General features: G+C 35.5%; 9 protein-coding genes across 15 annotated transcripts; 5 read left to right on the forward strand and 4 right to left on the reverse strand.

Moving 5' to 3' along the window:
- Window positions 1–12,139: 12,139 nt before the first annotated feature.
- LOC120771082 (guanine nucleotide-binding protein subunit gamma-1-like) lies at window positions 12,140–13,340 on the reverse strand. Its single transcript, XM_040098906.1, has 3 exons — window positions 13,092–13,340; window positions 12,923–13,028; window positions 12,140–12,767 (listed from the first exon to the last, which is right to left on the reverse strand). The coding sequence occupies exon 3, from the start codon at window positions 12,722–12,724 to the stop codon at window positions 12,521–12,523; it is 204 nt and encodes a 67-aa protein (XP_039954840.1). The 5' UTR covers window positions 12,725–12,767; window positions 12,923–13,028; window positions 13,092–13,340; the 3' UTR covers window positions 12,140–12,520.
- Window positions 13,341–13,472: 132 nt separating this feature from the next.
- LOC120769983 (T-complex protein 1 subunit theta) lies at window positions 13,473–15,784 on the forward strand. Its single transcript, XM_040097058.1, has 3 exons — window positions 13,473–13,624; window positions 13,838–14,868; window positions 14,934–15,784. The coding sequence occupies exons 1-3, from the start codon at window positions 13,565–13,567 to the stop codon at window positions 15,481–15,483; spliced, it is 1,641 nt and encodes a 546-aa protein (XP_039952992.1). The 5' UTR covers window positions 13,473–13,564; the 3' UTR covers window positions 15,484–15,784.
- A 2,709-nt stretch (window positions 15,785–18,493) lies between these two features.
- On the reverse strand, window positions 18,494–21,621 carry LOC120769984 (guanine nucleotide-binding protein subunit gamma-1). Of its 5 annotated transcripts, none has more exons than XM_040097064.1 (2): window positions 21,549–21,621; window positions 18,494–19,975 (listed from the first exon to the last, which is right to left on the reverse strand). In XM_040097064.1, the coding sequence occupies exon 2, from the start codon at window positions 19,953–19,955 to the stop codon at window positions 19,743–19,745; it is 213 nt and encodes a 70-aa protein (XP_039952998.1). In that variant the 5' UTR covers window positions 19,956–19,975; window positions 21,549–21,621; the 3' UTR covers window positions 18,494–19,742. The 5 variants fall into 5 exon arrangements, with proteins under 5 accessions (XP_039952998.1, XP_039952997.1, XP_039952994.1 ...); XM_040097063.1 differs by having other exon boundaries at window positions 18,494–20,191; window positions 21,549–21,564; XM_040097060.1 differs by having other exon boundaries at window positions 21,470–21,558.
- Window positions 21,622–22,009: 388 nt separating this feature from the next.
- On the forward strand, window positions 22,010–24,502 carry LOC120771446 (GPI mannosyltransferase 4). Its single transcript, XM_040099451.1, has 2 exons — window positions 22,010–22,259; window positions 22,314–24,502. Exons 1-2 carry the CDS (start codon window positions 22,091–22,093, stop codon window positions 24,179–24,181), a joined length of 2,037 nt encoding a protein of 678 aa, XP_039955385.1. The 5' UTR covers window positions 22,010–22,090; the 3' UTR covers window positions 24,182–24,502.
- A 339-nt stretch (window positions 24,503–24,841) lies between these two features.
- LOC120771447 (serendipity locus protein alpha) lies at window positions 24,842–27,443 on the reverse strand. Of its 3 annotated transcripts, none has more exons than XM_040099454.1 (8): window positions 27,277–27,443; window positions 27,022–27,213; window positions 26,750–26,965; window positions 26,548–26,667; window positions 26,163–26,493; window positions 25,260–26,096; window positions 25,091–25,189; window positions 24,842–25,034 (listed from the first exon to the last, which is right to left on the reverse strand). In XM_040099454.1, the coding sequence occupies exons 1-8, from the start codon at window positions 27,379–27,381 to the stop codon at window positions 24,949–24,951; spliced, it is 1,986 nt and encodes a 661-aa protein (XP_039955388.1). In that variant the 5' UTR covers window positions 27,382–27,443; the 3' UTR covers window positions 24,842–24,948. The 3 variants fall into 3 exon arrangements, 2 of the variants coding, with proteins under 2 accessions (XP_039955388.1, XP_039955387.1); XM_040099453.1 differs by having other exon boundaries at window positions 25,091–25,192; XR_005704968.1 differs by having other exon boundaries at window positions 24,944–25,034; window positions 25,091–25,192; window positions 25,256–26,096.
- Window positions 27,444–27,840: 397 nt separating this feature from the next.
- LOC120771207 (stromal membrane-associated protein 1) lies at window positions 27,841–31,658 on the forward strand. The gene is made up of 2 exons (XM_040099110.1): window positions 27,841–28,193; window positions 29,216–31,658. The coding sequence occupies exons 1-2, from the start codon at window positions 28,067–28,069 to the stop codon at window positions 30,694–30,696; spliced, it is 1,608 nt and encodes a 535-aa protein (XP_039955044.1). The 5' UTR covers window positions 27,841–28,066; the 3' UTR covers window positions 30,697–31,658.
- Window positions 31,659–32,449: 791 nt separating this feature from the next.
- LOC120770392 (protein FAM8A1) lies at window positions 32,450–33,790 on the forward strand. The gene is made up of 2 exons (XM_040097822.1): window positions 32,450–32,752; window positions 32,827–33,790. Exons 1-2 carry the CDS (start codon window positions 32,555–32,557, stop codon window positions 33,751–33,753), a joined length of 1,125 nt encoding a protein of 374 aa, XP_039953756.1. The 5' UTR covers window positions 32,450–32,554; the 3' UTR covers window positions 33,754–33,790.
- Window positions 33,791–33,858: 68 nt separating this feature from the next.
- On the reverse strand, window positions 33,859–34,993 carry LOC120770393 (aminoacyl tRNA synthase complex-interacting multifunctional protein 1). Its single transcript, XM_040097824.1, has 2 exons — window positions 34,838–34,993; window positions 33,859–34,775 (listed from the first exon to the last, which is right to left on the reverse strand). The coding sequence occupies exons 1-2, from the start codon at window positions 34,988–34,990 to the stop codon at window positions 33,960–33,962; spliced, it is 969 nt and encodes a 322-aa protein (XP_039953758.1). The 5' UTR covers window positions 34,991–34,993; the 3' UTR covers window positions 33,859–33,959.
- A 386-nt stretch (window positions 34,994–35,379) lies between these two features.
- Window positions 35,380–55,125, forward strand: LOC120770391. The gene is made up of 14 exons (XM_040097821.1): window positions 35,380–35,599; window positions 43,325–43,491; window positions 43,558–43,839; window positions 44,716–45,410; window positions 45,526–45,649; window positions 45,729–45,931; window positions 46,004–46,224; window positions 46,354–46,540; window positions 46,620–46,923; window positions 48,546–49,460; window positions 49,534–49,899; window positions 49,972–50,091; window positions 53,383–53,556; window positions 53,631–55,125. The coding sequence occupies exons 2-14, from the start codon at window positions 43,333–43,335 to the stop codon at window positions 54,261–54,263; spliced, it is 4,383 nt and encodes a 1,460-aa protein (XP_039953755.1). The 5' UTR covers window positions 35,380–35,599; window positions 43,325–43,332; the 3' UTR covers window positions 54,264–55,125.
- Window positions 55,126–58,064: the final 2,939 nt, after the last annotated feature.

Raw genomic sequence — 58,064 nt, forward strand, 5'->3', positions numbered from 1 at the left:
ACTCTGACATCAAAAATACCTAAGAGAAATCAACATAAACGTCCCTGCAGACCACCTATCGGTTAAATCGCCGGTTGATTACCCAACAGCAATAGCAGGGATCACCGTCAACACCTCACTGGACTTTATTAGTGTGATTACAGGCCCGAAAAGTCAATAACTGACCAGATATTCACCATGCGCCAAATTTTGGGAAAGACCCGTAAATGGAAGATCACCACACTCCAACTCTTTTGGCAGCGCGAAAAGGAGCTGCCTTTATGTCGCTATGTCTGAATTTGGTATCCCCGTAGAACTAGTACAACTGTGTAAATTGTCATTGAGCAATGCTAAAAGCTCCGTCAGGATCGGGAAAAACTTCTCCGAGCCGTTCGATACCACACGAGGTAATTTCGTCTATCTTGGAACCAGCATTAACACCAACAACAACGTCAGCCTCGAAATCCAACGCAGAATAACTTTTGTCAACAGGTACTAATTCGGGCTGAGTACACAATTCAGAAGTCACTCATTATCCCCGTCCTGCTATATGGTGCAGAGGCATGAACGATGACAACATCTAACGAGTCATCGTTACGAGTTTTCCAGAGAAAAGTTTTGCGGATTTATGGTTCTTTGCAGATTGGCAATGGCGAATACCGACTGCGGTAGAACAATGAGCTATACGAGATATACGATGACATTGACATAGTTCAGATAATTAAGAGAGAGCGGATAAGCTGGCTAGGTCATGTCGTCCGCAAAGATGAAAGAAAACACTCCAGCTCTGAGACCTCGCCGAGGAAAGCATAGTACCAAGTAAAAGGAGGACCACCACTTCCTTGGAAATATCAGATGAAGAAGGACCTTGGATCTCCAACTATCGCCAAAAACCGAAGAAGAAGAGTGGCGCGCTGTTGTAAACTCGGCTATAACCGCTTAAGTTCTCTGAGTTTCTTAAGGCCTTATGAGCTGCACTGTGCACATGTAGACGGGTTTGCTAATAAGCGATCTCGTTACTATGTTTATAAATATAATTCAAAACATCTGGCAACTTCAAAAACCTCGAGAATGGGCTCACGCCTCCTTCTCAATGTGGAGACTTGCTGTCAGCGTATGTATATGTATGTGTATATTGCTAAAATGTTAACTTCATTGAACCCGATGTCTATCTGACTGTCTGCCCGCTATGAAAATAGCAACACGAGCCATAAAAAGCAGCAGCCACTAGAAAAGCGACCCCATAACAAGGCGGCGGCAGCGGCAAAGGCGAAAAAACTCAAATACTGGCAACAAAAATAACAACATACAAAATAAAAATACCAATAAGTACCAAACGCGGGTACCAGACCTACTGACAGCCGCGCCGTTTCAACTATAGTATACTTATAGGCGCACACAGCCAGCTGCCGTAGCAATCACGTGGACCAAATGGATTAACAACAATAGAAAAGCCTACAAACGACAGTTAACTAGAAGAGTAATGACAATAAAAATAACAACAACACACCAACGCATAGAGCTCGGTAAGGCAGACACAAAAACAAAACCAACAGCCACAATGAGATGTATGTAAATTATGTGTGAGCGAATGTGCATAGCGCGACGGGGCATTTTCACGACGTTGGCAATAAAAATCAATGCGTTAAACCACAACGGCTATGAGCGACCAGCGCAGGCTGCGCCAACAAGCCTACAGACAGCGTTATCTATAGGAGTAGGTAAGCGTGAGTACAGGAGTGGTGAGGACAGCGACTGGCGCATAGAAATGAGCATGGCTTGCGTGGATACTGCAGGCGTTTAATAGGTGTAAACGTAGGTCACAGCGAGCCCACAGGCATATGCTTTAATGAATAACTGTTTGCCATGAGTACTGCTATGTGGTGGTTAACCGGCGAAATGAAAAAAGTAAAAAAGTAAAGTATTGTCCTTGATAATTGTGACTTTGTAAAAGTATTGGGGATATAGTACAATGAAATGATAGAAGATAAGAGTTGTCTATGGTTGAATTTGATTGTGTTGTTCCAATTTAGGAACTTCATATGTCTATTTATGAGGTATTTAAAATATGTGGCAAGCCGAACACCGAATGTTTTTTATAAAATGTTTAAACCTTTAAACCGAATCTCAACCCTGACAATGGACGACTTCCTCTAAGCAACAATACTGGTACCATTGAACTCATGAAAACACTCGCTACAACTGAAAACTTTTACTTCCTAATTTAGTCGATTCAAGGGTTATATTCACTTGTGTCTTTATACCCGGACACCTCCCATTCGTAGGTGAATCGTCGAAACCATTCCTCAACAGTTCGAAGTGATAGAGTACCATTCCCCAAAAACACCATTAATCTCACGGAACGTCTAGCGGATTTGCCTTTAACGAAGGAAAACTTTAATAGCGCGAATTTCGGAGTTAGTGAACTCCATGTTTACACGTCTATAACTGTTGAATGCCATATCCAAACTAATCATGCATAGCGGCGTTTTGTAGGCTATGTCAAGACCTTTCAAAGATGTATAATATTGCCAGATACGAGCTCTGTAGCGCTTTATAAATAGACGCGAAATTCAAAAGACAAAAAGTAGGAAGAGAGATATTTGACAACCTAAATAGAATATGCTCCGAAGATTTGAAGTTAATCCGGCAAAAAGTTTCGGAGGTTGGAGCATACCATTTATAAGGATTTTTGAAACTTACAGGGAACTCACAACATGTAATAAGGCATCGTAAAATCATGAAGTATTAACTTTTTTGATCCATTTTGAAACCACTCTGAAGTGTGAATTATTACTTACTCGACCAATATCAACCAAAATCGATGCATAACATTCTGCTGAATCTGAAAAAATGGGTCAAAGCGGCCTACAACCACACCTACTTCCCATATAACACAATTTCAGATTCCATCTAGTTCTTTCACTTTCCAGTATACAAATAAAGCACCAATTAAAATTCGTTAAGAGTCGTTTACTGCTAATGCTTCTCTTTGTCCCCATATACCTAATATAAGGATTTTTGAATTTCCGGGTGACTTTATACCGACTATATCGGCTAATAACTCACATCACCATGAAAATGAGAGAACTATCAACTACCGTGGGATAACCCTCCTCAACGTCGCATATAAGACTCTATTAGGCATACTATATGAAAGGTTAAAGCCGTCCGTCAACAAACTGATTGAACGTTATCAGTGTGGCTTCAGGCCTGAAAAAGCAATAACGGATCAGATATCAACAACACAACATATCATGCGCCATATCTTGGAAAAGACCTGTGAAGAAGACCTGTGAAAAGATGATCGACACACACCACATCTTCGTCGATTTTAAGGCTGCTTTAAACAGCACGAAAAGGAGCTATCTCTATGCCTCCAAGTCTGATTTTGATAACTCCGCAAAACTAATACGGTGTAAACTGACGCTGAGCACTACCAAAAGCTCCGTCAGAATCAGGAGAGACCTCTCCGAGCCGTGCGACTTCTTCAATCTATTACTGGAGAAACTAATTCGAGCTGCAGAGCTGGATAGTGTAATTTCTGTATTCAGCTTAACAAATGGTTGTGATAGTGGACAGGATAAGATGAAATAACTTCTGTCATCAGACAAACAGTCGTCGCGTCGCATTGTCTCACATCGCTGTTGACAGCCATAACTTTGAAGTTGTATATAATTTCATCTATCTTGGAACCAGCATTAACACCAGCGAAACGTCAGCCTGGAAATCCAACGCCAAATAACTCTTATTAACAGGTGAACCCTTGGATTAATATACTTCACAAATGTTTCAAGTCTTTTTTATACAAAGATCTACATATGTGACTTGGTCTACGAAAAGGGGGCTAATGTGCGAAAACTAGTTTTCTGGGAAAAGCTGTTAAAAATAATCGTCAGTTTCTCGTTATCTCATTAATTGTCAGGTCACATATATGTATATATAATAATTCTCCCTAACATAATTGCATACAGTTATTATGCTGTTTAGTCGCATTATTTTCCTCATCCCCCATCGTATCATTCAAATACTCCACTTCACTACCGCACGCCGATATCTGTATGCATTAGCCTTACCTCAACCCAAACCCGGTAGCGTTGCAAGAGGTGGGTCATTTGGCTGAATTGCATGCTGCCATCAACTTATTCGCCTTTGGGGTTTTATATTACAAGCAATGCTTACTTTACAGCGCCTAAATGGGTTAGCGCGCCATGAATTGCGTTGCTGGTTGAGGCTGGGCCGATCAGATAAAAAGCAGGAAATACAGATACTGAAGAATTCATGTCACGCTCGCAGCGCATTTCGGACAGTAATGCGACGCGACGGTATGCATGACGAATGCATCAAAGGAATGTCAGCACAGTTTTTTGACCTGCTTTTTATTTATATTCACCCCCTCTTGTCCAAGGCATATAATTTCAAGTGGGAGTGCAAATTCACTCAGGCATTTAATGTACTTTGGGAAACTGCTTCGGATAATTTGCCTTCCATTTGCTTAATTATTGTATGAAATGAGGCGTGCTTTTGATAGAAAATTCTATTTGTGTCATGGAGTTTTTCAGCTTCAGTGACTTAATGCTTTAACAACTTGTTAATTCTCACAAGCGAATTGAATAAGAAATGTGCTGAAAATTGTTGCTGTTTGGTGTAGAGACTCAGGTGTAATTTCGTACATTGCATGATGTTTAGAGACTCTAAAAGGGCCATAGAAAATTTGATACTAGATTTACCCCTCAATCGTGATACTCATGCGAAGGCGGCTTCCGCCAATATACTACTTCGTCTAAAACAAGGCGAAGTCGATGTCGTCCTGATCCAGAAACCGCGACTAACTAGTAACGACATCTCTGGATTGAAGACGAATAGTCATAAGCTGCTGGTGACCACCGATGCACGTAGAATCAGAGCCTGTATGATGATCCGAAATGAATTTAATCTTTAACCTATCAGCAAAGCTGATATGGTGACGGCAAAGCTGGAGTGCGACACTGGAGATTTCTGCCGCACGACGATGAGGTGCAGCCACCTCCTTTATATTTGTGTGAGACCTAGACTGAAACAACACGAAGAGGAACCGGCGTCATCATTGATTTCGACCCCAACTCGCTATATTCAATCTTGAGCAGCTCGGACACTAATAACAGAGGAGAGTCGCTCTTTGATTTCAATGTTAGCGAAAAGGTGTTCATTTGTAATAGGCTCTCTTACATTCATGACTACAAGCAGAGAAAAGGTTTTAACCTCATCCTGACCTGGAATGGCATTGCCCCACTGATCTCAAACTGGAGGGTCCTTGACGATCACACCTTCTCTGATCATAGGTATATCGGAGAATATCCGTCTAGAAAGTCATTTAGAATTCCTAGGAATACAAACTGGGAAATGTATCGCAAGAAGATCCAAAAAACTCTGCCATGCGCGCCAGGGATAGACTCATTGGTCACCACCGACGCAGCGAACGGGTGGGTTGAAGTCTTCAGTTCGGGTGTAAACTGGACTTGAGAGCCCCTGTTTACCGAAATCACCGAAAGGCAGAGAAAAATCGATCTGGTGGACTATAGAACTCCCGGAAATCAGAGCGTCATTAAGACGTTTATTCAAAAAGGGCCGTAGGAGTGGATCAACTGACGACTGAGTGTTGTTCAAAACGGGCCTTGCGATATGCCAATCCGAGTTAAGAAGGGAAAGGAGGACATCATGGAAAAGCTTCTGCGAAAAAGTAGAGGGCTTTCATGAGTCCTCTAGGATCAGGTGTATTCTCGCAAAGAACCAAGTCTCCCGGGTTATCTTAAGGATGCAAATGGGAAGTGGGCCTTAAGCAGTGAAGATACTATTCGGATGCTCCTTGATGCTCACTACCTGAGCAATACGTCCTCTGGGGGGATATCTCTCGGAGTGCCGCAATTTTACTGCGCGGCCTTTGCCGACCTTCTGGATGAACAGCACTTGACCTGGGCGTTCAATTCGCTAAAACCTTTCAAGTCCCCAAAGCCGGATGACATCATACCAACACAGCTGCAGCAGGCTGTTAAGGTGTCATAGAACTGGTTCGCACCTATCTATGCGTACTGCATTATATTGGGTTACATACCGGGAGTCTGGAGAAGAGTCAGAGTTATGTTCATACCGTAAACTTTGAGGGGCTCTCACGTTACGTTCAAAGACTTTAGGCCCATCAACCTCTCCTCCTTCTTACTAAAAGCTCTGGAGAGACTGATAGGCTGGTACATAAGAAAGCGCATTCCGAGGGACCATTTATCAGGAGCGCAAAATGATTATTGTAAACACAAATCAGTGGATACTGTTCTGCATACTATAGCATCATGGCTTGAGGAAGCCATAAAGGTTAAGGAATTCGCTGCTGTGACCTCCCTTGATATTAAGGAAGCTTTCAATAACGACCTGCTGGAAGCAGTCGTAACTGCTCTGGACGGTCTTGGCGTTGGATCAAACCTCAAGCATCTCATTTTCAGTCTACTGTGCGACAGGGAGATTGGGGAAACTCACGTGCTCGACGAAATGTGAGTAGGGGAAACCCACAAGGTGGAGTTCTCGCTCCTCTTCTATGTATCTGCGTCGTTAACGACCTGCTTAAAACACTTGAAGATCTTGGATCTTGAGTGATTACTTATTAAGACGATGTAGCACTTATGATCAAGGGGAAGATCCTGAGTACTGTGTACGAGTTGACGTAAGGGTGTCTCAGCGTCGTAATAAATTGGGTAGTCAGAAGTGTTCTCGACATCAACCCAAATAAAATCGAGATGATTTTATTTACTAGAAGATACCGGAGACATCCGTCTGCCACCCGCGGATACAGTGAAATATGGGCTCATCCTGGATAATTTTTTAAAATTATCTTATTTTTTTAATGACAATCCGTTCAAAATTTGATCTATGACCCTCGTCCAAAAAAACTGAACCGCTTTTAATCATCAGAAGGTATAAAATATCTGATTTTAAATGAACTCCTTTCTTCTTTGGAGCAGTTGATTGACTTAAGTCGACTTAAGCAAGTTTAGCTTAAGTCCGTAAATTTATCAACATTTAAATTTACATAAATTACAAAGGATTAGTGACCACTAAAGCTCTCAACCCTAACCGACTTACTAAACTTAGAACACATAAATACGAAAATAATTTGAGGGAGCAGCCATTGAATAGCCACAGTGGTCGGCCTGCACGCCTAAAAGCATGCCACACCGAATGAATGCAAGCCTATGCGAGGCACACAGCACCTTGGCCGCCTTTTCGTGCCGAAAACGCACATGATGAATAAAACGTGCTATGCAAAAATCATATACAAACGAATAAAGGTAAAACGAATTAACAAAACATGACACGATGCCGAGCAAAGTCACTACACCATGACGTTGGCATTGCTGCGCTGTTGCATGCTGTTCAACAAACTGGCATTAATTGTGCGGTAACGGCACTCGTACAATAACAACAACCAACGCCAATGTATGGCTGAAGGTGCATAGCAGCCTGTGAAAGGTTAAATAAATGAAACAAGCGCTCAGGCGATGTGTTCGACTAGTAAACATAGAGCGCCAACGCGCCTATGCACACACCAATATGTATATACCAACATAAACAGACACATATTTATATATACAAACATGCACAGACATATATTTATGTACACATATTGTATATACATACATATATTGTTATATGTTTGTCAGCTTGCGTATGGCAGGTTCCTGTCAGCACGCATAAATCTAGGTCAAATTATGCTGGGCCATAGCCTCATAGAAGGGCACAACGTGCGAACGTGCATTGACGTGTTGTGTTGCATACTTTCAGGCTATTTGCATGACAGTGCGGCCTGCATGAGAACTATGCATGCACGTTGCACGCGTACATAAGTATGTATACATATGTATATGTATATGAAGGTGTATGTATGTGTGCTGCGTGTTAAGGGTTTATTGCTGTATATAAATATATAATTAGTTATTTGGTGCGAAATATTTAATTGCATTTAGACACGTATTATTTTCTGTAATCCAACCTCATTTAATTGCTGTGCCGCTCCACGCCACGCACAAACTAGGACATGTGACAATAATGCAATTTTCGTGCAACAATACTGTGAAATCCCATAGAACAAGCAGTACAGTACTTGGGCATATACATAAATCAGCACACATATGTAACACATGCATAGATAACAACATACACACAAACTTACATACACACATATATCTAAGCAAGTAATATTTGTATGGCTGCGTGATGACGTCACGCCTGGCCACAATTGCTGCAATTGACGTTTCCAGAAGTCAAAAGGAATATAGTTCACTCACTTCTGCACCAGCTCCAGGTGCATTTGTACTCTTATGCATTTTCTCCTCTCCGCCGTTGGTTTAACAGTTCGCTCTTGCACAACTTTAGCGGCTGTTAAGGATAACACTGCTGTGGCTGCCGCTGCCCATTGCAGACGAAGAGCTCGAATTGTCGCCAAAAAGTGAGTGACTCTTGCGCAGCTTCGTTCTGGATATTGTAGCAGATTAAACTCCTACTAATTCACAATAGACCCCGACATAGCCACCTTATGTTCTGCGTGCAATGAGTCTCCGCATGACACTGACCACTTCTTTTCATGCCCCTCCCACCCCACTCATCTGAAATTCGATAACTGCTAGAACAACAACAACATCAACATCATCTACTATGAACTTTTCTCCTTCGTTCAAACTCTTAATACGGACCTCTACTGTCAACCAATAGACCGGCTGAAGGAACCAATTGCCCAGAACCAGTCAGCTTTGGTTGTTAGAAGCGGCTTATATGCTACGAGGACAGCAAAGGCCACCCACACACATCAGTAGGCACTCGCCACAAACACCGGAAGCTAAGAGCTAGCAGTTCAATGGACCTTTTACATTCCCCAATTCGCCAGAATGACAACGGTACATGTGCTGGTTGCTAACTAACGCTTGCTGAGCTCGCAAAAAACCCATGGATCCAGCGCCCGATTACACTTCTTGCAAGCTCATCGACTTTACACTTTCCGAAGATTCCGCTGTGGCCGGACACCCAGACAAGTTGAATATAAAATTAGTTTGATGCTACTACGAGTACCTCACTAACACTCCTTGACTAGCTTCCAAGCGGGTCCCAAACCCAGCACACAGCCCTATGTAGGGGATGTTTCGCCTTCTCACTTTAGCTTAAGAAGAAAAAGTTTATGTTGTTGTTGTTGTAGCGGCAGAATTCTGCGGAGTTGTCAGTCCGTGGCTAGATAAAAGTCCGGGTCCATTCCGGTTCCGTACACCCGACTGTCTTGAGAACGGATTCCTGTCTATGCCGAATGATTTGGCTATTTAAAAATTCTCCACAAGAGAAGCTTGTGGAAATTGACAATCCCAGTTATTTGTTAATATAAGTGAGGGCTTATACGAGAGTGACATTATGAAATTATCTTCAAAATGTTAGCAAGTAAGCCAAAAACCATACATGTTTGTCCAAACTCGGGTGCTTATAACTGCCTAATGCTCGTTGCAGTTTTTGATACTTTTCGCGACATTTTTCTTGAAATATTGTCGAAACAGTGTGCTAGCTTTCTCTTACCTTGCTCGTTTAGAAAACTGTTGTATACTCTGTGTCTCTGTGTAACTTTTTAGATTTATAAGTGGCTTTCTGAAAATTATGCACTCAACACTCCTTGCTCACCAACCACCAGCAACAGCTTAAGGCAACGTGTTCTCTTCAACTGTTAACTAACATAGTGCAACTTCAATTACGACACAGCTTGAGGCCAGCGATCCCTAACATAATTTTACCGCACCTTAAACCCCTCACCACACCTTCTAACAGCCTCCCGCAAAGTGTCGGTATTCGCAATCGTGCTTTGTAAACGCCCGCTGATAGAAATCAAACACCCCTCGACAGCTCGCCAGTTGGGTCAATGAACCAGGTAGCTGCCAATGCACTGAATGAATGTTTGCACTTTTTAATGCAGGCGTTACCGTTAGCTATTCACATGCCGTTGTTTTGGTTTTCATTATTTTACTTTTATTTTTTGTTGTTTTACAGCTTTAATGCTGGCATTTTCAATGCTTTCAACAACCTCTCATACACGTTTGTACATGAACTCGCATGAATGCTTGCATGCTTATACATACTACGAGTATGTGTAAAAGTGTGTGTATGTATTTATGTGAATTTGCAGAATGGTGTCACACCGACTTTTTGTTGTCACCTCTGACAGAGTCACGTTTTTTGTGTGTTGGGGTGGAAGGCGTGCGGTTGAAATGTGTGCAAGGGTTAAATAGTTCATTGCTTTGTGTTGGTTTTGTATTGGCTTTGTGTTTGCTTGATTCGATGAGATTTTTATTAAATGCATTTAATTATAAGATGCATAATCGAATTTTTGTGAAAAAAGAACATCAATGGAATTTTATTTTCAATCAAAGAGAAGCAGAAACGGTTAAAAGAGCTTTTTAGTTGTTAGTCCAATTTCTTAATGAAGCTAGTGCATGGATGGTCGACAGTGCATATGAACAGACTGAATTAAGCTCATTGTTCTATAGGATTACCGTTACTTGAGAATCGCTTAAGATACTAAATTGATCGGCTAAAACGACGAACCATACTCGGAGCAAATTTTTCGTTCTAATAGGCCCTCAGAAGCGGTGGTTTTCTCAAACTTTGCTTTTCAATTTCTCTCCAATTGAGGTCAGAGGTCTTAAGCGGTCTTCTGAGAAGTAAATTATCTAACATACATACATAGGAACCGTTTGGAAAGGAGCTCATTATACTCCTAAGCTGGGCGTATGCGGGCCTCACTGTACAGATGTTCGACGGGAGATATCAAGAGGCATCTCATTGTAATCCGGAGTGTAGTGCTCTGGCATGTCTGTAGTTTCCTTGTCTGCCGTTCACTGCATCCAGGTGACCATATTGATGCGGCGTTGTTAAGTACCTGCCGGCCGATTGTCTTGTATGTTACCAAAAATGTTTCTTCGTCCTTTCCCCATGTGCTTTTGACGAACACTTAAAGATTTTGTTGCGGCCCTGTACTTTGACAATAATCGCGGTCGTATGAGGAGTGAAGGCGCACAATCTGTGGAATGTCACACCTAAAATCTTAGGGTTATTGACAGTCGGAATCCTAACGTCATCGATTGCAATATTAAGTTACGTCTGTACTTCTTCGTCCAGTTAGTGAATATGGTCGCTGTGGGGGAGAGTGTTAGGTTTCCTGCAGCGGAGATGGGAGAAAGGTCGGAGAGATTGCCGTTTACTTTTGAGCACATACCATCGATTCCATTCCCCGATGTCGTTATCGTGCAATCATGAACGTACGAGATGATAGAAATTCCCTCTGGTGGTTGACGGAGTTTCGAGATGTAGAAGTTAAACATCAACGGGGAGATGACAGCACCCTGCGTAACCTCCGATTTAATTCTTCTCAATTAAGTTTCGTAAAAACAGTGCGGAGTCCTCTTGTAGGCTCTACTGGGGGAAGGAGAGCGATAGGACACCCCATTGTTGGCGGATCTCCCAGGCTTCAGTAGTGCGAGCGCTTTTCCGATTTTCCGAACAGATTGGGAGCCATACTGCCTGTTTGAGCTCCTATGGATGGTACTACTCATTTATAGGAATCGCCGATACTATAACATATTGCTGCCATACAAACTGAACAATCGGGATCAAACTAACCGATCGGAACCAAGTTCTTCAAGGAGTCTGTAGGGTATTATAGCTTCGGTCCAACCGAATTAACGTTGTTTCCGGTTTTTTTACTATACAATTTTTGCGTAGTTTTTAGAGCCACCCAGTTTGTCACTAGTCTTTAATGAAATCTTATATATGATGGAAAAATCTAAATATATTTCCCCAAAGTTGAATTAAGTACAAAAATCAAGTCTAATAATGATTATTTATCTTTATTCATAGCAAGTTTATATATATATATTCTTTTAATTAACTATTACATTTTAATTTTGTCATACTAATTTTTTTGTTGTTTTTTTTAATGATTTAAATTTTTTTTATTATTTTTATTTTTATTATAAATTTATATATTTTTCTACATAATATTTATTTTATATTCTACAATTTTAGTGCTCATATACTGTAAAATGCCGTTATTTTGTTTTGTTTTGGCTTTTTGGCAATTAGAGAGTATTCCCCACTGTTTTTTCACTTTAATTTGCTTTTTTTGTTTTGTTTATTTATTCCATCATTTTATTTGTTCTCTTAGTGCGTGTATACAATATAAACATTTATTTATGTCTGCGATTTATCGCTTCTACACATTCTACTTAGACAGCTCCTAGGTAATTGAGGTTGCTTATGAGACTTTTGTTTTCATTTAGAGTTGAGAGTGTGGCAATGGTTGCAATTAAACCAATTTAATTATAAATAAAATCATGTTTTAGGTATGTTTAGGTGTGTATAAATAAAATAATAAATAGTTAGCACTGTTGGAACAAGTTATATTGTTTTAAATTGTTTTAAACATAAGTATAAGAGAAGCGAAAAAAAATTGCAACCATGTTTTGCCTACTCAAGGCAAGAAAAGTACTTACAAAATATTACACGAGTTCTTTTCGCGAAATGGATTCACTTTTTGGCTAGAGAATCCATTCAGCAGGCAATCCTCACTTTCATGCTCCAGCATGTATTTCATCATCCGCTGACATGCCTGTGACACCTGTATGCGCGGTACATTCGCCTCCCGTCGCAGCTGTTCGTTAATGATGCGCTGCTGTTGTAGGTTAGCAGCCATAATGTCCAGTACGGCAGTCTCGGCGAGCCCTATGGTGCTGACGCTGTTGAAGGACGAAGCTTGAAGGTATTTGATTGTAACTCGGTGATTTTATGCTTATGATTGGATTTTGTAACAGATACACGTGCGTCAAAAATCCGGATAAAAACGGGTGCGTATGTGTGTAGGTATGTGCAATTTGCAGTTGAATTTTCTCACCAGGTATCAACAAAAATATAGGATGAGGGTTGGGAGGTTATCAGCCGTGGGGTATGCTACTCTCTTCAACTTGATATGTTTATCTGGCACTAGTTTCGCATTTCATCTAGAAAATTATGTGTATGTTCAATACAATTATGCGCTCTGAATGATTATTTAGTTAACTTACAAGCAAAAAGGTTTGTAGGATTGTGAAGTATACGACGGCTGGTTTTGTTATGCTCACATATTGCGAGTACTGATAAGAAGATTCTAAAAATCAATATTTTCCACAACTCGCTAATATTTGGTAGAGGGTGCTATTATTGCTGTTAATTTTTAAATGGGCACAATATAACACTATATAAAGGTGATTTAATGGAATAGACGAAAATTATTACATTTATTCGCACATTTATAATTTTATTTATTTGATTTAATTTTATTGAACTCTTGTTGTTAAATCATTATTAAATTATGGGGATAACTGAAAGTCCATCGAGAATATTCTTGCTTTTATTCACAATAGTATGTACGTCTATTTTGAACGTTCATTCTTGGCAGTCATCCGTCATTTGAGGCGTGTGTGAGGTTAAAATCGGCAATTTCTTTCATTCCGTTTATATCTAAGCATTGTGTTTCCTAAAAAATCTGTGAACAAAAATGGCTTTATCTGTACCAAAAGCACCAGGAGTAGCGCAAATGCTAAAGGATGGCGCACGGGTGAGTGAAATATGCCAACCAAGTAAATATTTTATACAAAATTGTGCCATACAAACTAAATAAACGCAAAAAAAGAAACAGCGTGCGGCGTTTTCAACACAGCTGGCTGCGCCTATACATTAGTCACCAAAGCGTGTGATTCCTATATTAAATATAAAATATGAACAAATTTTTGTAACTCATGCTAATTATGGTATGTATTTGCTTTTATAGATGTATAGTGGTCTGGAGGAGGCCGTTTACCGTAATATCAGCGCCTGCAAAGAATTCGCGCAGACAATGCGTTCCGCTTATGGTCCCAATGGCATGAATAAAATGGTCATAAATCACATTGAAAAACAATTTGTAACAAGTGATGCTGGTACCATTATGCAGGAATTGGATGTGGAACATCCAGCTGCAAAACTTATGGTTATGGGCAGTCAAATGCAGGATGCTGAGGTTGGTGATGGTACCAATTTCGTTGTTATCTTTGCGGGCGCATTGCTCGAGGCTGCCGAGGAATTGTTACGCTTAGGTATCACTACTTCTGAAATTGCTGATGGTTATGAGAAAGCTTTAGAGAAGGCATTGGAAATTCTGCCTAAACTTGTTTGTCACGAGATCGAGGACTATCGTGATGTCAACAAAGTTACTGAGTGCCTTAAAGCCGCTATCATGTCAAAACAATACGGCCAAGAAGAATTTCTTACCGAATTGGTAGCAAAAGCATGTGTTGCCATATTGCCCAACGAAGGCACATTTAACGTAGATAATATACGTGTTTGTAAAATTCTGGGCAGCGGTTTGGGCAAATCCGAAGTTGTGCATGGCATGGTCTTTAAGCGTTTTGTTGAAGGTGATGTAACATCAGCAGAAAATGCTAAGGTAGCTGTATTCTCGTGTCCCATTGATATCATACAGACTGAAACAAAAGGAACTGTTTTGATCAAGTCTGCCGATGAGTTGATGAACTTTTCAGCTGGTGAAGAAAATCTTTTGGAGGCACAAATTAAAGCTTTGGCCGATGCTGGCATTAAAGTTGTTGTGTGCGGTGGCAAAGTGGGTGATATGGCATTACATTTCCTTAATAAATATAAACTTATGGCTGTGCGTTTGAACTCCAAATTTGATCTGCGCCGTCTTAGTCGTACAGTTAATGCAACGGTGTTGCCACGCATCACCACACCAACTAACGAGGAATTGGGTTACTGCGACAAAGTGTGCGTTGAGGAGCTGGGTGGTACAACTGTGGTAGTTTTCAGGTAAATTAAACAGAAATTAAATTAAAAGAGAAAACATTAATATTTTTCATATCTTATAATTCCAGAAACACAGGTAAAGATGCACGCATTTCTACTGTTGTAATTCGCGGCGCCACCGATAATTTCATGGATGATATCGAGCGCGCAGTTGATGATGGTGTAAATAATTTCAAGTGTCTGACACGTGATGGACGTTATCTGCCTGGTGCCGGTGCTACTGAAATTGAATTAGCTTCACAATTGGCAGTCTACGCTGACACATTACCCGGTCTTGAGCAATATGCTGTCCGTAAATTCGCTACTGCTTTAGAGGTATTCCCCAAAGCTTTGGCTGAAAACAGCGGTGTGAACGGTACTGATGTTGTAAATGCATTGTACTTGGCACATAAAAAGTCAACCGGTCAAAATATTGGTTTCAACATTGAAACTGAGAAAGCAGACACAGTCGACGTGACCACAAAGCAAATCTTCGATCTATTTCAAGCGAAATACTGGGGTCTTAAATACGCCGTGGGTGCAGCTGCGACAATTCTGAAGGTTGACCAAATTATAATGGCAAAACGTGCGGGAGGACCAAAGCCACGACAGAATGCCGGCAGTGATGACGAAAGCTAGACTGTTATCGTTTAAAGTGGCGTTGGTTTATATTTGCATTAACTTCCTATGTATTACCACATTTCTCATTAAAAAGTAATTTACTAAGTTATCTGCTACTTACAAATATTTGACATAACGTATGTAATTTTATGAACAAAATAATACGATTTTTCGCAAATTGGTCAACCAAAATAAAATCTTAATTTAACACTATTCTTTTTTGAATGTATTATAAATAACAAAAACGTTTTGTGCAAGGAGCTTTGGATCAGCAATAAAAGTTTTGGCGAAGTCAGACAAACTCTTGCAGAAAATCTAATCTTGGTTACTTTTGTTTTATTAAAGTATTCAAAAAGTATGTATGTAGAACTGCAAAGAAGCAAGGAATACACATTTTCCTGCCCGAATATTGAAGAGATTTTTTCAGCTATAAGGCTCAGACACTGAATTGTCATTTGAACGAGACTCCAAAACTGCTTAGTCATCGCAAATTGCACGAGTATTGGTTACAATTCCAGGTTTTACGTAAATAGAAATTATGAAAATACTCCCACTCTTCCATAAATCAGAAATAAATACACTTATTTATGGGTTCCACTAGGTAACACATCTAAATTTTATTTGAATCCAAGCAAACGAATATTCATTGATATTTTGTTGTGAATGTGGTGTTTCTGTTGCTATTGGAAATTCATTCAGTTATGTTACGAATTCCATCATTTTCAACGATTCAATATTAAGTAAATACAAGAAAGTGTTTTCTTATTTAATTTGTTGTTCGAATAAATATTGCGTTAATAATTTGAATATTTGATTTTTTTTTGTCTTTCCTGAAAAAAACAACTTGAAGAAATAATTTATGCAAGCTCTTAAAGAAGCTGAAATTTAAAATTCTTTGAAGAATAAAAATTCAATTCGAATAATACATGCATAAGCTTCTTTATATATATGTATATATGTGCAGACCTAAGTCAATTGCAATAATTATTTTATTATGTAGTGCTACGATATGGGCACTAAATTGTTTAAATTTAAATAAATTGTTATTAGTATTCTTTGGTGGTACTTTCTCTATTATAAATTTTGCGCATCAGGTTTTTATTTATTTGTATTTTTTTGTTATAATTAAATTGATAGTATATTTGTAATTTTTATAAGTTTTTCAACAAGTTGTATTAGATATATGTATCACCTTGTTTTAATATATAAGGATTGAATTGAAGGTCATACATTTATATGTTGCCCTATATAGTATTATTAATTAAATCATTTGTCTCCTTACGAATTAATATTTATTAATTGAAATATTACTGTATAAGTTACTTATCATTTTACGCATCAGGATGTTGTAACTATAATACTTTGATATATTTTTATATATTTGTATTTTTAACTTAAACGAACGACGTTAATGACATTTAAAGGGATTTCCTGGCATTCACTTTCCTTAGCAATAAATGTCACTGCAGTTTGACAAATGTTGCCGTACCAACGCTAACGACAGTTGCATTCTTTTATACACTCGATTTGCATATTCTCAAGTTTGAGTTATTTTAATTGCACATCATTTCAGAGCATTAACAATTTTTTAGTTAATAAACAAATTTTAGAATTTAAATGTTGTAAAAATAAGAAACTTCATTGAAAAAATTAAATATATTGTGTATATAAACATTTCAAAATTTTTCGCGCTACTTTCTTATTAGCATTTGCACTTTTGACGCCTCCTAAACGGTTTTTCCTAACTAGATTCAGGTTAACCATAACCTATTCGTTGCTTTCGAAGAAATATCATCTAATTAGTTACAAACAACTATTCCTTGCTATCAATCGACAAATATACGTCGTAGAGTTTCTACTACCAAAGACACACACAAATGCTTTAAATAATGGAAGTTTGGGGATATAGATCGTTCAGTAAATGGAAATTTTAATTTCGAATTTTTTGTCACTTTTTGATTATACGCTATATTTGCGGAAGAAGTATTTGCGACTTTGGCAACAATTAACGGAAACACTTAACACATACACAAACTAACATTTTGACAACACATAATTTTATAAAAATATATAATATGTGTACCATTATTATTTTGTTAACTTAAGGTTGCATTGATTTAAAAATTATATCACAAGTTTTCGCTTTATCCCCTACTTATTTAATTATTTAATTTCATAAAATATATTTATTTAATGTATATTTTTTGAACCTAAACAAGTAAAAACCGCTAGCTAAAGTAACGAACCCGAAAACTAAGTAAACAATGGCTTGACATTAAATGGTTGCATCCAGAACGATTTTTAATGGTATTTCTCCTGCAATACCCACCTTATAACATGCCCTTTGCCGACATGTTTTAAACATGCTTCAGTGATATTCAAACTGTGATCGTCTTTGATATCGTGTGAAAAGCAGTTGTTTTCGTTATAATTTCTTTTAATTTAATTTTTTTATTTGTACGCGTAAATTCCGCCCTTTTTGCATTGTTTTGCTCTTAAGAGTACAGTTTTTCGTGCACCCAACTCTTTGCAACTCTAGTTAATAGTAAAAGACTATACCGTTTATGAATTTGCGTAGGAAATCCGCTTTAAATGCGCCATATTTGTTGTCGTTCGTATTACTTATATTTTGTTTTTCGTGTGATGTTTACTTTATATTTGATTAATTTATTTAATAAAATTTTTGATATAAAATTTTTTTTTTTTTGATAATTTACTGAACTTTAGTTAAGTTTGAATAAAATATTAACTAACTTTTAAGCTTGATAAATATTTTGATAATAATACAATCAAATGTCCGCTAATATTACTAATTTCGTGTAATCATCATAAATGTTATATATGTATATGTCGCATAATTATGCTTTTGGTTTTATAAATCGCGTGCATAGTACGAATATATAGGCTGTAATTAATTAATTTGCCTTTCGTAAACTGTTTAACTGCTTAGATATCCGCGTTTTTTGGTTGAGTATACAACGTTTTTGTTTTTAATAACCGTTTATGTATCGTTAGTAAATTGCTTTGCTTTTAAGTGCGCAACCACAAAGAGCGCTTTAACAATAACTTAAGTGTTAATATATATTTTTTCCACTTCGTTTATATGTATATACTACTTGTTGCTAAGTGCCTCCGTGGTATAACTTCTATTTTATGTTGTTTAAATTTGTAATAAAATATTTGCTTTTGCTTTCCAACTTCATATTGAGTAAGGTTCATCTCACTCGTACTATTTCCCCCTTTTCTCCCTAAAACCGCTCACATTTAGTACATAGATATGTGTGAGTCCAACCTAATAGTATTTGAATCGGTTTTAAGCGCTTACTAAAGTATTTGCTCATCGACAATGATACATTTGACGAATTTTCGTGTGTTTGAAAACAAAAAAATGTTTGTTGTTGGATATTTTGCCAATACATAGGTTAACTTTATTTGTTATATTTTCCTTTAGCATAGAGTATATGGTATATGTTTTTATAAATTAGTTTACACAGAAATATAAAGAATTATAATTTTTTTAATATTTTTGTAATGTGTGCGATTGCACTTACTTTTGTATAAGTCTGTATCGTGTAAATGCGAGAGTGTGTTAGTGTGTTTTTTACAAGATAACATGGCTTTCGAGAATCTATGTGAACTATTACATACTGTTTTAAGAACTTTTATGGTGGTTCTAATTCCTGGTGGTCTTTAAATTGCTAGTCAAAGATTTCTGTTTGCCACACGTTAGCTCTCGCGGCCTATAATCATATTAAATTTTTGGTTTACAAATTGTAGATAAATATATATTTGTGTATATAATATGTGTGAATGTGGTCAGAAAGATTAATGGTTTTTAGTATATAATTCACCATCAAATGCGTTTGTATGAGTAGACATCTGAATATGTATTTACTTGATTTAGTTATTTGAATTTCATCCTATTTTGGTTTAATATGTGTACTTAATTGTCCCATAGTACTTGAGATATTGTTCGTATTCAAATTGTACACGTTCATTGCCTCCCTCGCTGTCAAATTTGCATTTTCCGCTCGCTCTTCTTGGCCGCTACCCCATTCAACATGTTATTACATCTACAATACACACGCACACACGTCCACCCACGTTACAATACTTAATTTACTGCAAAACTGCAATTTCAAATTCGTAGAAAGTTGTTGTACATTCCGCCTAAACTTCGCACCAAACTTATCCACCGCTCCATTTATACTCCCCCACGTCATTATCGGCAATGTCAACGCGTTTTCTAGCTTTACATGATGATAGTTGTAAATAGTTTATAGCACGGTGCATGATGACTTCTCACGGAAGGGATTAACTTTCTGACTGGAGAATCCAGTCAAAAGATAATCCTCCTGTTCGTGCTCCGTAATATATTTGATCATCTGAGCGCAGGACTCAGTGACCGGCTGACGTGCGATGGACGCCTCGCGTCGCAATTGATCGACGACTATACGTTGCTGCTGCAGTGAGGATGACATTACGTCCATAACGGCTGTCTCGGATAGGCCTATGGTTGAAAATTCGCACAATATATGTCGTAAAGAATTTGCAAAGTTCTTTGTGTGATTTTAGTTATAAGTGTTGTTGATTTATACGTATGGCGAATGTAAAAAGTGCTTTTTGAATGTATGTGTTTTATAAAGGTGCTGGTAATAAAGTGAAATCTAACTATTTTTTGGTAATTTTTTGATGTGGAGATTGGTAGGGTTTTCTTGAAAAGCTGCTGCAAATATGTCAAAAAGAAAGAAAAAATGCAAAATACATTTGCACAATGAATTAAATTGATTTTTTTTTTTCAAATGTTTTAACGAGGTTTTAGTAGACACATTTAATTAATATTACTCAGGCAGCAGGAAAAACAATTAATAGGCTTAGAGGAAATTGGTTTTATCACAGGATAGAAACGAAAAATATGTTAAAGAAACGGAAGTTATAGATGTGTAGAAATGATAGATTTATTGAAGTCTTAGAAATTTATCGATATCTGTATGGTTAAAATTACAGGCATCATGCATCTTGCAAGATTTTGTGTTAGTTACATTTAAATTATGTTATGGTACATAGTCCTAGAAGATATGCATACATTATATGTATGTTGTCGAAACTAAAGTTATTTGTAATTTTTGACACCCTCAGCTGTGTATTATTAACTATGGTTCAAAAATTAATATTAAAATCGGCAAATAAATATAATGCTTAAATCAATCGCGTAATGTATTATTCGGAAAAATTAGACTGTCAAGGCACACAATATAGATTTTTAACATACAATATTAATAACCATTTTTCCCAAAAAACGCATATGTACATATAGTATATTAACATCAAAGATTATACACATTTTTGTACAAATGTATATACTATTGAAATACCATAAACACTAATAAATATAAAATGTGTGCATGAGTCAACTCAAGATATTTCCGGGAATGGATGTTTTTGCAGGATCTTTCGCGTACTTCTACTAAATTTCGTTTAATACAATATTATACTGCAAAAACAAAATATTTTTTATTTATTTAGGCAAATATGACTTTTGGATAAACTGAAAATATAAACTCATTTAATATCCAAAAATAAAATCATCAAATTTGAATCCAAATTCCAAAAATTCCTTAATTTAAATAACTTTTTTCATTAAATCGATTAATCATTCACTTTTTTACAATATCCCTCAGAAAAGGGTGCAGCCAACCAAGCCCTATGTTGGGGGTGGCATTTGAAAAATGGTTGCAAATCAATTGCCCAACTATTAGTAACATTTATTTAAAAATAGTTTATTTTCTGTATTATGCGAACTTCGAAATTTTAGTTGTTTAATGATTTTTTCAAGATTAACCACATCTATACACTCATCTTTCTGTAGACTCCATTATGTATATATGTACATCCATTTTTTCATTACTCAAATACTGATTATATGCACACATTTTACTTATTTCACAACACAATTTTTTATTAGTAATAGTAAGTAAAGTAACTAAATTAATTAGTAATTTACCAGCTCCTTAGCAAAATTTATTTGACTGTATTTTTGCTGTACAAATGTAAAAGTAATAAAAAATTAAGACGATACACACCCTAGAAACGTTTGCCTTTGACAGCAATTCTTGCTAACTTCATTCTTTTTATGTATTTGGCATTTTGTTTTGCTCGCAGAAAGGGAAAGCAATATACGATTTTCTACTAAACAAAAGTGATGGCTTTAAGTAATGTGTCAAACTGAGACAGATAAATTTTGCTTTGCAAATGTCAAATGCTGTCCATGGTGGCCATTCACTTTCGGTGCAATTATGAGGGTCGAAATCGAAAACAATTTAGTTCGTAAAAATTGTAAGGATGTAGTATTTAAACAAATTCTATAGTAAAGGAAAATTAATATGGAACCTTAGATTTGTGTACATATAAAAAATGTGCGATATTTGATTTCTCATTTCTTTAAACCACTTATATTTTGTTTACACTATTGTGAATTGATGATAAACATTTGCATTTAGGGGTTGTTTACAATCAGCTGTTTAATAACCCTTTTGTGCTCTTTTGTTGCTATCGTGTTCCAAAACAAATGCTAATTTTACCATGCAAATTGATGTAGCAAAATTTAATTAACTCTTTAAAAGACATGAAATTAAAACGTTACATTAATCATTTGTGGTTGCGGCACCGCAATACAGATGAAAATTGGTATACGTATTTGTTTTTTGCGGTGCTTCGAGTTGTTCTCGTATTTATACCCCAAAAGGGCTATGTACATCCCGATGAGTTTTTTCAATCCGTGGAAGTGATGACTGGTAAGCACGAATACAATATTTTCAAGAAAAATTCAAACATAATTTCTTTATTAGGTGATCATTTCCAATTAGAGCACGTACGCACTTGGGAATTTAACAATACTATGCCGGTACGTAGTATAACGTTGCAGTTTGTACTTTTGCGAGTTCCCTGGAGTTTTCTTGAATTCGTCGCTTTATACATGCGCCACTATTGGAATATAGAATTATTACAAAGTTACACTTACTTAGTTTTCCCACGTTTCATAATGTGTGCGCTGTCTTTTATCAACGATTGGAGCATGTACCGCATATGTCGTTTATTCAGCTTAAACTACGAAATACGTCTGCTGGCGCTTGGCAGTTCTTGGGTTATGTTAGTTTTCAGTACACGCACGTTTTCCAATACCATAGAATTGGCTTTATGCTCCCTATTGCTCGCATTTGTGGCCGAATGCATGATAAAAACAAATACTATTATTTACAAGAAAGAAATGCTGGAAGAACGTTACGACAATGCGAAATCTATAAGCGAACGTGTAAGAATGTGGCGACTGTGTAAATCGTTACCAGCACACAACTACTCTCACACATTGCTTGTGGCCAGCATTTGTGTTGCAGGTGTCTTCAATAGGCCTACATTTATAGTTTTTGGTGCACCGATGGTATTTTATTGGATGCTTCGTGGCATGGGTACGAAAACGATAACTTTTCGCGATTTCAATTTACGTATGCTGTTGTTCTGCCTAAGCGCTCTACCGGCACTTGTAATCTTTATAATTTGCGATTCATTTTATTACAAATACTTAACTGTTGGTGAGCTGCAAATGTTGCAATTGAGCATTAACAATTTCGTCAGTACACCTTGGAACTTTATTAAATACAATTTGGATGCGAAAAACACCGCCGAGCATGGCATACACCCGAAATATGTACACTTTTTGGTTAATATACCACTGCTGTACAACGTACTCGGGATTGTGACTATTGTATCGTTTGCGTATCTTTTAATTCGTTTTCTGCGCGCTGAGTACCAGGGTTTGCCGCGTGCGCAGAGCATTATTAGTTTGATGACTAGCGCAATATTTGTTCCACTGTTTTCTTTATCACTTATCAATCATCAGGAGCCACGTTTTCTTTTGCCACTACTTTTTCCTATCGTCCTGTTACACGCGCCCAAACTTAACCATGGTCTATGTCCAAACTACCCTTTCAAGGAGGAACATCCGTTACTGCGCAAAATTTACAATATGCTGCTTTGTCCTCAAGCATCGGTACGGCCATTAATGAAAACCTGGTACATGTGCAATATCGGGCTTGCCATCTTCTTTGGTTTCCTCCATCAAGCCGGTATATTTCCACTCACACAACATTTTGAGACAGTCATGCAAACCAAATCACCCGCGCAGCATATACATCTCGTTACTTCGCACATCTATAATATACCAATGACTTTTATCAATATTCCTAGCGCACAAGTGCTGCATTTAAACCGTGAAACTGGGCGGCGTTACCGGCGGCACAAGGATTTCTATATCTACGAATATGGTAGTCTTGACATGCCACATCTGCTGGGAAAAATTAAGCTTATCCTGTCATATTGCGAAAATAAATACGTGACAAAACAACAGCAGTACGGCCTCTATTTAGCTTTGCCCGCCTCACTAAGTGACAACATGCTCGCAGAATTACAAACGCTTGGCACTACCACAAATATTCGCACTCAACTAAAACAAATTTTCTATCCACATATATCGACAGAGGCATTGCCACGCTTTCATATAAAACAACATTCCTCTAAAGCGACTGTAGACTCCATGTTAAGTTATAGTTATGTGAGTGAAAAGTTGTTATCCTTCGTTCGCGAATTCGGTTTAGCGCTCTACGAGGTGCAATCTGCACGCAATAGTCAGCATATAAAGCTGCACACCGTTAAGATGTAGAAACGGAAAATTTCAGTGCTTTGAACAAAAAACGCGTCAAAATCATTAATTTAACTAATATATGCTTACTGAAAGACACTCATTCTAGTCATGAACTGCGAGTATGTTCATATGTACAGGCGTATGAATGTATTGCTTAGATTAACATTCCACTGTATTATTTGTAAAGTATTTTTCTTAATAAAATAAATATTTATATGTATATAAAAAACGCTTTGACAGTTTGACAATCACTAGGGAATTCACTTCCATTTCTAATGGAATTTCCGCTATTCACATTCCAGGGTTCGGTATATTTACAGTTATTTGAATGCTTGCTTCATGTTCTATAAACGCGTTTTTTATTCGAATTATGTAACGAAAATACAAAATACGAATGCTAATGTATCAAATAATAAAAATTAATGCAAACGCATATAAAGTTTTTGAACTTATTAATATAAGGAAGAGTTGTATAAATCTTACGAAAGAAACTGTTAAAAAAGATCACAATACAATACTTATTGTTGTTGATAATATTAACGAGGACGACTCTGAACAATAATAGATGTTTAAAATAAAAAATAAATAAGTAAAAATTATGAACGAAAACAGAATATATAAATAGTACCTGATAATATAAATAAGCTATAGTAGATAGATAGATTTAAGATTGCATATACGCCGCAAAACACTTACAATTAAAATATTATCTTTCATAGATAACACTACTTTCGCCGTGAACACATTTTCTTTTACAGAAAATATTATATAGCAAATAGAACTTTCTATTCCATTATCGAGGTGTTCAGTAAATGTTCTTCTTTAGCGCTCGGGCTGTTACCAGATATCTCCGACAATTGATCTAGTATTTCTATAGAAACAAAATTTTAAATGCATTCATTTGTGTAAATTGCGTACTTTTCATACCCGAAATTTGCAAACTGGCCGAGTTTTGCAAATAGAAATTACAAACTTTCTGTGTCTCTGCGGATTTTTGACGCTTAAACATCACTGTACGCAAACTTTCTTCTGGAAAACAGTAATCAGATAAAGACATTATTATTTTTAAAAGAAATAATTTATGAAAAATACCTACTCCTACGCATACTGCTGCCGGCGCCACTACAGCCAGCGCTACTTCTGCGACACTGCCTGAATTGACTTTGCCCGTCATCGTTTAATTTTGTGTGCGATAACGGTTTATCATTTTCAAATAATGGACATTTAGAGTAATTACCACGCATGGAATCGGTTGCCGCACGCCTACGTGGCGTAAATTCATCGGTTTCATTGCGATACAATATGCTGCAAATGCTCGGTTCTATACTATCTAGTATATACTGCGATGCATTCAAGTCAATTGTTTGTGTACCAGTGGCAGTGCTTTGAATAACTGTTGGATTTTCGTCAACTTTTTTAGCTGACACATTTTCGGTGGGCTCAAGCGCATCAACGAAACGACGCAAAATAGCACGCAATATTTTAAAACGTTTCATTATACGCACGTGATTCACCTGATCGGCACATACTAAAATAGCACGACATTCATTTAACATTAACTTGAATTTCTGAAAAAGTTCTAGTGCGTTATTTTTGAATTTTGGAGAGTGTTGCAGTTCTTTTTTGTTGGCAGGATATTGAAAATATTGCAAGAGAAATTCGCCCATTTGCACCAAGTCATCCAACTTTGATTTGTTAAATTGTTTTTCTGTCTCAGCAAGGCATGAGTTAAATAACTCATAAAAGCATCTGGTGATCGGTTGCGCATCGACAATTTCATATAAAACTGTTTTGAACTTATTTATTTCCTCGTAAAAATGTTGCTCTAGTATTTCAGTATGCATATCGGTGCCATTATATGCTTGCAATGAGGGTATAATGCATGAATCCAGTGCTTCCAGCGATGCCATACAACTGCGCACCAATGTTTTTACTGTAATTTGGAATGATTAATTTATATGAAATACCTAATTATATATATCTATGGTAAGCACTTTACATTTGGGCTTTAAGCAGTCACTAGCAGCAAAGAGTCCAATTTGTGCCAATCTATCTAAATTTACATCAAAATCGGCTATAAATTCGTCTAACTCGGTGTCGTCTGCTCGTGTTTTACGCATCTTAGCGCGCAGTTTATCCAATGAAAACTTTTCTAAATCTGCGAAACAAAGAAATATCAAACGCAAAACAGTGCCATCAATGTACTGATGCAATTGTGTTAATGAGGTTCCCAGTGCGATAGCCTTTATTCTGCGATGCCAATTATTTGTGCGAATGAGTTTTAAATTGTTTCCACATTCGTGTTGAAATGCTGTGCATTCTCGCAAGACCTATACAATAAATCAGTAATTCAACCATTTGTATTTATAATAAGCACGATTTACCTTTTGACATAATGCGCTTATTGCTGTTTTATCCTGAATAAATACCACATTTGCTAGCGCAAGTGCATGGCTGATCAGTAAACGCACGGCCTGGTAAACGTCTTTACTGGTCTCTAGTGCCTAATTTATATGAGAAATTATACAAATTATGAACCATACAATAAAAAATCTTATTAATTATTTCTAATATATAAAAACTTACATCTTCAAGTTGATTTAATTCATCGGTGTCCGTATTCATATCTTCCTGATACGTACTAAACTCTTTTATGTGATCCATTGCTATATCTAACAGGGTGATAAATCCATAGCCAGACATATGCGATTTATTTTCGGTAGTAATGGATAAATTACTAAAACTTGTTTCTAATTTATCGAAGCACAACATTATGCGATCAATAAAATGTTTTCTAGAATTCTGTTTGGAGATTAGATAATTGTAATTAAAAGCATTACTGGATACTTTACACATACGGGTATTGCATTGCGAGCAGTATCCTCCGCTCGTATAATTCGTTCCAGATATTTTGTACACAAGCAAACTTGAGCCAAGCAAAGGAAAATGTTATCCATTATTTCATTTCCCTCATGATCATCTTCTTTTATTTCGCTGGCGATAAATTTATGCAAGTGGTTGGCAAAAATGTAAAAATCACCACAGAAATTCTGCAGAAGATGTAATGAACATTATACATATGTAATTCAAGCATTTGCATTCGTATTTCTTACATTTAACCACTCTATGCGGGTGCTCATTTCGCTGGACCCTAAAGATATTATTTCTCTACATTTTGTTAATTGCGTTCTCAGCACTTGTAGTTCTACCGATGTCATAATAAAATTTATAATCGGTTTTTAGTTGTAAAATATTTTGCTGATATAATTAGATTTTTATCAAAGTTCCGTTGACTATTCAAAACTGAATTTGTTTTTTATCTTCTTCGCATAAAAAATAAAGTCACAATTGGTTAAAGTCTACTACAATTCACAAATGCACGAGATTAAGCGAAGCTTTCTCATATTTAAAATCAGTTGTAAAATAATTTATTATATTTCGCAGTTATCACAACAGACTTTTATATGATAAGATTTGGTATATATTTATAATAGTTTGATATAAAAATGTTCGAACATATTAATTGCTCGTATCAAATATTAATTTTTTCTGTATGATTTTGAATACATAGAATATTTTCGCCCTACTGACGTTTATGATTTTGTCTTCTGGCATTGACAATCAACTTTTCGCTCAATTTCGCCGTCATTCGACGTTTTTCTTTCGGTAATGTCATAGAAAAATATTTTTTATTTTTTGATTGGCACAGGAGTTATTTCAATTGCAGCATATTCCAAATCTACTCAAAATTGTTATTTTATTGAATTATTTGCTAATATATAAATAAATGCAGCAAACACAATAGTGCAAATTAAAGTGAAAAGTGTAGTACAAGTGGTCATATTGATCGTCTAAGAAACAAGACCTTTTACAAGTGTGCGTTCAACATAGTGAAGTGGAAAAATGAGTTCAACTGCTAGCCGCAAGGAAAATGAAAGGACAAAATTAATACAGGAAAAATGCCAAACTCTGCTGACTCAGATGCTTCGCGATGAGGACAATAAATATTGCGTTGATTGTGATGCAAAAGGTAAGAATTGTGTATTAAAATATAGAGAGGGCACTCAGGGGGGACAATACCATGTCATAGTGGGATACCAACCAGCAAAACCAAAAAATCGACAGTAACCACCCAAAATATGCCAATCCTTAAATTTTAATGCCAGGTAAGGTGGGTGCAGTCACTAACATTTTTTGTCGCTGATATTGTCAATGTTTTCATTTTAATAATTATTTGGCAGCAATGCAATGATAGACGATTTTTACTGAATAACAAATTATTCATAAGATACGTGGCGACCAAATTTAGAGCTATTTCAAATTGAGATTGAATAATCCAAAGCTTGCAGTAAAAAATATATTCCATAGTTGCAATGTGCGAACCCCTTACGTTTCCTAATACCGCTGTCACTGATATTCATATCGTTGTTGGATTAATGTTGATGGGTTACGTGTCTATGAGTGTAACAGTAAATTTAATGTGTTAATTTTTCTCGCATATAAATTCTCTGTCAGATTTTCTATTGACAGGAGGAAAAAGTGTCTTTAAAAGGCGATATAACAGTTTCTGCCTTAACAATTTTTTCTATAACCATTTCACATTATCAGTTAAAAACTGCTAAAAATCAATACAAGCAAAATAAGCTCGTTTTTATAAAAAATATTTTTTTAAATAAAAGTATTTTGTTCCGATAAGTATTTTTCTTTCGAAGTACAGGTCCTTTCTTCTTTAATCGCAACCAATATTTAATCAAAATTACTTTACATACATAGCTAGTTATGAGTCAGAGCTTAAATATCTATTTATTGACTAAATGTGAAGATCACAAGGGAATTTGAGCGCGAGAGAATACGAGTAACATTTCGATAAAGCATCTCTTACAATTTTATTAAAAAAAACTCGATGCACTAACCACGCAAACAGTTTGTTGTTGTCAAGCACTGTTAAACTGATAAGCAATTTGTGGTGTTTACGTTTTGTGATATATGTACATACATATAAAGCAGTATTGCTAATAATTATTTTATCAATAATAATTTCTACATTTTTAGGTCCACGCTGGGCATCATGGAATCTGGGCGTATTCTTGTGCATACGCTGCGCCGGTATACATCGCAATCTTGGCGTACACATATCACGTGTTAAGTCGGTTAACTTAGACACCTGGACACCAGAGCAGGTGATTTCGTTGCAACAGATGGGCAACTCGCGTGCGCGTGCCGTGTATGAAGCACAGCTGCCAGATGGTTTTCGTCGGCCTCAGACCGACACAGCGTTGGAGTCTTTCATACGCGCTAAATATGAACATAAAAAGTATTTGGCACGAGAATGGGTACCACCATCGCCGCCTAAAGTAGACTGGGCAAAGGAAATCGATGAAGAATTAGAGCGGCAAAAACGTAAGAAAAAAGCAGCTCAAGCTTGCACTTCAATGGGATTGAGTGTGATGAGTGCCATTGGTGCCGGCGGTGATAAGAAAAGCAGTACATCTTCAGCGTCTATATCTAAATCGACGCCACTACCAGCACCGTTGCCAAAACCGAAGGCCGGACAAGTTGGAAGTGGTTGTAGCCCTAAAACTCAGCGTATTACAGTGAACTCCAATATCGGCGAAGGCAATCAGAGCAGTGATCTGCTCGGTCTCTCCTCACCCACAAAACCCGTCCAGAATAGTATGGGTAATAGCACAGGACAAGATTTGCAAAATGATAGCTTCACTGGTTTCCTTAGTGCAACACCATCCGCAACGCCACCTACAGATCAAAGTAAAGCCGCGGAATCGAATGGACAAAATACCATACAAAACTCGCTCGCAAAGGAGGAGGAAGACTTCTTCAATCAGGGATCTCTAAGTGGTGGCGAAAAAGATAAATCAGGGAAACTAACGAAAGATAGTATTTTAGCATTGTACGGTACGGCACCAACCAACAACGTAGCCTCCCACAATCCGCACAGCGGTCAAATGCCTTTTGCCCAACCACAACCCATGTTTGCGGCAACTGGAGCCTATTCAGGTGGCTTAGCTCCCGGCGGCTATATGAGCGGTGGTGGTGCACCACATCCCCAGCAACATCAATTCATGACGCCGCCAAATTCCACCAGCATGTATAACGCTCCCGTTATGACGGCTCCTACTGCATTCACCGCACCCGGAATGCATATGGGTGGCGCCGGCGCAACTGGTGGTTTCGGTGCACAGTTTCCGGGAACGACTAGTACTGGCGTGTATACACAGCAACATATGTCCAGTCTTGGAAATATGATGACTAACAATGGGCAGCCGGTTAGCAATTTAAATCTTATGCACACGAATCAGAATCTACTGAGCGGAATGTCTATGATGGGCATGGGCGCAACTACGACGGGAATGATGCAACAGCCACCAATGAGTATGAATATGCCAATGGGGAATATGCAGATGTCTAGCGCGTTTCAAACAGCACCCACAGCTGGGCCTGGTGCTACGTCCACCAATACACACGGTCTAAACCAGCAATTCAGCAACTTAAATATCGGTAATGTGTGGCAGTGAGCGGACGGTTATTTGCGGGTTGGTAATCTGTAACGCCTGCGTGGTATGTCGTCAAAACTCAACTTGCCTTGTTCAATATTTCGCAATCGTAAACGCCGTCAACGGTGTGTTTTCGTGTTAAGTGTACATCAAAATGAGGAAAATATGCTTAGTGATTATATTTTTCAAAATATTTAAAATATATATTTAATATTCCTTTAATGATTCGATAAACAAATTAATATAGATATGGAAAATATGTTTTCTAAAATTTGCCACAATTTAAGATGCTTGTTAATTTCCAAAGTCGTTTTTTTTTGTAATAACGCACTAAATTTCCTAACTTGCATGTAACAAGAAAACACGACGAAATTATAAATTTTTTGTTTAGAAGAAAAAATCACGTATAACATTAACTTTCAAAATTGCAGATTTTGCAATTTTCATAATATATGTCCAGTTCATCATAGTGCTCGAAATTATTTATTATTTCGTTCCTAAGTGTGTATCAAATGTCAATGTCTAAAGGATGCAGTACTTAACGTACCACACAGTATAAATCTATGAAACATGAATGTATAAAAACTTCAGCCAGCCGTCTGTTATAAATAATAAAAATGTTAGCATAACGGGTTAAGTACGTGTGCTAGCAAAATTGAGGGAAAATAATATACAACTTTTTAAATGCAATATATAAATACTTTATTTTTAAACAACGTAATGATTCCTTATTTTTTTTATAAACATTAATTTTTTTCATGGCTTAACAATCCTCGATCAGCTGTATTACTTAAATCGAAATATTGAAAACTGAGATGATGTAAAAAATATGCTTATATATGTATATATATTAAAGCTTAGATCAGTATGTATGATGTGGAGGATGTTTCCTTCCAAAGCTAAATCGAAATTTGATTGTAGACCGCAACTTAAATGATACTTTTAATAAAAAAATTAATTTCCACATTTCTTTAAATACACGACCATAATTGTAAGTTTATTACGATGTTTAATTGAAACTATGAATATCAATAAAAACAATAAATAAAAAAACAAAAAAAAAAACAAGTCGACAATTAATAATAATGCTCCTTTTAAAAAAGGAGATTCGCTAATTGTGGCGAGTTGACAGTCTTTGGGTGGATAAAAATCAGTAGGATAGGACTACATATATGCTTGGTCAACCTTATCTTTTAATTTGTGATAAGAGCCTTGGCGCTAATAGAACAAACTGTAGGAAATCGGAAGATTGCTCGGGAGGAAAGAACTTTCAGGACACAAAAGATGGCAGTTTCATTCAAAATTTTACATGCGCAATTTATTATTGCAACGAGAAAATCTTTAATTAGTTATTTAATTATTCTATTTGCAAATATATTCAAATCAGGATACGAATATATGTACATATGTATTTGCAAATAAAATTATTGTATAAATAATGATAGTATTCTTATTGGAATTTGATGCGAGCAAAACGAAGAATTAGAAAAATTGTGTTTCCCATTTGACCAAATGCTGTTAATACTTGTAAAAACAAGTTGAGGAAATTATAAAAAAAAATTAACGAAATCTACCCCCAGCAGCACAAATTGATAATCTTTATTTCGATTTGTAGTTGTTTGTTTTCCTTACTCCCTTGTAAATAAATACGAATTTTGACATTATTGTGAATAGGTCAGTACAGTCAGCTGATGAAAAGACATACATACATATATAGTATACAAATGTAGCACTGCGCAATGTCGGTTAAATAATTAAAACTAATGTCGTGTCCATATTGGTGAAAAAAACAACAAAGCGAACAACTATACATATGCAGATATTAAAAATAAAAACACCTATTAATGAGTTTGTTTTGAAATTTAAACAATAATTGAAAATGGCATCCATAGATAAGGAAAACGACATTAAAAATGAAAAAAAGTGTGAGGATGCCACCACACCGCCAGTTGGATCAGAAGCCAAACAGCTGGAAGCTGAAAAGGAGAAACTGGTCGCATCTGCACCATCAGCAGAAAGTGATATTGGACGTGAAATGACTACAAAGGAGGCGTATTTTGCCAGTCTAAACGAATGGGTTTGTGTTGAGCTTTTAAACTGACATGGTTCTCCTAATATTGAATGAGTCGTTTGGTTGCAATTTCGTTTCAGGTGAAACATGCTAATATCTCGCAAAATGCCATGGCTCTTTTTCCTTTGTATTTAATACATAGCTATCCGCAAATGTTTCAAAACCTGATAAATAATCCTTTGGCTGGTTTAGGCGGTACAATACCACCAATAAATACTCAAGCGGTGCCACCTACTCCGAATTTAAACGCTGTCGATGCCAACGGTATTGGTGAACGTGGACGCGTCTTGTTCCAGTATCGCATATTAAGTGATCAACTACAAAGTGAACTTATTCATCGTACAGGTGGCTACGAGTATGTTATTGCACCCTTCTGGAAGCGTGTGGTTGCTGAAATCATCGATATGGTTATATTACTGTTGTTGAAGATTGTGGTAACGTTTACAGTTATGAATTTATTTGATTTGGATTTGGGATTTGATCTCGACAAGGAAGTGTTGCGAAAAGCCATTGAAGATGATGATTACGTTAATTTTTTGGCGGTATCTATGGACTTTCTAGCGTTTTCTTCAGATCTTCTAATGCTTGAGCTATTAACCAAAATAATAGTTTGTTTCTACGAGGCCATATGGACAGCTGCTTATAACGGCGCTACCCCAGGTAAAGCGGCTATGAAAATACGCATACAATATGTAGAGGCGATTTATCCATTACCGCCTCCAGTTGATATGCAACCACAGCCACCACCATTTGCCAGACAGTTTCAGGGTTTTCAAGCCCAACGGATGTCAATCAATGCACTTATATATCCAAATGAAGTGCCAACATTCCAACGTGCTTTTATGCGTGCCGTATCAAAGAATTTAATAATGACCCTATTTTTTCCAATGTGTTTTATAATGATTTTCTTTAAAAATAATCGTACCGCTTATGATATAGCAACTAAAACGATTGTTGTTGAGGCGAATCCAAACCCAACGCTTCGACAGCCACCACCACAACAATAGGATCTATATAAATCAAAGTATGGGGGGTGTTTGGTTACTTTCGCATTTTGTTATTTTTTATTATTGCTTGTTCTTTAAACTTTTTTAAGAATTTCCATATCTGAAATTTATTAACAATTTATGAAAATAAATATTTAAACATTATCAAAAACATGCTAAGCAATTTCACTTTAAAAGGAAACTTCTTTTTAAGGATGGCTTCATATTTACTTCACATTCACATTCTTCAGAGTTTGTGCGACAACATTTCCTTTGCCGGGTACATGCAAGGCCGCACCTTTATAGCAGGCCACCAATTCGTCATTCGTTTTTAAATCAGGTGCACAAGTCTCAAATATTTTCTTCTTGGGATTAAGTTGGGCATCTGGTTGGCGAGTGTAACCTTCACAATGCACTAAGTCACCAGGTACAGCACCTGATGGGGGACTGAGAACTTCCACCTTATCAGGTGTGGAAGCACACATGACCATCGCTTCGGATGTTACACCGCGCATTTTGGCTGGTTTCAAATTACATAGCACAACTACTAGACGGTTTTGCATTTCTTCTAAGGGCACAAATTTAACCAAACCAGATACCACAGTTCGTGGCTGCGGTTCTCCACAGTCGATCTTTTCCAAATATAAACTGTCTGCATCTGGATGACGATCCACTTCAATTATTTTGCCGACACGCATATCAAGGCGTCCAACATCAACCGGAAGTTCCGCAGGAGCATTTGCATTGGTATTTGTATTGACCTTTTCCTTTTTCGGTTTCTTTTCCTTCACTTGCTTTTTATCGGCTGACTCAACTTCTGTCTGAGGTACGGTAGCACTTTTAAGATTTACTTCAACTGGAGTGCTTGGCGCTTCAGTGGAAAAACTACGCGTATTTGGTAATGCAATTTGCTTTTTACCATGGCTGAGTTCTAGTGCTATGAGTTGCTGCTTCGCTATCTCAACTTGTTGCTTTAACAAAGCGTTTTCTTTGCTTAATTGTTGTTTTTTACGCGCAAGAAGCTCTCCACGCATCACAGTCAACTAAAACATAAAAATGCATGTAAAAGTTTTGGTGTATTGAATTCTTATTAAAAGATTTGTACCTCCGATGAGATGGACGAAATGATTTGCGCATTGCGTTTATTGTTGGCAATAATCTCCTCCATTGCAGGTATTTTTAAAAGTTGAGTTTTAAGATGCAGTGATGTGGTTACGATTCTACCAGCTCCACGGCCAAAAATGCGGTATAATGACATGGCTAAGCTAAGCTATTGTGAATGGCATTTTTCGGCCATATGATCAGAAACAGTGAAAATTTATAAATATATACATATGTATATACACTTCTCACTATTTATGTTCCTAAAGGTATTTGAATATTTTATGATCGTTTCTGAACAAGCATTTAAAATCATTATAAAAATATTTGTTTCCATTCTCACTTTTTGCGGATTTTGGGCTCGGTTACTGCTGGTAGCATTGATTTTCTTAACCAGCTGTTGCGAGCACGATTGAATTATGGTTGCAAGCTTCGCTCATCTAGCATTGTTGCCATTTTAATCTATAAAATGCGGCAATGTGTGTGAGAGCGTAATGAGAGAATTTTTGTAACATGCCATTTTTATCATTGTTGTTGCATCGTCAACATTCAAAGAACATTGTAAAATTCTTCAACCATAAATCCTGAATTAAATTTGTTTGAGTTCGTGGTTTTTTCGTGTATTATTAAAGAATTACTGCCAATTAATGTGTAATGAAAACAAATCAAAGAGTGCAAAATAACTAAAACTTCAGTGATAAAAATTGCATTGAGTATGCGCTGAGTGTCCAGCCATTTTAGTAACAAAGGATAAAGAAAACAAAAAGTAAGTGCAATTCAACCTTGATGATTAATTGCCTTTTATTTGACTGAAAAGTGTATAAAAAACTTCGTCAATTACATTAGAGCTGCAAGTGTTCCAGAGTCACCTGTTGTTGTTTTTTTGTAAAATTTATTCTTTGTAGTGTTATATGCATAAACGCGTATGTGTGCATACACAATAGTACATTCACTTTGTTTACATTGCAAAACAACGAAATGTATGTATATTAGAGCTAATACAACAACACACCTACAAAAATATTTAAATATGAATTAAATTCTGGCACATGTGTGTGCCATTTCGTCACAATATTTTGAGGCATTTGAAATAAGGTCATTCAACCTAATCTTCTTACAATATATAACTAACTACTCTCTTTATTTAATAAGCAATTTGCGGCTCTGTTGTCATGAGGTTGCGTTCATTAGCAAAATTCATTAAATAACCGGTTTAAATTCTTCGTCTATTAAGGCAGTCCCAGTAAAAAAAAAATAACTTTTATAAAAAACATAGAGTAAATTTGCGTGTGAGTGTATAATGACATAGTTTTCCAACTTTAATTAAACTATATGAACATTGGAACCATAATATTTATCAGAAGGAGTGCTACTAGTGAAATGTGCATATTATTTTATCCCTATATGTACTTATGTATTTACTTATCTGAACGAAATTTCACAACATTTCGCGCATTCGTGGATTGAAAAGGCGCTCAACAAGTTAGCTACGCGAGATTAACACCATTTTTTATATCTTCAGAACGTACCCAGAGATAATGTATAATTCTTTCAAAAATCATGTTGTGTGTGTTTCACGTATTATCTATCTATCATTACAAGGCCGTTGATTGCAATTAAAATAGAAATTACTGAGAATAATCGTGATTCAATTAAAATGGTGTATATGTACATACATACATACATATGTATTACATTAATCACAACTTACCTGTTGTGTGCTTAAATTACTTTGATTAGGTTATCAATATATTTGATTATCGGCATTATCTGAAATAGAAAGTTACTTTTTACAGAATTATGTGAGTGTTTGAAAAGTTATTTAAAAGCAATTCGTTGACTTGTGTATAAAAGTTAATCTCTTCATAAACCATGTATCTACATATGTACATACATATGGTATATATGTATGTACATAAGTATATGGGGTGTTCCATACCAAATCGACCACTTTCGAACCCGACCCCTTTAGATTTTGCTGAAACTTATCCATCCTTTTACCCTTTGAAAAACATTTTTGAGAATTTTTTCAAAATTTTTTGAACTTCCATTAAATGACGATTTTACTTTAAAAACCGATTATTTTATATAATTGATCGTGTTAAATTTTTTTCGTGTATTTTTTCGAAAAATTCATTCAAAAACAAAAATAAAAAAAAAGGTCCCCAAAAGTCAATTTCTACAAAAGTTATGGCTATTTGAAAATAAAAAAGCCATTTTTTTTTTAAATTTATAACTCTTTTGAAATTGGACAAAAAATTTTGAAAAAATTCTCAAAAATGTTTTTCAAAGGGTAGAAAAGGATGGATAAGTTTCAGCTAAATCTAAAGGGGTCGGGTTCAAAAGTGGTCGATTTGGTATGGAATACCATGGGGTATGCAGTTGTGTTCACGAAAATTAAAGTGCGACAGCGCATAACACTCCAATCTTATTGCTGACATGTTCTATCTTGCAAATTGAACATTTCTACAATACTTTCGTAGAACAGAATATTGTTAACAAAAAACACCAAAATGCTGTTATTTTTATTTTGCGTTGCTTTCTTTATGGTATATTTCAATATTTGTCTCTTGTTCACTAAAATAGTAGTGCTTGACGGGAATAGTTGAAAAAAAAAATTTAAATTTTAACTGACATCAGTAAGTGTATTAAAATAATGTAGTAATTGTGTGATATAAATTTATTGAAATCGCTCTTTATTTTTTGTTAAGTGGGTTGAAAAAAACCTTGCGCATTCAAAAAGCCAGAGTTAATAGTTAATTTAAGAGGTCAAGGCAAGTCATATAAAGAAATCGAAGAAATGATTGGTTGCACTGCTCCGATGATATTTAATGCTATTCATCATACTATTAAGCCGGAATCTCGTGGTGGTAAACGCAAGTCTACATTTCTAGAGGACCGACGAATTGTGCGATACAGCAAGCCGAAGCCTTCGGCGTCGTCAAAAATAATTAAAAATGAATTGAATCTAACGGTCAGCGCTGTCACAGCTTGCCGAAGGCTAATAGTAGCTAATTTACATGCAAGGAGTCCGAGAAAAGTACCCCTTTTGACGAAGAAGCACGTCAATGCAAAAATAAAAAGTTGCGAAAGTTGAGATCAAAATTGCTTTGTTTGGTGGTATACGCTCCAGGTAGTGTGTTCGTTGTCCCCCAAACGCAGAATACCACCCAATGTATACCACAAAGACAGTTAAGTATGGTGGGCTAAAGACTATGGTGTGGGCTTATTTCTCGTATGCTGGCGATGGTCCAATCTCTTTGATCAGTGGCATTATGGAACAAGCAGTGTACATTAATACATTGAAAGATGGAATGCTACCGTATGCTAGTTGGAAAATGCCGTTAAAATGGACATTTCAGCAGTATAATGATCCTAAACATACGAGCAAGCTAGCTAATCAATGGTTTGCATCTGAAAACATCTACGTGATACCATGGCCAGCACAATCTTCGGACCTAAACCCGTTTGAAAACTTATGGGGCGATGTCAAGAGAAGCGTAGCAACAGCAAAACGATCGAAAAGTGCAGAACTTTGGCAAGTGTTTAAGGACGCATGGGCTCAAATCTCTGTGAAGCGTTGTAGGGACCTTATTGATTCCATGCCACGCCGATCCCTAGCCGTTATAAACAACAATGGACTTACAACAAAATATTAGACCTTAGGAAATATTTACTGTTACTTTCATATTCTTAGTTTTAACGTCGTTTTTAATAGCCACTACTATTTTCTTGAACAGCATAATTTTCCTTACCCTCAAAAAGGAGTAGTTTTACTCTGTATAGGATATATTAAGTTTGCCACGAAGTTTGTTAAACCCAGGCGTAACGGCGGAAACCCTATAGAATACATAGACGCTCAGCTCTAAACGGCTATTTCTTCGACCCTTCTCGCTTCCTCGTTGCACGGAACATAGCACTCTCACCCACTAAATCCACAGCGACCATATTCACAAATCGGACGAGGAGTATATATGTATACTTAACCTTAATATTGCAGTCGATGGCGTTAAGATTCCGACTGTCAATAACCCTTATATTTTAGGTGTGACTTTCAGCAGTCTATGCTCCTTCATTCCTCATACGACTACGATTATCGCCAAAGTACAGAGCCGAATCAGCACAAAGAAACGTTGTTGGCAATTTACAAGGCAATCGGCCGGCTTTTCCCTAACAACGCGGCAGCAATATGGTCGCCTCGATGCAGTGGAACGTAGACGTTCTTTTTCTCACACACTTCTCCCTTTGGTCCGACCCCGTCGTAACAGCACGTTTCCTGGGTCTGCCTTTGGATGACGTCGACGACAAATTATCTAATCCTTACCATCGAAACGGGAATTAGGTACCCGTTACAACAAAAACAACAACAACATTAAGTCTTGACCGTCTAAAACTCCGAGTCCATTCCGGTTACATAGACCCAACCGTCGTAAGAACGGCCTTACAATTTGATTCATATTTATGCTGTAAATTCAATCAAAAGTTTGAATCCATTATTTGACGTATGGGGACTAGGGACACGGTACTATTATAAGGAAATGAGAATCTAAGCTTTTCATAAAGATACATATCTCATAGATTAGTCGATATTTTCAGTAAGAGGTCAGTCTTAAATACTGGTGTTTTTGTTGTAGCAGCAGAAAACATTCCTTAAGTAATTCGAAGGAATGCTGCCAGTTATTGGCCGGATATCCGGGTCTGTTCTGGTTGAGTTGGTCTCACTCTCGTGGAAGCGAAACAGAGTTCCTCATATTAATTTTATTAGTGTATTATTGCTCAGTGACAAAAACATAACCCCTTAAAACAGTCTGGTGCAGTCACACAGTGACTCGTTTAGGGTGAAGTTCAGTTTTATAGATTATCTCTAGATTTAATTCACTCAAACATACGGCAAGTTTGCTTGTTTACATTTTCGTATAGATCAAAATGGGCATGATCAGACAATTTATTAAGTTATTGTCTTCTTATATCATTTCCATAATTTTTTTTTTGGAAAAATTCCACGCGAATTGGCGAATCTAAAGTTGAAATCCGAGTGACTCCTTTAAAGTATGCCACCTTATTACCAAAAATTGCCCAATTCCACCAAAAACTGGTCAAGCCCCTTGGTACCGAATATGTGAATCCCAGTATCTATAATTTACTTTTGACCGAAAAAATCGGTCAATGTATGGGATATAGAATTGTAATTCAGAGCCAATCTTTTCCTGATAATAGTAAGTCTGTGTGTCAAAAATGGGTTGAATCGGGTCAGTACTTCCCTTAGCTCCCATATATGTACCTAATATGAAGATTTTCGAAATTATGGTTGACGTTATACCGCATATATCGGCCAATATGTGAGTTATCTCAGCGCTATCTGTGAAAATACATTCGATGCTATTATTTATGGAACTCAATTTCTTTTGCATGCCATGATGACTCATGGAGTACTTGTAAATTGCTGCCTGATAAGTAACGCATATTTTGCATATTGACGAAGCCATTCAGACAGAAATGAGCCTCATCCCTGAAAATGATTTTTCGATGAAAATCGGGATAATTTTCAAGTTGTTGCTCAGCTCAATTCATGAACATAAGATGATTCTGGTGATCAAGCGGCATCAGTTCTTGCGTCAACTCGATCTTGTAAGGGTGAAGACCAAGATATTTTCGCCTCAACAACGTCACAGAGATGCCCAACGCTTGAGACCGACGTGCGAAAATCTTCCTCAACTGTTGCGGCAGCAATTTTTTCGACACTTCGGGCACTTCTTTGCTTAATTCTTGATCTGACAGGACGATTATGACGACCTTAAATTGGACAGAGCGCTTTAGAAGTTGAGGCCACTAACTCTGAATTTCGGTAGTAAATTTTAATAATTTCAATCATTGTTGGGTTGTGTATTTTTCCATAATGTAATGGCAAACCTTACTGAAGAGAAACGTCAAAAGAGTGGGTAAAAATATATCGTCGTTTGCTGTCTCTATCTGTCTACTTTTGTAGCGTCCCAATTGAAAAACCCGAATATGTACAAGTATGTATGAATATATAAAATTGCTTGATTCCGATTCTCTGGTTGACGTTTTGTCCCTTCGGTTATTTTTCTGGCTTCGATTCTTGCAAGTTGCAAGAGTATAAAATGTTCGTTTGCACTCGAAGTTAGCTCTTACTTACTTGTTTCTGTTGGCTTTTGATGATCCAGTAAGAAGTTCTACTGTCAACGCGCCTTTTTCCGGGCACTGCCGGAAATGACATCGTAATGGCTCATATGATACACTGACCGACAAACGGTATTCAACATAAGGTTTGTTAGAAAAACGAAACTCATTATATGTAGTATATGGGAGTTTGGGCTAGTTGGTGGCAGTCCGATTTCGCTAATTTTCGCACTGTTACATAGGAATGTGAGATGAATGCTATGTAACAAATTTCATTGAAATCTGTCGGGCGGTTTCAGAGATAAGTGATTTCACCTAAAAGTGGTGAGCGGTGCCACGCCCATCGTCCAGTTTTTACCCCGGTTCCTTTAAGCCTTCTCATACTCTCTCTGTTATCGCACTTTTAGTAGTTTTTAACAGTACCGCTATATGGGGAGTGCGCGGTGTTATCTTTCGATTTCATCCAGTTTTAAAGTATCGGTAGGGGTGTGCTTAAAGGATTTGTCCTGAGCGAATTTGGTTTTTGTAGCTTGTTTAAATGAGCTAAGCCCTACCATACTACTCTATTCGGGGAAAACTGACGCACCCTTGTATAACACACCACACCTGAGAACCTCACCACACTCAGCAAGCTGTCACCATCCGACGACACCTCACGCTACTAAGCAAACAAAAGTATTGGAGCTTCACTGCTTTTGACACATTCGCTTATACACCGCGCCGGCGCCGGTTCAAGTCCTCTATTTCGATCTACAATTCGATGACGATCTACGGAAATTTCCATTACTCAGCGATCCGGTTTGCGACTTACATCCACCCGACTCCGTACAACTGCCATCGCCGTCAATAATATTATATTTACAGAGTCGAGCAAGTCGTTAAACACTTCATTCGTCAAATTGTCGTGGAACAGTCGAGAAGTCATAATTGCATTCGAATATTGAACAAAGGACACCATAATTAACTTGCATATCAATATAGCAGAAATATTTTATATAGAACCAAAATTTAAGAAAATAATCTGAAATTCAATTGTGGAAAACTATTCGTGATCGAAATATGTATATAGTATAGCATCAAAAGACACGAAACTGATTTTGCCTTCGTTGCTGATTGGATTTGTGTACAAGCCCTTGATTCCGATCGTTCGGTTTGTATGGCAGCTATTTGCTATAATAATCCTATCTGAACAATTTCTTCGGAGATTACATTGTTGCTTTAGAAAATAACCTGTGCCAACTTTTGTGAAAATACATTGTGAAATGTGAATGTTTTCCATACAATAACTTGATTCCGATGGTTCAGTTTGTATGGCAGCTATATGTTGTAGTGGTCCGATATTGCCAGTTCCGACAAATGAGCAGCTTCTTGAAGAGAAAATGACGTTTGCAAAATTTCAAAACGATATCTTAAAAACTGAGGGACTAGTTCGTAGATTGAAAAATTGAAAAGTTAGTTCATTTTTTCCTTCCAGTTTATGACAGAAATTATAATTTTTTTCATTGTTCAAAACTCAAAGTTTTAGTGTATATGTATATATATTTAATATCTTCTGGATGGACTAATGTACAGTTGCGAGCATTGAAATAGTTGTGCCCATTGGCAAAAAGAGTTTTGCTTTAAATTTTGTTTTGGTACATATCTGATTCATTAAAGTTCATTATAAATAACAAAAAAAAAAACAAGTTGAAGTTTGATTAGAAATACGAAAAGACTTTTTCGACTAACATAACACCCTTTTAGCGCGTCCACTTCATTCATGCTTCATCGTCCTCAGTGCTCATTGCGTCTCTTTGAAAATATAGCAAACCACGAATTGGATATATAGTATAATATATAGAATTTCATTGATATCCCAACCCGGTTTTATTTTATTTTTGTAGCGCTCTTATTAAAACAAAAATCATAATCATACACCAATAAATTGATAAAAAAAAAGCGCAAATCACTCATTTACAGAACAACAACAAACATTTTTTATGCAATTTTTTGTTGAGCTGTGACCACAAGTAAAACGATTTGCTAAGATGAATCACGCGAGTAAAATGTTCCAAAAATGTAATGAACCCCAAGTCTTCGCAGAAGGGTGTTTTAATTCGAAAATGACGGATAATGAGCCGCTCCTGCAGCAAACAAGCAACAACTCTACAATAACACTGGACAGAGAAATCTGTAGGCATTCTTATTATCATTTATTAAGTTTCTTTATTCACTATTTAAATTTATTTTCAATTCTTATTCAGTTTCAAAATTCAGTCTCAATCAAATTACAATGACCAATACAATATTTCCAAATTTTATTTCAATAAAATTGCTAACATTTTCAACTAACCGCTTGGCACATTTTCAGCAACCACTATGACCACATCCAGTTTCTCGAGTGATGAAACCGCACTTGGCGATCACTATGCATTGGACATTATTAAGGGTCATTTTCTGCGTGATTTTGATATGCGAGACGTATTGCCGTCCATACACGACATCTTTAGCAAACTGGAAGAACAATATATAAATGCAGTGCGTCATCCATAGTAAAATGTTTTAGGTTATTTTTCTATTAATAAATATGTTTTTTCTTTGTAGCACCTTCAATGCGATAACGAGTGCACGCTAAATGCCATCACCGATATTCAAGATGTGCTCGGCGAGGAGAAAGCCTCACGTCTATTCGCAGTATTGCGCAACAAGAATTATGCAGAAATACGCAAATTTATGGAAGTTTTGAGTAGTGACTATTTATGGCTAGTGAGTCATTTCGACAATGTGAATAAAGTGGACCATAGTAATTATGTGGATTTAGTACACGCTCTGCATTCAAAAGTTAGCCTTAAATATGAAGATTACAATGTACATCGTTCGATGCCGGTAAGAACACTTTTTTTTGCTTATTGGTTAACATTTTTTTCTGGCAACTAGAACAACCAATGTTGTTGTTGTTGTAGCGGCCTATGTGATCAGTTAGATATGGTGAATTTAGCTGTGGTGAGTTCATGTGTAATTAGTCTGCAATTTGTCTGATCAGTTATACATGGTAAACTTGGGTGTGGTGAGTTCATGTGTAATTAGATATTATCAGTAAAGATGTTTACAATTATATGTTTAGTTAAATGTGTTAAGTTTAGGTGTGGTGACTTTATGATTTCTAATGTGGTGAGTTAGGTATGCTCATAAAATGCCATATTCGAAATCAAGCGTGTCAACATTTTGTTAAAGTACATAAATATGAACTTTTATACAGTCTGCAATTTGTCTGATCAGTTATACATGGTAAACTTAGGTGTGGTGAGTTCATGTGTAATTAGATATTATCAGTCAAGATGTTTACAATTATATGTTTAGTTAAATGTGTTAAGTTTAGGTGTGGTGAATTTATAACTTATAATGTGGTGAGTTAAGTATGCTCAATAAAATGTTGCTTTCGCACTCAAACGTGCCAACATATTATTAAAATACATAAATATGAACTGTTATACAGTCTGCAATTTGTCTGATCAGTTATACATGGTGAACTTAGGTGTGGTGAGTTCATGTGAAATTAGATATTATCAGTAAAGTTGCTTACCGGCAACCGGTGTTAAGTTTACGTGTGGTGAATTTTTGATTTCTAATGTGGTGAGTTAAGTATGCTCAATAAAATGATATTTTCGAAGCCGAACGTGCCAATAAATTGTTAAAGTACATAAATATGAACTGTTCTACTATGCTTATCTAATCTAATCTTATCTATTATTATCATTTTAGTTCCGCAAACTGCGCAATGCTTTACTTACCATGCCAATGCAAGGTCGTGTAATATTAGCCAGCGACTTCGGTTATGGCAAAAAATGGCTAGCAGTCGACGTTTGCACTGATTTTGATGTTGCCAAAGCAATGAATTTTCAAATCTACTGGATCGATATGAGCGAATGCACGAGCGCATTGGAGGATCTACGTATGTTACGTTATCTGAAACTTTTGCTAACCCAATCGTCACGTTCACCCTCACCGGCCGGCTATGGCTCATTAGAACGTCCGGACCAAAATGCAAAGTCATTTAAAAATTCAATAGATGAATATAAACATCTGGTTCGCCACGAGCTTAGGAAGAATTCGCATGAAAAGTGCCTTGTCGTACTGGTGAATGTGCGAAATACGCATGCGTTGGAAGTCTTCGATTTGCCATGCAAATTACTTGTACTCACACGCAGTAAAAAGGTTAGCGATTCGTTTGCGAAGAAACGCAGCACAACAATACGTTTGACAAACGGGCTGACACGTGCGGAATTTTATATGCTCTTTGAAAAATATCTAGGGCAACAGAATTTGTTGGAAAAGTATATGGATTTGATTTATGCGCACAGCAATGAACATCCATACTTGCTCAGCTTGATCGGGCAGAGCTTACGACAAAACTTGGCTAATTGGCAGGATTGGATCGACAAATTGCGCGAATCAAAGTGAGTATGAAAGAATGCTTTGGTTGTTTATTTATTTGTAATAGTAGAAGTAGCAAAAATTTGTTCCAAATTTTGTACATTTCTTTTTTTAAGATTTTTAATTTTTTTTCATCAGATTTGTTGACGTTAAATTCAATGCAGCGATTGAAAAGAGTCTCGACAGCTTAGAACCGGAGTTGAGAAAAACATTTACGAAGACATTCAGTTGCTTCCCACATGCCATTTATGTGCCACAAAGGGTAAAAATATTAATTTCTATAAAAATAAATATCGGCTTATAACATTGTTTTTGTAATTCGTTACTTTTACACATTGCAGCTGATCGCTGCGCTCTGGCCTGCGGGTAAGTGTGAGAAAGAATTGGAAAAGTTATATCGCCATGGTTTTCTGGAAAAGTTTATTTCACCATATGGTGAGATCTGCTATAAGCAACTCTTCGTCTATGGCAAAACAAAGCAAAACAATGAAGTGACGTCGGCTGATATGACGGATATGCATAAAAAGCTGCTTAATTATTATCAGTACGTTGCGCTTAATTTTTATTTTACTTTAAACATAATTTTTTTATACAAATTACTTATTTTTAATTGCAGTCTGTTTGAAGATCTGGCGGCGCGCAGCGAAGTTTTGCCATTTAAGCGTGACATGCATGACTTCTACTTTTTCTCCTGTATTGGTTATCATATCAATAAGTCTGGACTGACCGACTACTTTCGTCAGCTGTATTTGGATTTTGGTTTTCTGGAGCAGAAAATACGCAATGTTGACTTGCTAAGCACCATTGCCGATCTAGAAACATATCAAGAGTATATTGGTTAGTTGAATGCCAATATTTATGCAACATATTAAACTATTGGCTAGTCGAAAAAGTCTTTTCGTATTTCTAATCATACTATTTACCATATTATATCTCATTATTTATTATTTTATTATTTATACGCAGCTGCTGATTTGCAGGCACGCAAATTATTGCGTGCATTACTCAAATTTTTACCCAATATCGAGAAGACACTGCAGGAATCCAGCAGCACCACACTTTTGCAATGCGCGTTCATGGAGGATGGTTTAGTTGGCATTGAGGCGCGCAAACAAGCGGCCGCTTTTTCAAATTTCGCTTGGTTTGAGCAACAGTGAGTATTTACATTACATTTTACATGGCATACATTTCAAGCTACAATGCCAATCGTAATATATTCTCTTTTAACACAGCGGCTGTATTCATCAACGCCAAAATATTGTACCACTGCCAAGTACACCGAAAAAAGTCTTACTACTTGATCAAGAACGTTCGCTAATTGCTTTGCAAGAAAGTTCAGCAATTTTGCTAATCAACATAAGCTTTGATTGGAATACTTACACTGTGAAACTTAAAGAACCGACGCGCGGCAAATCAAACGTGATTGATATACGTTTCTTCCGTGACAATAATTCATATATTTTGTTAGCGCTGTACGACAATGGCAATATGAATGTTTGGTCGCTACAGGGTGATTGCACTATGTACCGGCGCAGGGTGAGTAGATATTTTATTTATTTTTTTTTAAGTTTTTTTTCAATATTTATACTCTTGCAACATGTTGCTAAGCAGTGTACTGTTGTTGTTGTTGTTGTTGTAGCGGCAGAACTCTGCCAAGTTGACAGTCCTTGGCGGGATAAAAATTCGGTCCGTTCCGTTTAAGTAAAGCCGACTGTCGTGGGAACTTAACATAACACAGAGTGTTATAGTTTTGTTCATCTAACGGTTGTATGTATGTATATACATATATAAATGATCAGCATGACAAGACTAGTTGAAATCCGTCCGTCCACCCCTCCGTACTTTGCTGTAGCTTAAGTCAAAATTTGACGATGGGCGTGGTACAGTTTCCATCTGATCATTTCCTTTCCAGTGTAAAAATCAAGAAGCAGTTAATGTAACTGGATGAAACTTTGCACGCATAATGCCTTTAGAGTAAGCCAACTTTTGTCCGAAAATTGTGCAAATCCAACAAAAACTGTTCAAGTTCCTAGGTGCCGAATATTTGGACCCCAGTACCGATAATTGACTTGTAACCGAAAATATCTGTTAATGTGTGAGATATATAATCTGGGATAATCTTTCTGACAATTGTATGTATGTGTGGCAAAAATGGATTGAATGGGGTCAATACTTCCCTTAGTCCCCATACAAGTATACCTAATGTAAAGATTTTCGAACTTCCGCTTATATCGTCGAACTTCCGCTTATATCAGCCATTTGAGTTTTAAATTGAGAGAGCGTGTTTCTAGCACATTTGTGCTTAGAATGAATAAAATGTGGTGAAAAACACCCTAAAGCCCCTATAACTAACTTGAAGATACCTCTCTGGCTTTAAACCTTGCAAGTTGCCAAAGTATGAAATGTTCGGTTTTATCCGAACTTAGCTCGTCCTTACTTGTTTTTTATTATGTTTGACGTTAGAAACGTTGTTCAAAAATTTTTTTACGTAAAAAAACATAACTTAACTTAACATTGCTTTACGTAACTTAACATAACTTTAAGTAGCATAAAATAACAAACATAGAGTAACTTAATATAACTTAATTAAACGTAGCTTAAACTAACAATACTTGACTTAACTTAACACAAAATTACGTACATAACTTAACTTAACGTAACGTAACTTTACAAAACGTAATTTAACATAAGCTTACGTCACATAACTTAACTTAACGTAACATAACATAACTTAACATAACGTAACTTTGTTTTACACAACTTAAAGTAACTTAACATTAAAAAATATAACCTTATTTAACACAACTTTAACGTAAAATAACAAACATAACGTAGCTTGACACAACTTTATGTTACCTAACTTAACATAACGTGGCTTAACATCGTTTAACTTAAAGTAACGTAGCTTAACTTTAATAAATAAACATAACTTAACTTAACATATGTAGCATAATTTTACATAACATAACGTTGAGTAACTTAAAATACTTAACATAACATAACAAAACGTTACTTAACAAAATTTTGCGCAACTTAATTTAACACGACTTAACAAAATTTTACTTACTTTAACTTAACATAGTTAAAAGTAACGGAACTGAACATAACGTTATCTAATATAACGTGCTACATTATTATATTCTAATTCCTCTCCACAGTCTCACTCATTTGCGCGTCCAGCTGAAAAAGAAATCGAATGCCGGAATTTTATACCAATCGATCATTTGCTGAAGCCTATATCAGCTTTTGATTTCTCCTACGGTGTCAACACTAATCCGTCCAATTTATATTTGGCTTATAGAACCGGTGAAATTAGATATATTGAGTGGAATAGCGAAAATGAGATCTTCGTGCCTGCGCCATATGAGTGTTTGAAAACCGGCATGCCGGATATATGTCTCCTGCGCATCGTCTTCAATCGTAACTATATAGTGTGCAACAAAGCGGGTGACATATGCATTTTCGATGTGTTGGATTACTCGCATCTACGTGGCATCGAAACGTTCAAACACTTAATTGAAACAATCGAATTAACACGCAATGAGTTGCTGTTAATTTGTCGCCGTTGCATTGTGCATTTTACAAGCAGGTCTATAAATCAAACTGGTGAGCCGAACTATCTGCTACAAGAGCGCGAACTAACAGCCGATGATGCGCATAATGCCATCAATTGCGCCAAACTATTGCACATCAATGGGCATAAGCAACTGCTATTGGGCACCAAGAAGGGTCTCATAATGTTCGACATCGAAACGCGTACAAAAGTTTTGACGACAAACGTTAACGAAGATATCACTTGTGTGGATATACAGCCACTGGATGTAGTTAAGAACAAATATATCGTGGCGTGTGGCTCCAACGCGCATAAGTTCTTAAATCTGTTTGCGTTGCGTACCAATGCCGCTGGCAGACCGCTGCTCAGCTGGTCGGGCAGTTCAAAAACATTACGCACGAAGCAGTCGAACTTGGACTTACAGATGCCACCATATGTGTCGTTGAAGGGCGGCAAATTGTATACGGTGCAATATGAGCATGATGCGGCGACGCTGCTAGCGGTCGACTCTCAGAATCAGGTTATTTGAAATGGCAACAAAAATTGTCTTAATATATTTTTGTAATTTTATTTCGTTTTCTCGTATTTTTCAGTTACATAAAATTGATGCCAACGGCCATACGCGTGTGTATGAAACAGCGCCAGACATCATCACTGCCATTGCACAATACGGTGAGCGGTCATTTATCGGTTGCGCTAATGGTGTGCTGGTTGATTTGAGTTTGCATGCAACTTCGCCAGCTGCTATGCAACAGGTGTTTAGTAAGCAGCCGATTGAGTTTTTACAGTTGCTCGATGAACATACACTGATTGCTGCCGGTGCCAATGAGTTTGTCGTTTTTACGAACTTGAATTATGGTGTTTGCAAGCGTTTTCCAATGCTCGCCAATAGAGTTATGCGCTGTTTTCGTCTAACGGCAGGCCAAATACTTATACTTTTTACCAATCGTGCATTTACGGTATGTTAAAATCATATATAGTAATATACATATATCATATATAGTAACAATGAAAAACAAAATTATTAACAGGTTTTGGACGAGTGTGCCAATTTAATATACAATTACATTCCGAAGACTCCAGTCAGTATTGGTGGTTGCGATCTCCAAAACAACCAACTTTTTATGGTAACTGAAAACTATAAAATCGAGGTGAGTAAAGAGAGAAGAAAACAGTAGAAGAAGGGTATACAAGTGTATTCGAAATTTTAAACTTTATGACACATAAGTATGTATATTTTTCGATATTTAATATTCAATATATTTATTTAAAATTCTAATTTAAAAAAAAAATTGTATATTTTTTCAAACTTTCAAAATTTAAAATACGTACATATATTTTTCGAAAATTTAATATAAATAGTTTTCGAAATTTCAATATTCCATATATTTTTCGAAAATTTAAACTTTAATCCTTGTTTTTCGGAATTTCAGTATTCAATATATTTTTCGAAATTTCAAACTATAATATCCGGATTTTAATATACATATGTATATGCTTTTCGAAATTTCAATATTCAATATATTTTCTTCGAAATTGTAATATACAATGTAAGCGCATAACTTTCGAAATTGTAAACTTTATTATATATTATTTGTAATTTCAAGCTTTAAAATACATATGTACATATGTTTTTCGAAATTTCAATATTTAATATACACATACACATGTATGCATGTCAATTTTTTTTCAAAATTTTAAACATTTTTCTAAAATTTAAACTTCAATCTATGTTTATCGAAATTTCAATATTCAAGATATTTTTTCGAAAATTTGAACTTCAATATACATACATACGATTTTCGAAAATTTTAACTTCAATAAATAGTTATATGTTAATATATGTTTTTCGAAATTTCAATATTCAATATATTTTTTGAAAATTGAAACTTCAAGATATGATTTTCGAAAATTTTAACTTTATTATATATGTATGTATGTACATATATTCCAAAGTTTTATTATTTTAATTAAATTTTATTTTAATTTTAAACTTACATACATATATGTATATTGATGTATACTATTCCAAAATTTAAACTTCAATACAATTTTCGAAATTTGTAACTTTATTAACGAAATTTTAAACTTTAATATACATATGTACATATGTATGTTTTTCGAAATTTGAACTTTAATATACATATTTACATATGTATGTACATATGTATATTCGAAATTTCAATCCTTTATGTATGTATATTCGAAATTTTAAACATAATTTTATATTTTTCTATAAAATTTAAACGAATTTTAAAATTTTTGTATATTAAATATTTTGAAATTTTATTTTTCACTTGACATTTGCATTTAGTATGCTGTTAAACCAATCAGTCAAGCCATCATTCCAAAGAAAATACTTATTCTCCTACACTATCTACCAGTTTCTATATATTTACCATATGTGTGCTTTGTTATAAATATCTATCTGCCTTTCAGCTATTATTTCCTTTTATTCTGATGCATGACCGATGAAAATATCTTTCTAAACATAGTCTATGACTCTGTATGTCAGCGTTTGGATTCTTTGGTGCAAGTTCTATCCACACTTTTCGGTTCTCTTAAACTAAATTTACAGACATTGACAGGTGCAGCCTTAGCGACATAGTATAATTTTTAACTAAATGTGCCATAACGGTTACCTAGAAATATTTCTAATCAGTGTTACCATATTTTATATCAATGCACGCTGTTGCCCAAGTTGCTAACTAAGCTGTTTTAATAATAAATATACTAATGTAGTCACTAACAAAATGTTCTAAAGCAAGTTATGTTAAGTACTAACATATGTATGTATGTAGGTTATTCGGGAATCGGTTTGGCATGTTTTAAATAAGTCGATTTCTCAATTCTTTCCTGTCATACTCATGCGTTTTAAAGCTGACCAAAGATACAGAATTTTATAGATTTTATGGATCACAACACCATCTTGCTCTATATTGTTTTTGTTTTCTTGTTCTTGCTTTTTTGTTTTTATTTCATTTTTTTTATTGTTTTCTTATTTTTTTTTCTAAATTTTGTTTATTTTTATCTTATGTTTTTTTATTTTAATTTTATTCTAGTTTTTTTTTTAATTTTATTTTTTATAATTTTATTTTATTTTTTTTATTTTATTTTTTTATTTTTATTTTTTTTAATATTATTTTTATTATATTTTAGTTCATTTTATTTTTTTATTTTGTTATTTATTTTTTTATTTATTTTATTTTTATTTTATTTTTATTTTTTATTTTATTTTATTTTTATTTTATTTTATTTTATTTTATTTTATTTTATTTTATTTTTTATTTTATTTTATTTTTTTTTTTATTTTTTTTATTTTTATTTTTTTTTATTTTTATTTTTATTTTTTTTTTTTTGCTCGTCTTTTTTTGTCAGTCCGGGTCAATTTTGATCTGATACACTTTTGACAATTACATAGTTAAATGTTTATTTTTTTTTTTTATCTAATTTTTATTTACTTTTATTTTTTTATTTTATTTTTATTTTTTTATTTTAGTTTTATTTTATTTTTTTTTTATTTTATTTTATTTGTCTCGTCTTTTTTTGTCAGTCCGGGTCAATTTTAATCTGATACACTTTTTGACAATTACATAGTTAAATGTTTATTTTTTTGTATTTTTTTTTTATATATTTTTTTTATTTTATTTTAGTTTATTTTATTTTTTTATTTTATTTTTTGATTTTTATTTTATTTTTAATTTTATTTTATTTTTTTTTTATTTTATTTTATTTTTTTTCTTTTTTTATTTTTATTTGTCTCTGTCTTTTTTTTGTCAGTCCGGATCAATTTTAATCTGATACATTTTTGACAATTACATAGTTAAATGTTTAATTTTTTTTGTATTTAATTTTTTTTTTTATTTAATTTCGGTATTTTTATTTTTTTTTATTAAATTTTTTTTTTTTTTTTGTAATTTTATTTTACTTTATTTTATATTTTAGTTTATTTTATTAATTTTTATTTTTTATTTTATTTTTATTTTTTTTTTTAATTTTTTTTATTATATTATTTTTATTATATGTTTTTTTATTTTTTTCCCGTCGTTTTTTTTTGGTTAGTCCGGGTCATTTTTGATCTGATACACTTTTTGACAATTCTATCATAGAGCTGTGTTTTATAATCAGTTTAGTTTAAGTTCTTTCCGAGGATTTAACTTATTACGGTACATTAATGGCTATTTCATTTATATTACGATGACTATATTCAAAAGAACAGTTAATGTGCAATAATCTTAGTATAGTAAGTGTTACTAACATCACAAATAATCCGAATGTGCCCTTAACTTGTCAAATTCTATGGTGAAACGCTCTTATGATAAATACACGTACACTCTACATAACCTACATAACGGTCTAAATATGTACACTCACGGTCATAAAAAACTCCACATTGCTGCCAACTTAAATTACTAAATTATAACTTATTTGTATATTTAAAGGTTTTTGATCTTGCCGATTCGCTTGGTCCCAAACAGCCGAACATGGCCTACAACGCTGGTGATATGTTTCGCGGCGCACGAGTAAGCTGTATAGCAGTATCACGCAAAGCCAACTTACTCGCTGTCGCTTGCTATATAATGAACCATAATGGCGAGAACGACATAAGTATACATGTATGTAGACACAAGATTTTATAATATTATTAGAAAATCACGCAACTTATCATAACCTAACTTTACTTTTGTAGGTTTACGATTGCCAACTACACGCCAAACGCATCGATCTGCTCTACACCCTCAATGGTCACTCGCAACGCATCAACAGTATGCGTTTCTCGCCTAATGCCTATGTGCTAGTCAGCTGTGCTGAGCAGCTATGCTGGTGGAGCTTGCACATGGCGGCATGTAAGCTGAACAATGCCGTCGCAGACACGACAACACAACAGCGACGTAGCGGCTTTACACGTTTTCCCTCCGACAGTGAGGACGAGGAAACGCTTGAAGAGCACTTAAGCGCCGGTAAGCTTGCAAGAATTTTGGAAGATGTTTCGCTGCAGGCGCGTAATGACACACGTCCACCAACCGATGTTACACCAGTTGATGATGTTGTTGATTTCACAATGGCGACCGGCGGAGTTGATGCCATTTGGAAGAGCAAGTGTGGACCGGCAACAAATTGTGAATTGTTGGCATGTGTGAAATTTAATGGCAATGAGGCGCTGCAGTTTTTCGCCAATGAAGCGTTCACGAAATTCCAGACAATCGACAATGGCGGCAGTTATTATGTGTTGACACTGCATGATTTCAATGCGCCGCTGGAGATATCTGAAAGCGTCGTTGAAACGTCAAATGCTGTTGCAGACTGTGATGTAGTCACCTGACCGCCTGACAGTCGCCTTTATACGCCGAGGGGGCGTACGAAAAAGTGTTCTGTTCCAAAAGGTGCGGCTGTGATTGAGACTGTAGTGTTTCGCTACCAATTTATATACTTTTTAATTTATTTTTGTATATTTCACTGCGATCTCTTTGCATGTGATTGCTAACGGTAAAGCTAAAGGTAAAGCAAGTCAAAAGCACAACGCCAAAAAAGAAAACAATCAAATGCTAGCTATTTTTACATATGTATTTACATTAAACTAGCGCCAATAGTTAGTGTATAAGTATTAAAGTTTTAAAGCAACACGTGACAACTATTACGTAACTATTTTTTTTTTTTTTGAGTTTATACACTACAAAGAAATAGCTAATTTCAGCGTGCAACAAATAGGTGCCAAATAGTTTATTTTTACGCAGTAAACAAGCTATTTTCAGTGTGCTAATAATGAAAGACACTCTGTAAGTTGACTCACTGAACAGCAGAGTTAACGGTTTAGTTTTTATATGTTAAAAATAACGTATTCCAAAAATGTCAAACCAATTATTCTTATGATATAACTCAATATATGTGTTATTGACATAATTTTTACATATATTTTGTGTAAGTTTATATGTTTTTCTAAGCTCTAAGCATAGCGCATTTATTGTCTAGCAAGTACTGCCACAGTAAAGCATTTATATTCGTGCTTGGTAGCGTTACCAAAGACTGAAACAATCATGCTATTTGAAATTGTGCTTTACAGGCGTAAAACTACTAAACTCAAGCCTCATATAACATGTTTAGTGTAATACAATTTATGTCCTTTCACTTAAGTCGACTAAAGCTATACCAACATATTATAACATATTGTCACCTAAAATGCAAAATAACGTAAAATCACTCATAAGCTTCCAGGCGAAGGAAAAACGATATAATAGAAAGACTCATATTGAAACAAAATTTGAGTTTTAGTTATAAAATGGTTATGTATTGGTTATAAAATGGGTATGTATGGGTTATATAATGGTTATGTATGGGTTATATAATGGTTATGTATGGGTTATATAATGGTTATGTATTGGTTATATAATGGTTATATTTTGGTTATATATTAGTTACATATCGGTTACACATTGGTTATATCCGACTGAAAATTTTATGCTACATATACGTATTATGATGTAGTCAATCGTAAGCAATAAAAAATTCAATTTTTATTGTTTTATTGATAAGTTGCTTTGCATTTTAGCTGACAATATGTAATCACAGGGATCATGAATCATGTTTTTCATTGCGTGCGAGTTTGTACGAGTACTTGTGGTGAATTTTAGTGGAATTTGTAATTATGGTTTATTTGCTAGAAAAAATCATTCGTATTAGTTCATACTAGACATTCGTTTATTTACATATACATATGTATGTATTTCTAGTTTTCATATTATTTACGAAGTAAAATTTTTTAAGTTTTGCTAGTTCTCAAAAAATTACCATTTTAAAGTGTCATACATATTTTTAAATTCAAATTTATTTGTTCAACTTTTTGTAAAAAACTCAAAATAATTTTATTTAAATACTATAAAATATTTGTTAACGTTTATAGGAATAGCGAACTGTACGTATTCCAAAAAAAAATTATTATGCAGACATACATTTTACTTAAGCTACAATTTTTTATAAACTATTATACAAAGCTCTCTAATATTTTTGTAATGAAAAAAAATCAAAATAAATTCATGCTTGTATTAAAAGACAATTTTGAACCTATAACTCGCAGGTTTTTTTATTTATTTTATTTTATTTTATTTATTTTTATTTTTTATTTTTTATTTTTTATTTTATTTTTTTTCCAAAATTTTTAAATTTATTATTTTTATTTAAAATTTTTATTTTTATTTTTTTTTATTTTTAATTTTTTGTTTTTTTTATTTTTTTTTTTTTTTTTTTATTTTTTAATATTTTTTTTATTATTTTTTTTTTACTTTTTAATTTTTATGTTTTTTTTTTATTTTTTAATATTTTTATTTTTGTATACCGATAAACGAAGAAAACTGTCAACATAACCTTGATTTTTGATCTGCTTTGACGTGGTTTTCCCTGCTTTTGCTCACCTTTGTCACGATATTCGGCCGATTGATCGTCTGTGTCTGGGTCTTAAGCATAAATCCAAAAAAACATCGTCAGTAATAATACATTTCATGACATCGTGGTAGTCGGAAAGCATTGTTTCACAGACATTATCGCGACGCTGTTTTTCGAAAAAATTTGGAACCAGTCCTGCTTTCACTTTTTTCAGGCCCAAATGATCTTTCAAAATGTTTTCCATTGATCCTTCCGATATTTCAACTAAGACAGCAAGATCTTTGACTGTTAATCGTCAAATCTCAAGAAACAATTTTTTTTATTTTATTGACGTGTTGATTATCAGTTGCTGTTGATGGTCGTCCTGGACATGGTTCGTTCTCAACTCGGATCGTTCTCGACCCTCTTTGAATAATTTGTACCAATCAAAAACACTCAGGAGTAACAATTATCACCGAATTTTCTTCGGAGATTGCACCTTTGCCATAGACAATAACCCATGTCAAATTTTAAAAAGTTTTTCTTACTAGAACTTTATTCCGATCGTTTTGTACTTATGGCAGCTATATAGTATGCTATAGCGGTCCTACATTGACGGGCCCGACAAATGTGCAACTTCTTGGGCAAAGGAGAGAATGTGTAAAAATTCAGATAGATATCTTAAAAAGTGAGGGACTAGTTCGCGCATATACAGACCTACAGATGGACACGGCCAAATCGGATCAGCTCTTCATGATGATCATTTATTCAATTTATTTACATCCACAATATGAGAAGTCTCATCGTTCAATACCTATCCATATTAGTATGTATGCTATAGTTCCTGAAAATATCCGCGTCCATTCATCTTAGAACTAACTGTTGTGGGAAAGAGTCAAAATCTGAAGTGAAGAACGTAACGTTATTTCCTGATCGAAACTAAAATATTCCTCTGAGAGAATGATATTTTTCTTTTTCGATGCGCTCAACCATTTTATATTACTCATAAGAGAGCCTTACTAGTTTTATTAGAGGTATATAGAGACGGAAATGATGAAAGGCTTCAGAAAATTAACTGTCTACTATTGACCACGAGTTGCCACGTGCATCGTGACTAATCCAATGAAGTAAGGGTCAAGGTTTTGACTTTTAGAAGGTGTGATATAAAATCTCAACACTTTCCTCAACTGTCCAATTTTCTCTTGACTAGTGGTGTAAGTCTTCTCCAAGGAAAGGCAACTTCCCTAGTAATAGAGTGGTATGAGGTCGGATGTGCTCTTTCTTGATGAGTTCTACTACCAGGGTTTTGAGGAAGCCATTAGTTTTCGCGCGGTCTCAAGATCCTCTTGGCCTATAGTGGATCGCGAGAGATTTAGTGAGCTCTTTGCTTTCGATTAGGTTAGTCTTTCTCGAGTTGTAGGAGTTCTAACTGGTCGTTGTCCTATCGGCGTATCCGCGGTAAGGTTGAGAGTCTTAAAATACAGCTACAGAAGCTGTTTAGCTATAAAATAGTCTCAAAACTTCTTACTTGATTGTCGCGTTTTTGTTAGATCGAGGCTTAAACACCTGGGAGCTCACACTTTCAAACCTTCTCGTGAACTAGTGGGAATAAAAAACTTTGTCGACTTATAGGGACTATAGCGCCTGTACTATATTTTGGCCCAACAAAGGAGTTCAAATGCGATGCCTATCATGAAGATCAGTCATTCCTAACCTAGTTTAACGTAGGCTAATGAGCCTTGCATAGACCAGTTTTGGAATCCGTTGA

Source organism: Bactrocera tryoni, chromosome 3, assembly GCF_016617805.1.
Source record: "Bactrocera tryoni isolate S06 chromosome 3, CSIRO_BtryS06_freeze2, whole genome shotgun sequence".
Taxonomy (NCBI): Eukaryota; Metazoa; Arthropoda; class Insecta; order Diptera; family Tephritidae; genus Bactrocera; species Bactrocera tryoni.

Excerpts from the sequence above, each read along its gene's own strand:
- LOC120771082 (XM_040098906.1), bottom strand. The coding sequence starts at position 12,724 with ATGGCTGCTAACCTACAACAGCAGCGCATCATTAACGAACAGCTGCGA.
- LOC120769983 (XM_040097058.1), top strand. The coding sequence starts at position 13,565 with ATGGCTTTATCTGTACCAAAAGCACCAGGAGTAGCGCAAATGCTAAAG. Across the intron at positions 13,625-13,837 it reads TGCTAAAGGATGGCGCACGG|ATGTATAGTGGTCTGGAGGA; the intron begins GTGAGTGAAATA and ends TTGCTTTTATAG. Across the intron at positions 14,869-14,933 it reads ACAACTGTGGTAGTTTTCAG|AAACACAGGTAAAGATGCAC; the intron begins GTAAATTAAACA and ends TTATAATTCCAG.
- LOC120769984 (XM_040097064.1), bottom strand. The coding sequence starts at position 19,955 with ATGGACGTAATGTCATCCTCACTGCAGCAGCAACGTATAGTCGTCGAT.
- LOC120771446 (XM_040099451.1), top strand. The coding sequence starts at position 22,091 with ATGAAATTAAAACGTTACATTAATCATTTGTGGTTGCGGCACCGCAAT. Across the intron at positions 22,260-22,313 it reads ATCCGTGGAAGTGATGACTG|GTGATCATTTCCAATTAGAG; the intron begins GTAAGCACGAAT and ends TTTCTTTATTAG.
- LOC120771447 (XM_040099453.1), bottom strand. The coding sequence starts at position 27,381 with ATGACATCGGTAGAACTACAAGTGCTGAGAACGCAATTAACAAAATGT. Across the intron at positions 26,668-26,749 it reads AATTAAATCAACTTGAAGAT|GCACTAGAGACCAGTAAAGA; the intron begins GTAAGTTTTTAT and ends CATATAAATTAG. Across the intron at positions 26,494-26,547 it reads TAAGCGCATTATGTCAAAAG|GTCTTGCGAGAATGCACAGC; the intron begins GTAAATCGTGCT and ends TTTATTGTATAG.
- LOC120771207 (XM_040099110.1), top strand. The coding sequence starts at position 28,067 with ATGAGTTCAACTGCTAGCCGCAAGGAAAATGAAAGGACAAAATTAATA. Across the intron at positions 28,194-29,215 it reads CGTTGATTGTGATGCAAAAG|GTCCACGCTGGGCATCATGG; the intron begins GTAAGAATTGTG and ends CTACATTTTTAG.
- LOC120770392 (XM_040097822.1), top strand. The coding sequence starts at position 32,555 with ATGGCATCCATAGATAAGGAAAACGACATTAAAAATGAAAAAAAGTGT. Across the intron at positions 32,753-32,826 it reads TTGCCAGTCTAAACGAATGG|GTGAAACATGCTAATATCTC; the intron begins GTTTGTGTTGAG and ends ATTTCGTTTCAG.
- LOC120770393 (XM_040097824.1), bottom strand. The coding sequence starts at position 34,990 with ATGTCATTATACCGCATTTTTGGCCGTGGAGCTGGTAGAATCGTAACC. Across the intron at positions 34,776-34,837 it reads TTTCGTCCATCTCATCGGAG|TTGACTGTGATGCGTGGAGA; the intron begins GTACAAATCTTT and ends TTTATGTTTTAG.
- LOC120770391 (XM_040097821.1), top strand. The coding sequence starts at position 43,333 with ATGACCACATCCAGTTTCTCGAGTGATGAAACCGCACTTGGCGATCAC. Across the intron at positions 46,225-46,353 it reads AACATATCAAGAGTATATTG|CTGCTGATTTGCAGGCACGC; the intron begins GTTAGTTGAATG and ends ATTTATACGCAG. Across the intron at positions 53,557-53,630 it reads AGAACGACATAAGTATACAT|GTTTACGATTGCCAACTACA; the intron begins GTATGTAGACAC and ends TTACTTTTGTAG.